At 41.4% G+C, this 72,089-nt stretch overlaps 1 long non-coding RNA gene and 2 pseudogenes across 4 annotated transcripts; 1 reads left to right on the forward strand and 2 right to left on the reverse strand.

Moving 5' to 3' along the window:
• The first annotated feature begins 1,712 nt into the window (after positions 1 to 1,712).
• Positions 1,713 to 6,386, forward strand: LOC139355995 (ankyrin repeat domain-containing protein 54 pseudogene; annotated as a pseudogene).
• A 4,751-nt stretch (positions 6,387 to 11,137) lies between these two features.
• LOC139356304 (uncharacterized) lies at positions 11,138 to 52,991 on the reverse strand. 4 transcript variants are annotated; one of them, XR_011607942.1, is made up of 11 exons: positions 52,677 to 52,991; positions 49,824 to 50,041; positions 48,830 to 48,970; positions 44,195 to 44,260; positions 34,723 to 34,801; positions 31,665 to 31,868; positions 23,858 to 24,039; positions 22,121 to 22,213; positions 18,025 to 18,121; positions 16,254 to 16,435; positions 14,027 to 15,008 (listed from the first exon to the last, which is right to left on the reverse strand). It is a non-coding gene; the product is annotated as an uncharacterized lncRNA (long non-coding RNA). The 4 variants fall into 4 exon arrangements; XR_011607943.1 differs by lacking the exons at positions 14,027 to 15,008; positions 16,254 to 16,435 and adding an exon at positions 11,138 to 11,192 and having other exon boundaries at positions 52,677 to 52,988; XR_011607944.1 differs by lacking the exon at positions 16,254 to 16,435 and having other exon boundaries at positions 14,028 to 15,008; positions 52,677 to 52,988.
• Positions 29,127 to 31,015, reverse strand: LOC139356263 (ankyrin repeat domain-containing protein 54 pseudogene; annotated as a pseudogene).
• Positions 52,992 to 72,089: the final 19,098 nt, after the last annotated feature.

Consider the following 72,089-nt stretch of genomic DNA (forward strand, 5'->3'; position numbering starts at 1 on the left):
TGGTTCGTAACAATGAAAGATCTAAGATTGCCTCTCTCCCTTTCAGGAACCTTAAAGGAAGCAGCAAATACTGCTGGCTTCTCACAAGTGGTCATGTTCCGAGATCCACCTAATGCCATGAGCAGTACAAAGAGAGCTAACTTTTATTGTTTACAAGTAAATGATTAATAAACTGTTGTTTATTAATAAGCTATTGTTTTAGCTATAATAGAAAGCCAAAATATTTTCCAATGGCAAAATAACTCCTCGACAGTGTCCTCCTCCTATGAGAAAGAAGTAAGCTTGCTTGGTGGCAAGGGCCAATGATTCTATTAGGTTTAGCTGATTCTTTATCTTTTTTTTGTTAGAGACAGGGTCTTACTCAGTTGCCCAGGCTGGAGTGCAGTAGCCTCAAACTCCTGGGCTCAGGTAATCCTCCCATCTCAGCCTTCAGAGCAGCTGGGACCACAAGTATATGCCACAACACTTGGCTAATTGTTAATGCTTTTGCAGAGATGGGGTCTCTGTTGCCTAGGCTGGTCTCAAACTCCTGGCCTAAAGCCATCCTCCTTCCTCAGCCTCTCAAAGTGCTGGGATTCCAGGCTTGAGTCACTATGTCCAGCCAAGTTCAGCAGATTATTTTTTTACCATGCTCAATTAAAAAAAAAAAAAAAAAACCAAACCAGAGGGCAGAGGTGAGGCCTCTCATGTAGATCCTTCTTCTCAGATGTCATCTCCTCATGAATCCTAGTGACATCACAGTGGTATCTCTAATGATAGACAATGTTCACCACCTGACCTATTTTATTGCATGACTTAAAAATATAATGACTTGAAAAGTGGGAGAGACTCTTTATTGGTTACTGGCTGATTTATAGTCAGGTACTAGGGGAGATCAAATATCACAAAAAGTAATCATGAGGAGAAACTTAAAATTTTCAATTTTTTCAATATATGAATTTTTAGAGACTTAAAGTAGTATAAATAGTTAAAAAGTAAGTACATGAATCCTGCAAATAACATACAAACAGTGATCTACGTTTGTCTTTGCCAACTGAGTTGCACCTAAAAGCTGGTCTTTGAAGACTCAGTGAGTGCTATGCACCCCACTTCAAATCCATAGGGAGGGCAGGGCTCCTCACCCAGGAGACTTGACTTCTGTGTACTGAAACTCACAGGGTCTGTTTCAGGAGAAGATGAAAGCCCCAGGGTCATGGGAACGTGGATCCCCACTGCAGCTTGTGGCACTTCCAGGTGTGGTGCCTGCAGTCCTTCCTGTGCCCCTAAGTGTCACAATGCATGCTACATGACCAACAGCCTCAGGCGTTTCCGCTGGCTTAGAGAATGCTTTAATGCTACAGATTCATTCTATGAATGTTTGTTGAGCACCTGCTTGAGAAGTAAACAAGATAGGCACGATCTGGGCTGTCAGAGCTACCGTGCTGCAGCAGGAGGAAAAATGTCAGTTAGCACCGCTTCGTGGAAAATAAAAGGATGATGAGTCAGCGAGCCTCAAAGCTGAGGTGTGATGGTGCTCAGTGAGACCTCTCCAATATGGTCATGTTTAAACTGTGACACAAATAGAAAGGAGAGCACAGAAAACTCTAAAGAAAGAGCATTCCATAAACACCACCCCTCAGCATGGCAGTGCTAGGAGGCTGCAACCTGAGAGGAAGAAATGTACACAGACCACCATGTTGGCTGGCACAGAGCAAGCAATCACAGAGGGGATGATGGGATGGCAGAGGAACAGCAGGGCGCAGCCCACCCACGCCCCTGCAGGCCCGATCGGGGCTGTGAGGTTATTCCAGGTACAGTGGGAAGCCACTACAGATGACACACCAGAGAATGACAGACCTCCTACTTCCAATGAAACTGACCTGGCTGCTCTGTGGCATGGCTTTGACTGAGGGCTGGAAGGCAGTGAAGGAAGATGGGGGATTTGTATTCAGGGCGGAATCAGCAGGCCTTGCTAGGCTGGATGTGGGAAGGGAGGAAAGTAACATCTCAAGGTAACTCCTGGGTGTCTGGCCAGGTAGACTCGAAGACAAGTGCATTGGAGGAAAATGGGGACTCTTCCTAGAACAGGTCAGGCCCCAGAAGGGGTCAAACAAGTGGATGAATACAAAGGTCCAGTGTGAAGAGAATTTTAAGGGCCAGGAATGAGAGTCATGAAGATACGGACAATATATTTTTTTAAGATGCGGGCAAGTGGGATTATTTTATTTTATTTCTTGAGGTAGCATCTTTGTCTGTCACCTATGCTGGAGTGCAGTAGTGTGATAAGTACTCACTGCAGCCTCAACCTTCTGAGCTCAAGCAATCTTCCCACCAAGTTTTTATTTTGTTTAACAAACGTGGTCTTGACCTGGCGTGGTGACTTGTGCCTCTAATCCCAGCATTTGGGGAGGCTTTGAAGGGTGGATTGCTCAAGGCTGGGAGTTGGAGATCAGCCTGGGCAGCATAGTAAGACCCTGTCTCTACCAAAAAAAAGGAAGAGGATGAAGTCATGGAAGACAATTTTTCCACAGACTATGGATGGGGAGGATAAATTCAGTATGTTTCGAGTGCATTACATTTATTGTGCACTTTATTTCTACTATTATTACTTTCTAATATATAATGAAATAATTATACAACTTTCCATAATGAAAAATCAGTGGGAAGCCCGAGCTTGTTCTCCTGCAACTATACAGCCTCAACTGAGGATAATGGGAGACAGTGACAGATATCAGACAATAGATTCTCATAAGGACAACACAACCTAGTTTCCTGGCATGAGTAGTTCACAATAGGGTTCACATTCTTATGAGAATCTAATGGTGCCTCTGATCTGACAGGAGGCAGAGTTCAGATGATAATGCCAGCGATGGGGAGGGGCTGTAAATATACATGAAGCTTCAGTCACCGGCCACTGCTCACCTCCTGCTTTGTGTTCCACGAGCTGGGGAATCCCTGCTCAAGTACATTTGAAAGGATCCATCCCCCGCCAGTCTTCATAGTCATCTTTACTGCCATAGTGGTGAAATATAGCTGCCACTTAGCTCCCAAGGCATGTGCCTCAGCGCGCATTTCATCACAATCAACAAGCGGGAGCCTGGTTCATTGTGAGGTCACTTCCTGTAAATTACCAGCATTCCATTTCCCATTGGCAAGAAGCTAAGCGCTGCTACTTGAATAACCAAACCTATGCCCAAATCCCATCTTTGTGGGGCTATCTCCTGGTACCCTTCCTAGCATCAATTTTCTACTTGTCAGAGTCCAATCAGGAGACATAAATCACTCAAACATATAAACTGGTAACATTTAGTATAAGTAAGTATTATAACACAGGAACAGCAATAATGAGGGACTGGCCAGCACAAGGTATAGACAAAAGTACCACAACATAACCTGTTTCACTTTATGGAAAGCACTGACATTTATAAAATACTCATGGTAAATTTATAAACTAATAGCTAATTATTTTTACTCAGAATAGTACTAAATTAAGAATATAGGCTGGGCATGGTGGCTCACGCCTGTAATCCCAGCAGTTCGGGAGGCCAAGGTTGGTGGATCACCTGAGGTCGGTTGTTCAAGACCAGCCTGACCAACATGGTGAACCTCCGTCTCTACTAAAAAATACAAAAATTAGCCAGGCATGGTGGTGGGTGCCTGTAATCCCAGCTACTCGGGAGGCTGAGGCAGAAGAACTGCTTGAACTCGGGAGGAGGAGGTTGCAGTGAGTCAAGATAAAGTGGAAGCATTTATTATGTATTTATATGCCAGGAATTAATGTGAAGCACTTTACTATCTTATCCAGTCTTCAGGATAGATCTTCAGTTCTCATGACCACAAAAGAGGATACTAAGGTTCAGACAGAAGAGACGTGGCCGGGCAGTGTGTCCCCAGAGCCTATGATCTTGCCACTAGGTTACAGTGCTTCCAGGTAGCACATGTTATGAGGTTTTTGCTTTAAATAAACCAATAAAAAATGCAGGCAAAAAAGGGGTAAGTTATTAAAAAGTGAAAGAAACACCAAGAGAACCTTAACAAAATAACTAAAAATATTATGGAAAAGTTACTGAATTCATTGGCAAATTTACTCTAACTCTAGATTTTCATTGAGGAGTAGGTTGATGAAGAAAACATGAAAACATGATGAAGAAAACATGTTCATTTTAAGTGTATTAACCTAAATATTGATATGGCTTATCATGTTTAATTGTTCACTTAAAGCAATCCAGTTAAAATTCGGCATATCATACAATTGTATACCTTGCTAGTCGATTGCAAAGTAAAGAGTTATCCAAATAAAAACAGCAAAACATGATGCTTTTCACTGGTTGATGCTATTGTGAGGTGAGCATTTGATATATACAAACAGATGATAATAACAGGTTGCTTACTTCTTTCGTTGGTATATAAAGGTGGTTTCAGGATAGAATAGTATTAAGAACAAAGAAGAATTTGAAATTGAACGTCAACTCAGTGATGCATTAAGATAAAAGTAGAGACAACAGGGCCATCCTGGTGAATACTGATTTTAACACACAGATTCAGAGAAACTATTAGTTCAAAAAATCTTCAATTAAATCTCTAAGATCCAGGACTTTGCAATAAATATGTAAATAAATCCCCAAATATCCATGCTAAAAGTTTAAAAGAAATGCTAGCTGATAATTAAAGAAATATAGCTTTTCCTTAGCTTTGCAGTAATCTAGAAACAAAGAATGTTTCTAATATTTAGGCAGACACTGCAAAGCACCTTACAAGGAGAGACATGTAAGGATGACTCGATTCACTGGCCGCCCTGGGCTTGTCCACAGTACCCCCAAGATGAACAGTAAATCCACTGTGTAAATGCTCATGAACAAAGTACTACAGGACTTTTCCAGTTTAAACATACCATATTTTCTTTCAGACAGTTCTTCAGTTGTTTACACAGATAAGTGATGCAACCATTCCATTTCTCTGAAAATTGAGCAAAAGGATTCTCAAAAATAGGTCCCTATGTCAGAGCAGCACTAACATATAATGACTTATATCCCGTGTTTTACATCCTAACAGTCTGCATCATTTTACTGTTTTCCAAATAATTTTTCCAAAGAACTTTCCCCTTTTTTGGTGGTTCTTACGATTAGTTTAATGGGAGACAAAAAGAGAAATTTTAAAGTTTAATTCCTCTTCTTAGCCTTTAGATTTCTGAAAAGCAGGAGGGCAGAAAAGATCCGTCAAATTAAATACGAAAAAAGGGAGACCACAATAAGGAGGTCTCCAGGGGTTTTTTAGCAAACTTCCTAAAACATGTCTTAGCTGTGTGGAAATAAGACTTTACAGTGGCCGGGTGTGGTGATGCAGGCCTGTAATCCTAGCATTTTGGGAGGCTGAGTCGGGGAGATTGCTTTGAGCTCAGGGCAACATAGTGAAACCCCCATCTCTACCAAAAATACAAAACTTTGCCAGGCCTAGTGGAGTGAACCTGTAGTCTCAGCTACTTGGGAGACTAAGGAGCGCAGATGGCTTGAGCACAGGAGGCAGAGGGTGCAGTGGGCACAGGTAGTGCCACTACATTCCAGCCTGGGCCAAACAGAGACCCTGCCTCAAAAAAAAAAAAAAAAAAAAAAAAAAGGCTGAAGGGCACCTGGGGCGGCTTCTCCTTCACTGACCTCGGGTCTGCACTGAGCAGCTGCACGGGCCTCCCAGGCCAGGAGGCCCCTGGGGCCCAGTCCCCATTGCACCATCGCACGACTGGTGGCAGTAGGATGCAGAGCTGCACCAAGAGCTGTGCTGCAAGATCCCTGCTGGTGGCTGAGGCTCACTGCCAGGCCCCACTGCTGGCTCGGGCCCATGAGCAAAGAGGTGCAGCTCTGAAAAGAATGAGGGAGACAATGCCAATGCTGCCAGTGCCAACGACGAGGAAAAAGTGTGGCAGCTGCTGGAAAATGGCACGGATCCCTGTGCAAATGACAAGGGCCACACAGCTCTACACTTTGCCTCTTGCAATGGTAATGACCAGATTGTGGCCTGCACCACCCATGACTCTGTCATCACCATACTGCTACGACGAGGGACCCGGTGGATGCCCTGGACCAAGCTGGACGTATGCCTCCACACCTGGCCAAGACGAAGCTGAACATCCTGCAGGAGGACCACTCCCAGTGCCTGGAGGCTGTGCGACTGGAGGTGAAGCAGATCATCCCAATGCTGAGGAAGAACCCGGTGCACCCTACAGTGACGTGAACGGGGGAGTGGCTGGACCACCTCTGCACCTACCTCTAGATGACCAGTACCAAAGAGCAGGTGGATGAAGTGCCTGACCTCCCAGCCAGCTCCACCTCCCTCAGTCTTTGGATACAGAGCATGGAGGAGGTAGCAAGAGATGCTCCCTGGCTTCCTGTCACTGCCCCCACTAGTCTCTGAGTACAAAGAAAAAGCCCAACATCTGGGACTTGGAAGCTGCATTTGTCAGGTGAGGACCTCGCCATCACCCCCAGATGCTATGGAGTAGAGATGCTCTCTCCACAGCCTCAGGACCACTCCTGGTGCCACAGTCTCCAGCATCTCTGTGGACTGGGACGATAGCCCCCAGCTTCTTCCTCCGGCTCCTGTGGCACTAGGCCAGGCTCTACAGCCTCACCTCAGCTCCACAAACCTGCACTGTCCTAGCAGACCTCGCTCACCCCATGGCCTCCATGGTGCCCTCACCAGGCCCCAGACCTGTCTGTATGTTCCTTCCCAGCCATGGGCTTGTTTCAGTCACCAGGTGTGGCCTAGGTGGGCATCCTCTGGCCGAGGGGGCTGCCACGGGGGCTGTTGGCTGGCCCTGTGCCTCTCATCACAACTTAGATATAGACATGTCACCAGACTTTCAAGGAAACACTGCAGTGGGTGTCTCTGGTTGGAGGAGAGGATTGATGAGGGTTAGACCTTAAAAATACAAGTTTAAGAGGGACCCTAGATCTTAAAAATGCAAAGTTAAGAAGGACCCCAAAGCAAAAAGTCCCAACTGCTTTTCTCCCAATCATTAAAACGCCAGAGAGTGTAATGGTTTTGCAGTCTACTTGTAGTATTTTGCAGCCTAGCGGTACTAGGCTTATAAGTGGCCCCTCAAGATGTCCATATTCTGATCCAGGAACCCGTGAATATTACGTTATATGGTAAAAGAAGCTTTGCAGATGTGATGAAGTTAAGGACTTTGCAGATGTGATGAAGTTAAGGACTTGCCAGCTTAAGCTTGTTTAGGTGGCAAGTTGATGTCCTAACTCGGATCCTTGTAAGAGCAGAGCAGGTGATGGGAGAGTGGTGGGAAGTGTAGTGATGGAAGCAAGAAATTGGGAGTCATTCAAGGCGGGCATCAAAAGTCGAGGAGTGGAGGCTGCCTCCAGAGTCAGGAAATGGATTCTCCCACACAGTCTCTGAAGCCACTTACCCTGCTCCCACCTTGACTCAGTGGGAGGGAATTTAGAATTCTGGCCTCCAGAGCTGTAAGAGAATACACATATGTTGTTTAAAGATACTAAATATGTGGCTCACACCTGTAATCCCAGCACTTTGGGAGGCCAAGATGGGCGGATCACTAGGTCAGGAGATTGAGACCATCCTGGGTAACGCAGTGAAACCCCGACTCTACTAAAAACACAAATCATTAGCCAGGTGTGGTGGCAGGTGCCTGGAGTCTCACCTACTCTGGAGGCTGAGGCAGGAGAATGGTGTGAACCCATGAGGTGGAGCTGGCAGTGAGCTGAGATCGCACCACTGCACGCCAGCCTGGGTGACAGAGCGAGACTCCATCTCAAAAATAAATAAATAAATAAATAAATAAATAAATAAATAAATAAATAAATAAATTGTGGCAGCAGCAATAGGAAGCTAGTATTACTAGCCCTCGCATTAAGCCCAAACATTAAATATTTTTTTTTGTAACATGGCCTGGGCCCGATAGTGACTGCACAATGGTACTCAATGGCCTTAAAATGGAATCTTTGACTTTCAAATTCAACGAAATCTTGAAAATTTTATCCACTTCAATGGCGAAAGGTCTGAGGTTTCTTATATTCAATATTTCGTTTACCTCCACTCCTGACCTTCCCTTTGTCAATCTTGCACCTCTTACCAGGCTCTCAACATACCTACTATCAGAAGGAAACGCAATAGCTGGTTCTGCAGCTAAACAACAGCCCTTAAGCCCCGACCCCTACTACCTGTTTCTCAGCTCCACAGCCCTCGTATTCACAAGAAGAAAGCCTCAATCTTTCTGTGGCTGGGGCCACAAACAAGGAGGGCTGGTTCTTTCTAGACAATAAGCTTCTCTTTCCTATGTCCCAGGAAAAATCCATACTCACTCACATTCACAGCCTCTTTCACACCAGCTATCATCCTCTCCTTCAGCTTTTATAACCTCACCTGCAGTCTCCTGCCATGGCTACCACCCTTAACTCACTCAGGCCCATATGATCTGCAACCAAGTTTCTTTCCAGGGAGCACTCAGACCACCCACTTAGCCCAGAAATCAAGCTAAAGGGCACCCTCTAATGTTCAGAGGCCACTACAAACCTGGAAAATTGATTTCATTCATATGCTCCCTCTCAAGAAACATGACTATATCCTCACCCCTGCTGACCACATTCAACAGGCAGATTGAGGTCTTTTCCACCACCACCAAGAGGGCAAAAGTGGTTACCTCAATCTTCCTACAACAAATTATCCCAAGGTTTGGACTGCCCACAACCATGCAGTCTGATCGTGGCCCTGCCTTTATCTCAAATGTAACTCGACAGGTCTCCAAGGCCTTAAACATCAAATGGATCCTCCACATCCCTTATTGCTCCCACTCTTTGGACAAGGTACAGGGGGCCAATGGTCTTTTAAAACAACTAACTAAACTTGCCCTGAAGGTTAAGATCCCTGGCCCATGCTCCCACCCAGTGAGCTCATAAGGTTGAAAGCCCTTCCCTGTCAGCCAATAAACCTAAGCCCCTTCGAACTCATGTATGGGCGGCCTTTCATCCTACACAGTTTCCCACAAACCAAAACTTCCCTCACTGGTGAAGTCTGACCCACCCTACATCTCAGGGGCATTCTCCTCAGAGAATACGCTGATGCATTTCTCCCCCAACCAAACCCTGACACCCAGCTCACAACCTTACCTCCCAACTCAGAGACTGGGTATGGGTGGATGAATCTCCACCCCATTACCCTAAATGGAAGGGGCCTTATCAGATGATACTAACCACACCCATAGCAGCCAAAGTTAAGAGCCTAACACATGAGATGTGGCACTCCTAATCTTAAAAGGCATCTCATCCCCATTCCTCCACACCCCCCACATTTCTACCTAAGTATCTTTCATCCCTCACAGGCACAACATCACTCTGCCTAACCACAGTCCCAGAATCTCTGAAAACTGCCTGCACATGACATTGTCATTTTTTAACTTCCAATCCTTTCCTTCCCATCTTGTCCAGGGTCTCAACTGGTACCCACTTCCAGCCCCTATGAACACCCCAGCTTATTTCTCAACCTAATACAAGAACTTTGGCTCCAAGGCACATTTCAGGATTTCACCCCAACCCAAATCTTTCTTCTCCTTTTGTTTATTCTTTTTGCAGGAACCTCTTCATCCGGACAGATGGATGCCTCTTGTCAGTGTCACTCACCAACTATTAAGGCAAACAAAATTATCCTTGTGCTCCAATTGCTGGATTCATATGTTGGCCCAAACCCAAGGTTCCACTGCTGTTCCAACCCTTCTAACCACTTGGACCAGTTCCAGTATGAATTTACAGCTTACCTACTCAGGAGATCTGCTTCCAAGGATCCTTTCCTCCTCAATCCATTAAATCTGGCCATACTCTCCTACAAAGGATCATAGCTTAGCTCAGACTTATAGCTTCCGGACACCAACTACTCCAGGACCAAGCAAAATCTGTCAGGCTCCCTATTTGGGGTCCTATGTCTACTCAAACCAATTTGGCCACTCGTGCCTTTCTTTGCCTCAACTGCTCTTTTAGAAACCCTTCTTAAAGCACCTTTCTCAGGGCCCTCTCAAAACCCCACTGCTAACACGTCCTCAATTTTCAGCTTTCTCAAAGTTTGAATGTTTATTCAAATCAATCATGAAATTGTCTCATCCAATATCTGACCAAGGCTATCCGTTTCTCTGGAACCCCGTCTATTACCACTATAATTACATCTCCTTCCTCCCGTACTCCTTTATGCTAGTGACGCCCCCCATCCACCAAAATAGAAGGCTTTCCCTAAAGAGACTGTTTGGACACCCCTATCTGTCTTCCCCTTCTTTCTGTCAATTCCCCCACCGCACAGCAGGTACTCATAGACAGCACTTACTTCATTCTCTCTCTCCAAAACCAAACATTTCATTTCCTCACCAACTAAAATCCATTACCAAACCTCTCATTGGAGCTGCCTTTCCTGGCTCCTATTTAGTATGAAACAAATAAATCATTTTTCTGGACAGACTCCAAGAAAATCCTGAAAACACAGTTGCAACACATTTATAGCAACTGCCTGATTTTCATTAAAACAATAATTGAGTCAAAATATGACACTCTAAGAAAAAGTTTTCCTTAAATTCACAATCAGTTCAAAAAGCACTAGTACGTACCAGGATCTTTTGTGGGTTCAGTTTTTACTCTGCTGGGGACACAATTACAATTAGAAGTAAGCCCTGATCAAGCCATGAGCAGGTGGCAGTCACTCCCACAACATTCAAATACTCTGGACCTCAAAGTGTAACATCACTCACTTGACCAAGGTGAGTGCAAAACTGACTCAACTGAAAACTGAAATGTTTATTTCTTACATGAATAACACGTATCAACTGGATTTGGTACTTTAATTCCAATCTATCTTTTGTGGACAAAAGTACAACAAAATACTAGAGTTGTGTATTAACTTACAAACCCCATTCTGTTCTAAGGCTTTTCAATTCACAGTGTCACCAATCCCCCAGGGTTTACCTAAGAGCACTCTTATTCAGAAATACCAAGTCAAAGAGGGCATGTTCGTAACATCTCCAAATGATTTTCTTGCCTATTAAACTTTGAAATGTATGACATAAGGCCTTTTTAACATTCTTAACTCTCACTACTTTAAAAACCAAAACATTTTGAAGCAAGGAAGTTAAACAGCAGTGATGAAATTAGATTTTTACCTTCCACCTAAAGATATTATTGACATGTCAGCATCTGTTACCATTACACGACCACCTATGTACAAAAAATGGAATAGATTTATTTTCTTCAACATTTCAAATATAACTAAAATTTCCAAAGGCTTTACATATAGGATAACTGGGGATTGAACAAGGTTTTACAGCTCTGAGTCATATGAGAATAAGCACTGTGTTAGTTATCAGAGTGTACTTTGTTTTCTCCTGTAAGGAAGAGAAATATGAATGATAATAATCTCACAGCTTTTCATCCTTTCTCCCACCTGCACCTCCCTTTAATGAAAAAGCTCTTATTTTTGTCAGTGAGAGAAATACAGAAGCATACCATTTCTCCAGTTAAGATAGAATACACAGATAATACTCTGCTGATGTATAAATGACAATATAGATTTTTTTTTCTTTTTTGAGACAGGGTCTTTCACTCTGTTGCCAAGACTAGTGTGCCAGGACATGATCACAGATTACCGCAGCCTCAACCTCTCCCAAGATGAAGCTATCCTCCCACCTCAGCTTCCCAACTGGCTGGGACTACAGGTGCACATCACCACATTCAGCTAATTTCTTTTCCATTTTTTTTTTTTTCAGTAGAGACGGAGTTTTACCGTGTTAGCCAGGATGGTCTCGATCTCCTGACCTCGTGATCCGCCCGTCTCGGCCTCCCAAAGTACTGGGATTACAGGCGTGAGCCACTGCGCCCGGCCTTTTCTATTTTTTGTAGAGATGGGATCTTTCCATGTTGCCCAGGCGAGTCTTTGGCCTCCCAAAATGCTGGAATTACAGCCATGAGCCATTGTGCCCAATCCTGGAGTGCTACAAAGAATTCGTCTGGCTTAGAAAAATTGAAAGGAGTGGCTGCTAACAGAAACAAGGTTTATGTGGTGAGAAATATGTTCTGGAATTAGTGGTGATAGTTGCATAGCTTGCAAATATACTAAACACTATTAACCTATACACTGTAAAATGGTAAATTTTATGTTATGTGAATTCTACCCCAATTTTAAAACTCCAAGAAAGAAAGAAAGAAAGAAAGAAAGAAAGAAAGAAAGAAAGAAAGAAAGAAAGAAAGAAAGAAAGAAAGAAAGAAAAGAAAAGAAGAAAAGGAAGGAAGGAAGGAAGGAAGAAAAAGAAAGAAAGAAAGAAAGAAAGAAAGAAAGAAAGAAAGAAAGAAAGAAAGAAAGAAAGAAAGAAAGAAAGAAAGAAAGAAGGAAAGAAGGAAAGAAGGAAAGGAAGGAAGGAAGGAAGGAAGGAAGGAAGAAAGAAAGAAAGAAAGAAAGAAAGAAAGAAAGAAAGAAAGAAAGAAAGAGAAAGAAAGAAAGAAAGAAAAAGAAAAAAAGAAAGAGAGAAAGAGAGAAAGAGAGAGAGAAAGAAAGAAAGAATAAAACATTGAAAGACGGACCATCCCCTCTACCAAATGTTGATGAAGATGTAGAACAACTAGAACTTTCACTCCCTGCTGGCAGTAATGTAACATGGAAGGATTGCTTTGAAACTGGTTTGTTGGTTTCTCAAAAAGTTAAACCTAAAACTACTAGAGGATCCAGCCCTACCAATTTGAGGCATTACCCAGAAGTAAAGAAAACATATGTCCTGATAAAGACTTGCACCCAAATATTCATAGCAGCTTTCTTTATGATTGCCAAGAAATGTAAACCACCCAAATATTTATCACCAGCTGAATAAGCAAAATAATCATGATTATATCATAATGTAGACAAAAATTGAAATAATTACACTAAAAAGCTTCTACACAGCAAAATAAACAATCAGCAGAGTAAACAGACAACCCAGACTGGGAGAAAGCCTTCACAATCTGTGTATCTGACACAGGACTAATATCCAGAATCTACGACGAAGTCAAACAAATCATCAAGAAAACAAACAAACAAACAATCCCATCAAAAAGTGGATTAAGGAGATGAATAGACAATTCTCAAAAGAAGATCTACAAATGGCCAATAAACATATGAAAAAAAATGCTTAACATCACTAATGATCAAGGAAAATGAAAATCAAAATCACAATGCAATACCACCTACTCCTGCAAGAATGACCATAATCAAAAAATCAAGATTGGCATTGATGTGATGAAGAAAAGAGCAGTTTTACACTGCTGGTGAGGATGTAAACTATTAAAACCACTATGGAAAACAGTGTGGAGATTCCTTAAAGAACTAAAAGTAGAACTACCATTTGACCCAGCAATCTCACTACTGGGTATCTACCCAGAGGAAAGTAAATTATCATTTAAAAAAAAAAAAAAGATACTTGCACACGTATATTTATAGCAGCACAATTCGCAATTGCAAAAACATGGAACCAGCCCAAATGCCCATCAATCAACAAGTAAAGAAACTGTAATTATATACATATATATACACACACACATACATACATATATATATATCTCTCTCTCACATATATATGATGGAATGCTACTGAGCCATAAAAAGGAATGAAATAATGGCATTTTCAGCAACCTGGATGAAACTGAAGACTATTATTCTAAGTGAAGTAACAAGTGAATTAACTCAGGAACGGAAAAATCAAACACTGTGTGTTCACACTCATAAGTAGACACTAAGCTATGAAGATGCAGAGGCATAAGAATAACCCGGTGGACTCTGGGAACTCTGGGGAAAGGGTGGGAGGGGGTGAAGAATAAAAGACTATACGCTGGGTACAATGTACACTGCTTGGTTGATGGGTGCTAGAAAATCTTAGAAATCAACACTAAATAACTGATTGATGGAATCAAACACTACATGTTTCCCAAAAAATCTACTAAAATAAAAATAAATGAACAAATAATTTTAAAAAAAAATTAAAAATAAAATGAAAATAAAACCAAAATATCTAGGTTAAAAAACGTGTATTTCAGTTAAACAACAAATACTTTCAGGGGAACACAACTCTACTGCAAATTTATTTGTTGTTTATTATAATTAAAGCAACAGATAAAATAATTTTTTAATGAAACAATAGAAAGTAAAAAAAAAAGGTATAACAAATGTTGGTGAAGGCCAGGCACGGCGGCTGTTTTCCAAAGCAGTTACACCAGTCAGGCATGGTTGGCCCACACCTGTAATCCCAGACCTTTGAAAGGCCAAAGCAGGTCACTTGAGTTCAGGAGTTTGACACCATCCTGGCCTACATGGCGAAACCTCATCTCTACCAAAAAAAAAAAAAAAAAAAAGCAAATATTAGCCAGGCGTGATGGCATGCTCCTGTAACTCCCAGCTACTCAGGAGGCTGAGGTGAGAGGGTCACTTGTGCCTGGGAGGTCAGGGCTGTACTGAGCCATGTTCATGCTGATGCACTTCAGCCTGGATGACAGCAAGATTCTGTCTCAAAAAAAAAAGTTGGTGAAATGTGCAAGAATTGGAACCCACATAAATTACTGGTGGGAACATAAAATTGTGTAATCATTTTGGGTGTTTCTTTTCTTGTCATTTGATTTATTAAAAAATCATGATAGTCTCTCTCTATGTTGCCCAGGCTGGTCCTGAACTCCTGGGCTAAAATGATCCTCCCACCTCAGAATCCTGAAAAACTGAGATTACAGGCATGAGCCACCACACCTGACTGGTGTAACCAGTTTGGAAAAACAAATGTACAGTAATCACATAATGCAACAATTTCACTCCTGGATATAAATCTAAGAGAAATAAAAATATATATTCACACAAAAACTTGTGCATGAATCTTGATAGCAGCATTATTCATGATGACCAATAAGTAGAAACAATTCAAATGTCTCTGAACTGATGAATGGATAAACATGGACTATTACTCAGCTATAAAAGGAAACACATACTGATACAGGCTGACAAGAAGAAACTTTGAAAATATTGCCCTAGGAGGGAAAAAAAAAAAAAAAAAAAAAACCCAGTCACAAAGCATCACATTTTTAAAAGGTCCAGATTAGGCAAATCTATAGTGACAGAAAATAAATCAGTGATTGCCTATGAAGACACAGGGACGTGGGGGAAGTAGAAGGCAGTGGCTAAGAGCTGAGGATTTCTCTACAGCATAATGAAACGTTGTAAATGTGATTGTAGTGATGGATGCATAGCTCTGTGAGTATTCCAAAAACCACTGGCTTTCTCTCTCTCTCTCTTTCTCTCTCTTTCTCTCTCTCTCTCTCTCTCTTTTGAGACAAGGTCTTCTTCTGTTACCTAGGTTGAAGTGCAGTGGCGCCATCTCAGCTCACTGTAATCTATGCATCCTAGGATCTGGCAATCCTCTGGCTTCAGGCCCCCAAATAGCTGGGACTACAGACATAAGCCCCCATACCTGGCTAATTTTTGTATGTTTCTAAAGATGGGGTTTTGCCATTTTGCCCAGACTAGTCTCCAACTCCTGAGCTCAAGCAATCAGCCTCCCAAAGTGCTAGCATTAAGGCATTAGCCACTGTGTCCTGCCTGAATTGCCTATTTTGATAGATAAATTGTATGGTATGTGAATTATACTGCAATAAAATTGTTACTAAAAAATGAAAATGGGGACTGGGCACAGGTTGCTTATGGCTGCCTATAATCCCAGCACATTGGGAAACTGAGGCAGAAAGAGCACTTGAGGCCAGGAGTTTGACACCATCCTAGGAAATATGGCAACATAACATAAACATCTCCACAACAACAACAAAAAATAGCTGGGCATGGTGGCAAACGTCTGTGGTCTCAGCTACTTGAGAAGCTTAAGTGGGAGGGTTACTTGAGCCTGGGAGGTCAAGGCTGCAGTGGGTCATAATCGTGCCACGATACTCCAGCCCAAGTGACAGGGTGAGACCCTGTCTCAAAAAACAAAACAAAAACCATGAACAGACAAAAAATAGAGCTAATAAGCTAACATAAGGAAAGTTGCTGAAATGTGACAGATAAATAAAAATAAAGTAATGTGAGGTCTTTTATCTACTAAAAATAAACAAAAGATAGCTGGTTAAATTATAATACCCTGTGTTGGAAAAGGTGCAATAAAATGGGCACTTTATTATACTATTACTGGCATTTGAATTTTATATAAGCCTTCCAGGGTAAAGCTTGGCAATTTTTTTTTTTTTTTTTTTTTTTTTTTTTTAAATAACAGACAAGTGTCTCACCATACTGCCTTCTCCAACTCCCGGCCTCAAGCAGTCCTCCCATCTTGGCCTCCCAAAGTGCTGGGATTATAACTGTGAGATGCCCAAAAGCTTGGCAATTTACATCAAAGTAGTAAGAATGTCCATGCCCTGCTGACTCACAGTCATCTCATTTCTGGAGATACCTTTGGAGAAAATTCAACCTAAACAAAAGGTCATATGCACAAGCACAGTGATATCTGGGAGCAATTTAAGATAGAGTGGTTACATGAAATAAGGAAGAGTTATGGGGAACTAAACAATCCTTAGTATTTACAGGCTCCTGGTAAGAAGTAAGCTAAATTTTTTTTTTTTTTTTTTTGAGACAAGGTCTCACTCTGTTGCCCAGGCTGGAGTGCAGTGGCCTGATTATGAGTCACTGCAGTCTTTGCCTTCCTGGACTCAGGTGATCCTCTCCCCTCAACCTCCCAAGTAGCTGAAACTACAGGCAGACACAACTACTCCAGGCGAGTTCTTGTTTTTTTTGTTTTTTGTTTTTTTTTGTAGAGACAGGGTCTCACTGTGTTGCCCAGGCTGCTCTCCAACACTTGTCCTCAAGCAATCCTCCTGCCTTGGCCTCTCAAAGTTCTGGGATTATGTTGTGAGCCACTGCACCCAGCCAGCTGCTACTTTATTATTATTACTGTTATTAGAATCATTTCACTCAATTTAAAATTATTTGTCATTAATAATATCAGTCAAGTCTATAGAACAGTATGTGTCCTACCATATAACTATATTAATATAAACATATACGGTTGCCCCTCAGTATACAAAGAAGATTGTTTCCAGCCCCACTCTCTACCATCTCTGCGTATACACAAATCCTCTGGAACCCACATGTAGGAAAGTAAAAAAAAAAAAATTAGTTGGGCATAGTGGCAAGCACCTGTACTTCCAGCTGCTTGGGGGACTGAGGTGAAGGGATTGCTTGAGCCTGGAAGTTCGTGGCTGCAGTGAGCTGTGACAGCACCACTGCACTCCAGCCTGGAAAACACAGTGAGACCTTGTCTCAGAAACAAAAATGTTTTGGCCGGGCACAGTGGCTCATGCCTGTAATCCCAGCACTTTGGGAGGCCAAGGCTGGCGGATAATCTGAGGTCAGGAGTTTGAGACCAGCTGCGCCAATATGGAGAAACCCCTGTCTCTACTAAAAATACAAAATTAGCCAAGCGTGGTGGCACATGCCTATAATCCCAGCTACTCAGGAAGCTGAGGCAGGAGAATCGCTTGAACCTGGGAGGCGGAGGTTGCAGTGAGCCGAGATTGCGCCATTGCACTCCAGCCTGGGCAACAAGAGTGAAACTCTGTCTCAAAAAAAAAAAAGAAAAAAAAGATTAGAAACTGTAATTGTAATGAGGTGTGTTGGGCAAAATTCCATAGAAGCAAAGTACAGATTAATGAAGCAAATGGTGATAAAATAGATCAATTACCTTTCTGCGGTTTATGACAATGATGGCAAAAAAATGCAAGACACAGAGAAAGAGAGTAAAGAAGAAATTAGGGAAGCATTCTACGTGTTTAAAAGGATGACACTGGCCATGTTCATGCAGTTCCTGTACGATATTGTTCAGTTGCCTTTGTTTGTAAGGAATGTATCCACTGAAAGTTCTTCTTGGTATAAAAGAATGAGTAGGCATGCATAGTCATACTAGAACTCACTCCTGTTTTTCTACCTTTATCTTCCTACTATCATCCCACAGTCTTATTTCAGAAAATTGAGCAAGTGTTAGGCATGGTGGTTCATACGTACCTGTAATCCTTGAGTTTTGGGAGGCAGAGGTGGAAGGATCGCTTGAAGTCTGAAGTTTGAGACCAGGATAGGCACCAAAGTGAGACCTCATTCATGTCTACCAAAAAAAAAAAAAAAAAAAATTAACCAGGTACAGTGGTGTATAGCTGCAGGCCCAGCTACTCAGGAGGCTGATGGGGGAGGATCCTGAGCACAGGAGTTCAAGGCTGCAGTGAGCTGTGATAGCACTACTGCACTCCAGCCTGGGTGACAGAATGAGACCCCATCTCCTGAAATAACAACAAAAAAAAAAAAAGAAAGAAAAAAGAAAATTGAATGAGTAGCAAATTGTAGGTGGTTGACTCTGAATATTTCTAAACTACTGGTTCTCAAACTTTTGTGGTGGACCCTCCCCTTTACATTTTTTAACTTTATTGAAGGTCTCTAAGACTTTTTGTTCATATCAATTATTCTATTAAAATTAGAAATTAAAACAAAAATTTTAAAATACGTATTTTTAATTACATAATTATAATAAAACCATTACATATTGCTATAAATAATACGTTTTAAATAACTGTATTTTCAAAATTCAAAAAAGTGAGAAAAGTGGACTTGTTTTACATTGTTGCATTTCTCTTGAATGTCTGGCATAATAAAAAACAAGTGGGTTCTCATATCAGGATTTAATCTGTGGTTTCCACACCTCATGTAGGAAAATTCCACCAAACACTTGTAAAAGAACAAGGGTGAAAGAGGCAGATAATGTCTTAGTATTTTTATCAAAATCATTTTTACCTCGTGGGTCTCCTTTGATCACGTTTTGAAGACCGCTGACCTAAACCCTTAGACACATATGAACTGAGATGGAATTGGTCATGTGAAAGAACTTCTCTAGGTTATGCCTTTTTAAAAATAGTCTTCAGCTGGGCACAGTGGCTAACACCTGTAATCCCAGCACAATTTTTGTAGAGACACGATCCTGCCTAGATCAAGCAAAGAGTGCAAAACCAGACTAGGCAACATGGAAAAATCCCTCCTATACAAATAATTTTAAAAATTAGCCAGGCATTATGAAGCACCATCTGCAGCCCCAGCTACTTAGGACACTGAAGTGGGAGGATTACTTAAGCCTGAGAGGTTGAGGCTGCAGTGAACTGTGATTGCAGCCACTGCACTCCAGCCTGGGAGACAGAGTAATACCTTGGCCCACCCCAACCCCACCAAAAAATGGTTTTCTTTAAGAACAGTCAGTTTGTTGTTGAACTGTGAAGTTTTAATTCTGCCTGGATTATGAAGAGTCAACAATATATACTTAAAGGTGTGCTACTGCCCAGTAAATGGGCTGATCATCCAGGTACTCACAGTATTCCTTGTGCTACAGGTCCTACCCCCAGGAACTTTGTCTTCTATTATCACTTGCTTTTTGAGCTTTATTTCACTCTTTTTTTTTTTTTTTTTTTTTTTTTTGAGACGGAGTCTCGCTGTGTCTCCCAGGCTGGAGTGCAGTGGCGTGATCTCGGCTCACTGCAAGCTCCGCCTCCCGGGTTCACGCCATTCTCCCGCCTCAGCCTCCCAAGTAGCTGAGACTACAGGCGCCCGCCACCACGCCCGGCTAGTTTTTTTGTATTTTTAGTAGAGACGGGATTTCACCATGTTAGCCAGGATAGTCTCGATCTCCTGACCTCGTGATCCACCCGCCTCGGCCTCCCAAAGTGCTGGGATTACAGGCTTGAGCCACCGCGCCCGGCCTATTTCACTCTTTTAAAAAATCTGCTTATGGCACTATACACCTCAAACAAGTTATATATTTATTTTCCAATTTAAAATTTAGAACCAAGGCCGGGCACCGTGGCCCATGCCTGTAATCTCAGCATTTTGGGAGGCCAAGCAGAAGGATCACTTGAGCCCAGGAGTGGAAGGCCAGCCTAGGCAACATGAGACAATCACGCCTCCACAAAATTAAAAACAGTATTAGCCAGGCATGGTGGTGCATGCCTGTAGTCCCAGCTATTTGTGGGACTGAGGTGGGAGGATTTCTTGAGCCTGGGAGGTTGAGACGGCAGTGAGCTATGATCGTGCAACTGCACTCCAGCCTGGGCGACAGAGCAAGATCACACCTAAAAAAAATTGCAACTAGTTTTGTAAGAAAAATGCCATATCATCTTTCAAAGTGACTCTACCTTTTTGCATTCCTATGAGCAAAGAATGAGAGTTCCTGTGGTTTCACATCATCGCTAGCATTTAGTGTTGTGTTTTGAAGTTGAGTCATTTGAATAGGAATGTAGTGGTATCTCCCTGTTGTTTTAATTTGCAGTTCCCTAGTGACACATGTTGTGGAGTATATTTTCGTATGCTATTCGCCATCTGTGTATCTTCCTTGGTGAGGTGTCTGTTCAGATTTTTTGCCCATTTTAAAATCAGTTTGTTTGTTTTCTTTTGCCTTTTTTTTGTTTGTTTTTGTTTTTAGACAGGGCTTGGTTCTGTTGCCCAGGGTGGAAAGCAGTGGTATAATCATAGCTCACAGCAGCCTCGAACTTGTGGGTTCAAGTGATCCTCCCCCCTCAGCCTCTGGATTAGCTGGGACTACAGGTGCCACCATACTGGGCTAATTTCTAAATATTTTGTAGAGATGAAATCTCACTTTGTTGCCCAGGCTAGTAGTGTCAAACTCTTGGCTCAAGCCATCCTCTTGCCTCGGCCTTTCTAAATTCTGGGATTATAGGCACCTTGCCCCATTTTGATAGTTAGTTTTGTTTGTTTGTTTGTTGTTGTTGTTGTTGTTTCTGAGACAGGGTCTCTTTCTGTCACTCAGGCTGAAGTGCAGCAGTGCAATATCAGCTCACTGCAACCTCTGCCTCCCAGGCTCAGGTGATCCTCTCACCTCAGTCTCCTGAGTACCTGGAACTATAGGCATGAGTCACAACTCTAGGCTACTTATTATAATTTTTAAAAAATTTTTAGTAGACATGGCCTTATTATATTACCCAGAATGGTCTTGAACTTCTGGTTCAAGTGATCCCCCCACCTCAGCCTCTCTTAGTGCAGGATTTAAAGGTGTGAGCTACCTTGCCTAGCCTAGAAGTTTTTAATTTTAATGAAGTCCCATCTACTAATTTTTCTTTCGTGAGTCATGCTTTTGCTGTTGTATGTAAAAAGTCAACGCCAAACCCAAGATTCTTCTCCTATGTTATCTTCTAGGAGTTTTCTGGTTTTTCCAGAGGTTCAGGGAGAAGAAGGAAAAGGTGAATAGACAGAGCACAGGGATGTTTTAGGAAAATGAAACTATTCCCTGTGATACAGTAATGATGGACACATGTTATTTTACATTAGTCAAAACACATGGAATATACATCACAAAGAGTGATGCACTGTTAGTAATAATGTATCAGTATAGGTTTATCAGCTGTAACAAATGAACCACACCAATACAAGGTATAAACATAGGAGAAACAGTTGGGGGAAGTGGTCTGTGGAAACTCTGTATGTTTTTATTAATATTTCTGTGAACCTGAAACTGCTCTACAAAATAAATCTATTACTTTTTTTAAAAATTGAGCTTTATTTTAGATTCAGAGGGCATATATGGGCTTGTTTGTTGCACGGGTAAATTGCATAATGGTGGTGACTAAGCTTCTAGTATACCCATTACCCAAATAGTGAACACTGTAGCCAAGAGGTAGTTTTTCAACCCTTGCTCCTCTCACACCTTCCCCCTGTTGGAGTCCCCAGAATCTCGTTTTGATCTTCTGCAGCCTTTAGGAGCTGCAAAAGGAAAGAAAACAGATTATCTCCTAGAGCCTCCAGAAGGAGACCCAGCTTCACAAACACCTTGATTTAAGCCCAGCGAGACCCATGTTGGATTTCTGATCTCCAGCATTGTAACATAATAAATTGGGTGTGATCTGATATCCCTAAATTTCATGGTCATTTGTTACAGCCACCATCAAAAATTAACGCAGTCACATATTCATTCAATAAATACATAATGAGTCCTACTCTGTGTCAGGTACTCTGTAGGCATTGTGGATACAGCAGTGAACAAAACTGGCTCCCATGTTACCAAACATTGTAGAGTTCACTGAACTGATTAAAGGCTGGGTGCAGTGATTCATACCTGTAATTCCAGCACTATAAGACACTGAGGTGGGAGGATCACATAACATCAGAAGTTTGAGACCAGCCTGGGCAGCACTGCAAGACCCTAACTCTACAAAGAAAAAAAAAAAGAACTGAAGAAGAAATCAGGCAGGTTCTACCAGTACAGACAGAATGATCACTCTTGGGTAGAATAGAATAGTACCATCTTCTTTTCTTTTCTTCTCTTATCTTTTCCTTTCATTTCTTTGACCAGCAGCAAAAACTTAACTAGGATACTTCCTGCTCTATGAAATAAAACACAGGAGCACCCACAAAGATTAAATGAAGTAGGAACTGGAGAGTGACTCCTCATTTCCGAGTTGTTTAATTTCAATGACTTTTGTTCAATTTTGACTTAACTATTATCTTAAGTAAAACAAGTCAGCCACAGAAAACAAATACTGCCTGTTCTCATTTATAAGTGACTCAGTAGTATTTCATCCTATATATGTGATAAACATATATATATATATATGTGTGTGTGTGTGTGTATCTATATAATCAGTTTCTTTACTTGTTGATTGATAGGCATTTGGGCTGGTTCCATGTTTTTGCAATTGAGAATTGTGCTGTTATAAATATACGTGTGCAAGTATCTTTTTTTTTTTATAATAACTTACTTTCCTCTGGGTAGATACCCAGTAGTGAGACTGTTGGATCAAATGGTAGTTCTACTTTTAGTTCTTTAAGGAATCTCCACACTGTTTTCCATAGTGGTTTTAATAGTTTACATCCTCACCAGCAGTGTGAAACTGTTTTTCTTTTCATCACATCAATGCCAATTTTGATTTTTTGATAATGGTCATTCTTGCAGGAGTAGGTGGTATTGTATTGCGGTTTTGATTTTCATTTTCCTTGATCATTAGTGATGTTAAGCATTTTTTTCACATGTTTATTGGCCATTTGTAGATCTTCTTTTGAGAATTGTCTATTCATCTCCTTAATCCACTTTTTGATGGAATTGTTTGTTTGTTTTCTTGATGATTTGTTTGACTTCGTCGTAGATTCTGGATATTAGTCCTGTGTCAGATACACAGATTGTGAAGGCTTTCTCCCAGTCTGGGTTGTCTGTTTACTCTGCTGACTGTTTATTTGCTGTGTAGAAGCTTTTTAGTGCAGTTATTTCAATTTTTTGTCTACATTATGATATAATCACGATTATTTTGCTTACTCAGTTGGTGATAAATATTTGGGTGGTTTACATTTCTTGGCAATCATAAAGAAAGCTGCTATGAATATTTGGGTGCAAGTCTTTATCAGGACATATGTTTTCTTTTCTTCTGGGTAATGCCTCAAATTGGTAGGGCTGGATCCTCTAGCAGGTTTAGGTTTAACTTTTTGAGAAACCAACAAACCAGTTTTCAAAGCAATCCTTCCATGTTACATTACTGCCAGCAGGGAGTGAAAGTTCTAGTTGTTGTACATCTTCATCAACATTTGGTAGAGAGGATGGTCAGTATTTCAGTGTTTTGAAATACTGTTTCTTCCTTCCTTCCTTTCCTCCTTCCTTCCTTCCTTTCTTTCTTCTTTCATTCTTTCTTTTTCTTTCTTCTTTCTTTCTTTCTTTTTTCTTTTTTTGCAGTTTTAAAATTGGGGTAGAATTCGCATAACATAAACTTTACCATTTTAAAGTGTACAGGTCAATAGTGTTTAGTATATTTGCAAGCTGTGCAACTATCACCACTAATTCCAGAATGTATTTCTCACCACATACCTTGTGTCTGTTAGCAGTCACTCCTTTCAGTTTTTCTAAGCCAGACGAATTATTCGTAACACTCCAGGGTTGGGCACAATGGCTCATGGCTGTAATTCCAGCATTTTGGGAGGCCAAAGTGGGAGTCTTCCATGAAGCTAGGAGTTCAAGAGCAGCCTGGGAAACATGGAAAGATCCCATCTCTACAAAAAATAGAAAAGAAATTAGCTGAGTGTGGTGACGTGCACCTGTAGTCCCAGCCAGCTGGGAAGCTGAGGTGGGAGGATAGCTGGATCTTGGGAGAGGTTGAGGCTGCAGTGAGCCATGATCATGTCCCAGCACATTAGTCTTGGCAACAGAGTGAGAGATCCTGTCTCAAAACAAAAATCTCTATATATATAATGTCATGTATACATCAGCAGAGTCTTATCTGTGTATTCTATCTTAACTAGAGAATGGTATGCTTCTATGTTTCTCTCATTGACAAAAATAAGAACTTTTTCATTAAAGGAAGGAAGGTGCAGGTGGAAGAAAGGATGAAAAGCTGTGAGATTATTATCATTCGTATTTCTCTTCTTTACAGGACAAAACAAAGTACAGTCTTTGATGACCAACACAGTGCTTATTCTTGTATGACTCAGAGCTGCAAAACCTTGTTCAATCCCCAGTTATCCTATATGTAAAGCCTTTGGAAATATTAGTTGTATTTGAAATGGTGAAAAAGTTAAATCTAATCCTTTTTTTGTACATAGGTGGTCGCGTAACGGTAACAGATGCTGACATGTCAATAATATCTTTAGGTGGAAGGTAAAATCTAATTTCGTTACTGCTGTTTAACTACCTTCCTTCAAAATGTTTTGGTTTTTAAAGTATTGAGATTTATGTACCCTAGAACATAAAGTACAATAATAAAAAAAAAAAGGCCTTATGTCACATATTTCAAAGTTTAATAGGCAAGAAAATCATTTGGAGTTGTTACGAACATGCCCTCTTTGACTTGGTATTTTTGAATAAGAGTGTTCTTAGGTAAACCCTGGGGGATTGGCGACACTGTGAATTGGAAAGCCTTAGAGCGGGGTTTGTAAGTTAACACACACTTCTAGTATTTTGTTGTACTTTTGTCCACAAAAGATAGATTGGAATTAAAGTACCAAATCCAGCTGACACGTGTTATTCATGTAAGAAATAAACATTTCAGTTTTCAGTTGAGTCAGTTTTGCACTCACCTTGGTCAAGTGAGTGATGTTACACTTTGAGGTCCAGAGTATTCAAATGCTGTGGGAGTGGCTGTCACCAGCTCATGGCTTGATCAGGGTTTACTTCTACTTGTAACTGTGTCCCCAGCAGAGTAAAATCTGAACCCACAAAAGATCCTGGTACGTACTAGTGCTTTTAGAACTGATTGTGAATTTAAGGAAAACTTTTTCTTAGTTTAGAGTGTTATATTTTGACTCAATTATTGTTTTAATGAAAAACATGCAGTTGCTATAAATGTATTGCAACTGTGACACTGTTTTCAGAATTTTCTTGGAATCTGTCCTGAAAAAAATGATTTTTTTGTTTCATACTGAATAGGAGCTGGGAAAGGCAGCTCCAATGAGAGGTTTTGTAATGGATTTTAGCTGGTGAGGAAATGAAATGTTTGGTTTTGGAAAGAGAGAATGAAGTGGGTGCTGTCTATGAGTGCCCGCTGTGGGGTAGTGGAATTGACAGAAAGAAAGGGAAGACAGGTAGGATTGTCAAAACAATCTCTTCAGGGAAAGCCTTCTATTTTGGTGGGTGGGGGACGTTACTGGCATAAAGGAGTACGGGAGGAAGGAGATGTAATTGTAATGGTAATGGATGGGGTACCAGAGAATCGGATAGGCTTGGTCAGATATTGGATGAGACAATTTCTTAATTAATTTGAATGTTTTCATAGCCTTGAGAAAGCTGAAGATTGAGGACGTATTAGCAGTGGGGTTTTGAGAGGGCCCTGAGAAAGGTGCTTTAAGAAGGGTTTCTAAAAGAGCAGTTGAGGCAAGCAAGAGTGGCCAAATTGGTTTGAGTAGACATAGGATCCCAAATAGGGAGCCTGACAGATTTTGCTTGGTCCTGGAGTAGTTGGTGTCCGGAAGCTGTAAGTCTGAGCTAAGCTATGATCCTTTGTAGGACAGTATGGCCAGATTTAATGGATTAAGGAGGAAAGGATCCTTGGAAGTGGATCTGTGGAGTAGGTAAGGTGTAAATTCATACTGGAACTGGTCCAAGTGGTTAGAAGGGTTGGAACAGCAGTGGAACCTTGGGTTTGGGCCAACATACAAATCCAGCAATTGGAGCACAAGGATAATTTTGTTTGCCTTAATAGTTGGTGAGTGACACTGACATGAGGCACCCACCTATCGGGTTGAAGAGGTTCCTGCAAAAAGAATAAACAAAAGGAGAAGAAAGATTTGGGTTGGGGTGAAATCCTGAAATGTGCCTTGGAGCCAAAGTTCTTGTATTAGGTTGAGAAATAAGCTGGGGTGTTCATAGGGGCTGGAAGTGGGTACCAGTTGAGGCCCTGGACAAGATGGGAAAGAAAAGATTGGAAGTTAAAAAATGACAATGTCATGTGCAGGCAGTTTTCAGAGATTCTGGGACTGTGGTTAGGCAGAGTGATGTTGTGCCTGTGAGGGATGAAAGATACTTAGGTAGAAATGTGGGGGGTATGGAGGGATGGGGATGAGATGCCTTTTAAGATTAGGAGTGCCACATCTCATGTGTTAGGCTCTTGACTTTGGCTGCTATGGGTGTGGTTAGTATCATCTGATAAGGCCCCTCCATTTAGGGTAATGGGGTGGAGATTCATCCACCCATACCCAGTCTCTGAGTTGGAGGGTAAGGTTGTGAGCTGGGTGTCAGGGTTTGGTTGGGGGAGAAATGCATCAGCGTATTCTCTGAGGAGAATGCCCCTGAGATGTAGGGTGGGTCAGACTTCATCAGTGAGGGAAGTTGTAGTTTGTGGGAAACTATGTAAGGTGAAAGGCCGCCCATACATGAGTTCGAAGGGGTTTAGGTTTATTGGCTGACAGGGAAGGGCTTTCAACCTTATGAGCTCACTGGGTGGGAGCATGGGCCAGGGGTCTTAACCTTCAGGGCAAGTTTAGTTAGTTGTTTTAAAACACCATTGGCTCCCTGTACCTTGTCCAAAGATTGGAAGCAATAAGGGATGTGGAGGATCCATTTGATGTTTAAGGCCTTGGAGACCTGTCGAGTTACATTTGAGATAAAGGCAGGGCCACGATCAGACTGCATGGTTGTGGGCAGTCCAAACCTTGGGATAATTTGTCGTAGGAAGATTGAGGTAACCTCTTTTGCCCTCTTGGTGGTGGTGGAAAAGACCTCGATCTGCCTGTTGAAAGTGATCAACAGGGGTGAGGATATAGTCATGTTTCTTGAGAGGCAGCATATGAATGAAATCAATTTTCCAATTTTGTAGTGGCCTCTGAACACTGGAGGGTGCCCTTTAGCTTGATTTCTGGGCTAAGTGGGTGGTCTGAGTGCTCCCTGGAAAGAAACTTGGTTGCAGATCATATGGGCCTGAGTGAGTTAAGGTTGGTGGCCATGGCAGGAGACTGCAGGTGAGGTTATAAAAGCTGAAGGAGAGGATGATAGCTGGTGTGAAAGAGGCTGTGAATGTGAGTGAGTATGGATTTTTTCTGGGACATGGGCAAGAGAAGCTTATTGTCTAGAAAGAACCAGCCCTCCTTGTTTGTGGCCCCAGCCACAGAAAGATTGAGGCTTTCTTCTGGTGAGTATGAGGGCTGTTGAGCTGGGAAACAGGTAGTAGGGGTTGGGGCTTAAGGGCTGTTGTTTAGCTGCAGAACCAGCTAGTGCGTTTCCTTCTGATAATAGGTTTGTCGAGAGCCTGGTAAGAGGTGCAAGATTGACAAAGGGAAGGTCAGGAGCAGAGGTAAGTGAAAGCTTGAATATAGGAAACCTTGGTCCACTTCCCATTGCAGCAGATAAAATTTTCAAGATTTCGTTGAATTTGAAAGTCAAAGATTTCATTTTAAGGCCATTGAGTACCATTGTGCAGTCGCTACTGGGGCCAAGCCATGTTATAAAAGAAAATGTAACGTTTGGGCTTAATGTGAGGGCTGATACCTAGAGTGTGGAGGTTGCAAGGGAGACAGCCAAATGATGTGTCATGGGGAACGTTCTTCAGGTGGATTTTGAGGCTTCACTGCAATGCTAGCTTCCTGTTGCTGGTGCAATAAATATTTATTTATTTATTTTGAGACAGTCTTGCTCTGTCACCCAGGCTGGAGTACAATGGTGCGATCTCAGCTCACTGCAAGCTCCGCCTTGTGGGTTCATGCCATTCTCCTGCCTCAGCCTCCCGAGTTCCTGAGTAGCTGGGACTACAGGCACCCGCCACCATGCCCGGCTGTTTTGTATTTTTAGTAGACGCGTGGTTTCACTGTGTTAGCCAGGATGGTCTCAATCTCCTGACCTAGTGATCTGCCCGCCTTGGCCTCCCAAAGTGCTGGGATTATAGGCGTGAGCCACACACTTAGCGTCTTTAAACAACATATATGTATTCTCTTATAGTTCTGGAGGCCAGAATTCTAAATTCCCTTCCACTGAGTCAAGGTGGGAGCAGGGCAAGTGGCTTCAGAGACTCTGTGGGAGAATCCATTTCCTGGCTCTAGAGGCAGCCTCCGATCCTCGACTTTTGATGCCCTCCTTGAATGACTCCAATTCTTGCTTCCATCACTACACCTCCCACCACTCTCCCATCACCTGCTCTGCTCTTACAAGGATCCGAGTGAGGATATCAACTTGCCACCTAAACAAGCTGGGATAATCTTTCCTGCCAAAGGTCCTTAACTTCCTTACATCTGCAAAGCTTCTTTTACCATATAAGGTAATGTTCACAGGTTCCTGGATCAGAATATGGGCATAGTGGGAGGCCACTTATAAGCCTAGTACCGCTAGGCTGCAAAATACTGCAAGTAGACTGCAAAACCATTACACCCTTCTCGCGTTTTAATGATTGGGAGAAAAGCAGTTGGGACTTTTTGCTTTGGGGTCCTTCTCAACTTTGCATTTTTAGGGTCTAGGGTCCCTCTTAAACTTGTATTTTTAAGGTCTAACCCTCATCAATCCCCTCCTCCAACCAGAGACACCCACTGCAGTGTTTCCTTGAAAGTCTGATGACATGTCTATATCTAAGTTCTGATGAGAGGCACAGGGCCAGCCAACAGCCCCCATGACAGTCCCATCGGCCAGAGGGTGCCCACCTAGGCCACACCTGGTGACTGAAACAAGCCCATGGCTGGGAAGGAACATACAGACGGGTCTGGGGCCTGGTGAGGGCACCATGGAGGCCATGGGATGAGCGAGGTCTCCTAGGACAGTGCAGGTCTGCAGAGCTGAGGTGAGGCTGTAGAGCCTGGCCTAGTGCCACAGGAGCCAGAGGAAGAAGCTGGGGGCTATCGTCCTGGTCCACAGAGATGCTGGAGACTGTGGCACCAGGAGTGGCCCTGAGGCTGTGGAGAGAGCATCTCTACCCCATAGCACCTGGGGATGACGGTGAGGTCCTCACCTGACAAATGCAGCTTCCAAGTCCCAGATGTTGGGCTTTTTCTTTGTACTCAGAGACTAGTGGAGGCAGTGACAGGAAGCCAGGGAACATCTCTTGCTACCTCCTCCATGCTCTGTATGCAAAGACTGAGCGAGGTGGAGCTGGCTGGGAGGTCGGGCACTTCATCCACCTGCTCTTTGGTACTGGTCATCTAGAGGTGGGTGCAGAGGTGGTCCAACCATTTCCGCTGTTCACGTCACTGTAGGTGCACCGGGTTCTTCCTCAGCATTGGGATGATCTGCTTCATCTCCAGTTGCACAGCCTCCAGGCACTGGGAGCGGTCCTCCTGCAGGATGTTCAGCTTCGTCTTGGCCAGGTGTGGAGGCATACGTCCAGCTTGGTCCAGGGCATCCACCGGGTCCCTCGTCGTAGCAGCATGGTGATGACAGAGTCGTGGTCAGTGCAGGCCACAATCTGGTCATTACCATTGCAAGAGGCAAAGTGTAGAGCTGTGTGGCCCTTGTCATTTGCACAGGGATCCGTGCCATTTTCCAGCAGCTGCCACACTTTTTCCTCGTCGTTGGCACTGGCAGCATTGGCATTGTCTCCCTCATTCTTTTCAGAGCTGCACCTCTTTGCTCATGGGCTCGAGCCAGCAGTGGGGCCTGGCAGTGAGCCTCAGCCACCAGCAGGGATCTTGCAGCACAGCTCCTGGTGCAGCTCTGCATCCTACTGCCACCAGTCGTGCGGTGGTGCAAAGGGGACTGGGCCCCAGGGGCCTCCTGGCCTGGGAGGCCCGTGCAGCTGCCCAGTGCAGACCCGAGGTCAGTGAAGGAGAAGAAGCCCCAGGTGCCCTTCAGCTTTTTTTGTTTGTTTGTTTGTTTGTTTTTTGTTTTGAGGCAGGATCTTGCTTTGTCACCCAGGCTGGAGTGCAGTGGCACCATCTAGGCTCACTGTAAGCTCCACCTTCCGGGTTCACACCATTCTCCTGCCTCAGCCTCCCGAGTAGCTGGGACTACAGGCACCTGCCACCATGGTCAGCTAATATTTTGTATTTTAGTAGAGACAGAGTTTCACCGTGTTAGCCAGGATGGTCTCGATCTCCTGGCCTCTTGATCTGCCTGCCTCGGCCTCCCAAAGTACTGGGATTACAGGTGTGAGTCACCATGCCTGACCCAGCCTCCTTTTCTTTAAATTTTGGGATAACACAGAACTCAGCAAGACTTTGACAGTATGGATGATTACATCCTATTTACAATATTATTGTTTTCCTCTATCTACTTGTTTATTTACTGAGAAAAAAAAAGTGTCAGCGTAATCGTGGAAGCAACCTAATGAATAAACTACACCTTGATTATAAGAAAAAATGAAAATTGGTTCATCCTTCTTGAATACAGAGTTTTAAAAATTCTTAAGAAAATTATGGCTTATTGAGTACACCGCAATCCTTTTCTGTTACAAAAACAAAGACAAATGACTGCTTTGGGGTTATTTCCCCAAATAGCTTCCATGTGTTTTTCCATCTGGTACATTGTAAAACTTCTTTTAACGCCTAAGCCCTCAGGAGAATTTCACAGCCGCTTTGTAAATCCTGGAAGTTCAGGAAACTGCCAACACATGCTGACCATGCTAAGTCCCAGTCTCCTTGGAAAGGAGTCTTCATAGTAGTGGACTCTCGCTTGAGGAAGTCTCACATGGCAGAAAACCAAGCGACTGTAACACAGGGTCTAGTTGTACGGTAATGTGCCTCGCTCACTGTTCTTAGGGTTCATTTTCCTCAGCTGGGCACACACAGAATTGTGGCTTTGTTTGAACAGAGTTCTTTTGGGTCATATGTACCTATGTTGGAGCCATTTGACTCCCTTCATTGTTGGTGGTCTCCAAGCCTAAGAAGAATATTGTAGGCCAGGCATGGCGGCTCATGCCTGCAACCCCAGCACTTTGGGAGGCCAAGGAGGAAGGATCACTTGAGACCATGAGTTCGAGGCCAGCCTGGATAACATAGGGAGACCCAATCTCTACAAAAAAATTTAAAAAATTAGCTGTACATGGTGGTGCACGCCTGTAGTCCAAGCTACTTGGGAGACTGAGGCAGGAGTATCACCTGAGCCTGGGAGGTTGAGGCTGCAGTCAGCCATGATCACACCACTGTACTCCAGTCTGGGCAAGAGAACGAGCTCCTGTCTCAAAACAACAACAACAGCAACAACAGCCACAATAACAAAAACATAAAAAGAATATTGTAGATAAATGGGAGAATATGTTCTTAGAACTCACCCACTCGAAACTCTAGGACATCAAATTGACAGTCTTGGTGACTTTCTAGGTAAAAATCTTCAAAATGATTATAAATAGATGAATTTTCCTGATTTGGATTGCTGAGAGTCCATTCACAGTTTAGGTTTGTCGAGTAATTCCTGATTCCATCATAGGAGAAGTAAAGTTTCCTTCAGGAGTGTTTGGAAGAGACCCCACCACACACTAAGAAAACAGAAGGCAACAGAGAAAGTAGTAGTAAGATTCAGGCCACAACAGAAGAGATAAACAACACAGGAACAGTAACTAAAACATCAACATTACTGCTTTGATATGTTTTTCTAGATGCAGTCAGGATTATGGGTAAAAGGCATGCAAATTATGGAAGTTTCCGCAAGTTTATAAAGGAAAAAATGTGCAAAAATCAACACAACTTCTCTACCTTCCTGTTGGCTTAGATTAGGTGGCTGGGATTTGGCTCAGTATCAATATGTCCAAATATTGAGGCCTACATCTTTAATATATTTTAAATTAATTTTATGTATGCTGTAAAGGTTGGGTGCAATTTGTTTTTGTATGTGGATATCTCATTTTCCCGACACCATTTATTGAAGAGTTTATTCTTTTTCCATTGTGTATCTGTATGCCTTTGTTGAAAATTCATTGACGGTATACAGATGGATACATATAGCTGAGCTCCCTATTCTGTTCCAGTGGTCTATTTGATTGTGTTTATGCCAATATTTTGCAGTTTTGATGACAACAGCTTTGCTATATAGCTTGAAATCAGGCAGTGTAATGCTTCTAGCTTTGTCCCTCTTGCTTAAAATTGTTTGGAGTCTTTTATAATTCCACACAAACTGTAGATTTTTTAAAATTTTTGTTGAAAATGCTATTGGAATTCGGATAGAGACTGCTTTAAATAATACACCAATTTGAGTAGTATGAATGTTTTAGTATTAATTTTTCTGATCCATGAACACTAAGTATTTTTAAATGTGTCTTTTCTATAATTGCCTCCATTAATATTTTACAGTTTGTGTTGCACAAATCTTTTACATTCTTTATTATATTTATTCCTAAGTATTAGGTTGGTGCAAATGTAATTGTGGTTTTTGCCATTACCAACCTAATACTTCATTCTTTTTGATGTTATGGTAAATGTAACTGTCTTCTTGATTTTTCCCAGGTATTTGTTGTTGGAGTATAAAAATGTAACTGATTTTCTTTACATTGATACAGTATCCTGCAAACTTCCTTAGTTTACCAGTTCTAAATTTTTTTCATGTAATGATGAGCACACTGGCCTGTGTTTACACATTAATTGATAGTATCTATTAAGGTATCACAGTGCCTAGAAGTGTGCTCTGTTGTATTTCTGCTGTGACAAATTCCATAGCATCTTTTAGTCTTAATCTTTTCTTAAATGCTTTGGTTTGGTATTTGATAATAATGTGTGTCTTTGGTTACTTTTTAATTGTGAAACACATTGATCTCCATGACTAGTCAAACTTTCTAATAAAGTTCTTTCATAGTTTTATGTATATTTAGTTAATATAAATCAAAATGGTAAATTTTTATGATAGTTTTAAAGTTACTAAGGTTGAAAATATGTCAGTTTTTCACTGGTCATGAGTCTGTGGTTCCTTATTTCAAACAATTATATATGTCTATATATATATGTGTGTGTTTAATGGCTTACAATCTTGCCCAACATATTTGTATATAGTAAGCAAATACTAATCAAAATTATTAATCAAACTATCATCTTCATACTATTCTTCAAATGGCATATTGTTTGTTCTAATTAAAAACTGTGTTTATGTCTTATATAATTATCAATAAAAATTAGAAAGTCTACTTTGCCCTCTTGAGAAAATCCAAAGTTAAATGGTATTTTTACTAATTTCCTTTAGAATCACTACCTTATTTTCCTCCACAATAAATGTAAACATTAAGGATAAAATTGTATTTCAATGATCCATTCTACAATAGACTTTGGGTCATTCACTGATTGGGCTGAAGCCTCACTCTGTATTATTTCTGATTTTTTCATGTTAACAGCCTAGAAAATCTATTACTCATAGAATATTACGAATTAGAAAATAATTTTTTTTTTTTTTTTTTTTTTGAGACAGTCTCGCTCTGTCGCACAGGCTGGAGTGCAGTGGCGCGATCTGGGCTCACTGCAAGCTCCACATTCCAGGTTCAGGCCATTCTCCAGCCTCAGCCTCCCAGCCTCACCTGTAGCTGGGACTACAGGTGCCTGCCACTGCACCTGGCTAATGTTTTGTATTTTTAGTAGAGGCGGGGTTTCACCGTGTTAGCCAAGATGGTCTCGATCTCCTGACCTTGTGATCCACCCGCCTCAGCCTCCCAAAGTGCTGGGATTACAGGTGTGAGCCACTGCACCCAGTCGAGAAATCAGTATCTTGGATGTACAAATTATAAAAGTAAACTGAAAAGTATAATATAAAATATACATTTATGTATTATGAATTGTCACTCAAGTAAAGCAGAAATATTAATTTAAAATACTTTCACAAAGGAAAGTCCAGGGCAAAATAACCTATGTAAAACATTCTACCAATATTCAATAAATAATTAATGCTAATTCTTCAGCAGAAAATACTTCCAAAAAATGAAGAAGAGGAAACACTTTCCAATTAATTCTAGAGCCCAGTATTACTGTAATACTAAGGCCAGACACAAGTATAATAGAAGGACTGTGGGCAAATATGCCATATTCATACAGACACATACATCCTCAGAAAACATAGGCAAGCTAAATCCAGGCACATAAAATGTGAATATACACCAAGACCAAATGTGATTGTTTTGCAAATGCAGTTGTGACTTAATATCTAAAATTCAATCAAGATAATGCCCAATACTAGTAAAGAACAAAAAATGATCCTGTAAATAGGCGCAGAGAAAGTTACAAAAATCAAGCATCCATTCCTGACAAAACCCCCAGCAAACTACTGATAGAATAAGATTTTGAGACCCACTAAGAGGTATCTATGAAAAACCTATAACTAACTTCATACTTAACGGTGACAGACTTGTGCTTCTTTACCTGAAAGTTTGAGAAGGCAAGAATTTCCACTTTAACCACTCTACTCAGCAGGGTACTGGAGGTATTAGCCAGGGAAATTCTACAACAGAAAAAAAATTGTCCAGATTTAAAATAAAAATAGAACTGTCATTATTGCAAATGAAATAATTTTCTGTAAAAAAAGGGATCCACTAAAATATGAGTAGAATTAATACACAAATTTATCCATGTTACAAGACAGAAAACTGGCATGCCAAAGTAGATTATGGTTTATATAAAAGCAACCAACAATTAAAAATAAAATTAACAATTCCATTTATAATGGTATCAATAAAAAACATTAAGAGAAAAAATTTAAGAGAGGTATAGGAATTTTACACAATTTGTAATGCTGAAAGAAATCAAAGATAAACTGAAAAATAACTGGAAGTCATCTTATGTTCAAGGATGGTCTGTTTCTAAGACAAAGGACACATGTTTGAGGGGATGGATACCCTACCCTCCAGGATGTGAGTGATTATTATGCACTGTATGCCTGTATCAAAACATCCCATGTAACCCATACTTATGTATACCTACAATAATTTTAAAAATACTTAATATTCTTTGGATAACAATACCCTATAAATTGATTTACAGATTCAATGTAATCCCCTCAAATTTCCAAGTGTATTTTTTTAGAAATTAGAAAGTCTCTCACTCCTTTAAATCAATATATATGTACAGAAAATCAAATTGCATAAAACAATTTTTTAAAAAGAAAAACATAATCAAATGACTTGTACTTCCTAATATCAATTCTTACTAGAAAGGATAGAGTAGGATTCCGCAGTTTCTTCACATTTTCCATATGTTCCGACCAAGAATACACAGACACTTGACTGCTCTGTTATTCCGTGGCCTGGACACCTGCATGCTTTCCCCTGCAGACCTGAACCCAAGCCAGGGCCCTGACCATTCACAGACATCAGTAAAGGTGTTGTGTTTAGGTTGTAATTCGAAACACTTAAAAGAAAGTATCCCTGGTCCTGGAACAGATTCCTTAAGCTCTACTATAAACTGCATAACCAGACCCCTCACTGCAGACATATCTAGAAAAAGCATCCTTGGTCTCCTTTTCTCCCAATAAGATGAGCTGCAGCGCCCACTGTGGGTACATCCCTTAAGAAATGCTTTGGGATCATGATACCAGGGTTTAGAGTTTACTTCTTTGTAATCCTAACCCCCTTTATCTCAGAACAGTCTGGGGAAGTCCCTTGTGAAAATTCCCCTGTGGTCACCTTTGGGGCAACTCCAGGTAAGTGCTGAGCTGGAGGAAGAAGTAGGGGAGTCAGCAGAATTTTAAGGAATGAGCTGGGGAAAAGAGGATCCCACTGGGAGATCCTGAGATGCTTGCAAGGGTCTGTGTGGGCTTTGTTGCCTTTCCCTCCCTGATGCATGCGAGCAGCCCCAGAGATGCAGAGATGCTCCAAAATCTCCAGCAGGATACAGGAGGCTGATGGAGGGTCTGAAATTGCAAAGGGTCAGTAAGGAAGTCTGGTGCTTGGACATACAGGGACAGAACTGGTTGGCATCAGCCATGGCGGCCTTCATATTAACAGGCAGGGGAATTGCTTAAAACAGGGAGGTGGAGGTTGCAGTGAGCCGAGATGGCACCACTGCACACCAGCCTGGGCAACTGAGCTAGACTCCATCTCAAAAAAAAAAAAACAAAAAAGAAAGTGGGGGTTGAACACAGGTGGCTCAGGCCTGTATACAATTCCAGCACTTTGGGAAGCTGAGGCAGAGAGATCACTTGAGGCCAGGAGTTTGACACCATCCTCGGCAGCATAGCAAGATCCCATCTCAACAATAAAAAAACAAAGAAATTAGCTGGGCATAGGGGCAAACGTCTGTAGTCCCAGCTATTTGGGAGGCTGAGGTTGGGGGATTGTTTGAGCCCAGGGGTTTCCAGCTGCAGTGAGGCATGATCAAGCCACTGCACTGCAGCCTGAGTGAGAGAGCAAGAGCTTGTCTCTAGGAAAAAAAACAGAAGACATGCAAGTTTTCACCACCTTCTGAGAGTAATCGACTTTCAGGAGGAATAAAGAAAGAAAAAAAAAAGACCACTAAATGGTTGAGGGTGTGTTCCTGGTTAGGCTCAGTTGCTAGCTGAGTAGTATCTGAAAAATTCATTAGTAAAACTACAGCCCTAGGGATGAGTCATGAAGTTAAATGATGAATGTTAAATTCATTAGAAACGCCCATGGTCTTTCTGTACATGAATTGCAGTGAAAAATTCCTAAGTCCCTAAATAGTAAAGGGTCTGAAATGATAGCAGCTCTTTACTAAAGACTAAAAAGGGAAATGGCATCTTCAAGAATCATGAGAGAGTTCCATGCTGAAGAAGCTCTAATTTTGCATTTGCTCAAGTATTGATTTGATTTGGCTAATATGCCACTAATCTTAGGTAAAGCATGCAAACAACTCCATCTCCTCATTAATAAAAACTGAGTAGGTAGTCTAGTATCAATTCTGATTTTTAAGAAGCGAGTTAGAAAAGAATTATGGAACCAATAAGATGTTTGAATAGTTAGTTACAAGCTATTCAAAGGAGAATTCAAAAAACCACACAGTATGAGGACATAAAGTATGAAATAAATTTCACTAATATATTTAAAAATAAACTGATTACACAGGCAACAACTGGGCACAGGTCTCCTCATCTCCAGCAACACAAACCCAGTCACGCAGCTATGGGGTTGAAAAGGCTGCATGGTCAAAAAGGAACTGGTCCGACTTGAGATTTTTTACTTTGCATTTTGAGACAGAGTTTCACTCTGTCACTCTGGCTGGAATGCAGTCATGCACTCATAGCTAACTGCAGCCTTGATCTCCTAGTCTCAGGGGATCCTCCTGCCTCAGCCTCACCATAGCTAGGACTACAAGTGAGCATCACAACTCCCAGCTATTTTTGTTGTTGTTGTTGGAGAGAGAGACCTTGCTATGTTGCCCAAGCTGGTTTCAAAACTCCATCTGCCCACCTTGACAACTGGAGTAACTGACTCTACAGACACATACCACCATGCCTGGATAATTACATGTTATTAATTTTTATTTGTGTAGAGAAATCTTGCTATGTTGCCAAGGGTGGTCTCAAACTCCCGGACTTAAAACAATTCTCCCATCTCTGCCTCCCAAAGTGCTGACACTACAGGCATAAGCCACTGCATCGGCCTGACTTGAGGTTTCTTTAATCTATCATCCCTTACTTCATATAATTGTGAAAGCCAGTACTGTTTTTTATTATTCTTATTATTATTACTTAGTATTTCAACAAGAATCAACCATCTCTCAGGACCGGGCACGGTGGCTCACACCTATAATCCCAGCACTTTCAGAGGCTGAGGCGGGCGGATCACAAGGTCAGGAATTCAAGACCAGCCTGATCAATATGGTGAAACCCCATCTCTACTAAAAATGCAAAAATTAGCCAGGTGGGCTAGCAGGCGCCTGTACTCCCAGCTACTTGGGAGGCTGAGGCGGGAGAATCGCTTGAACCTGGGAGGCATAGGTTGCAGTAAGCTGAGATCACGCCACTGTACTCCAGCCTGGGCAACAGAAAGAGACTCTGTCTCAAAAAAAAAAAAAAAAAAAAAAAAAAAAATTCAACCATCTCTCACCATTGCCATGACCCTGGTCAGAAACACGTTATCTCCTGCCTGGATGTTGCCACATTCAGGACTCCTGTTTCTACCCAAATCTCCCCACAATCTTTCTCAACTCAGCAGCCAAGGGATGTTTTTAAATCAGAAGAAAGATCACGTTGCCTCTGCTCAGAACCTCCCGCAGTTCCCATCCCAGTCAGAGTAAAAGTCAAAGCCCCAGCAATAGCCTCCCAGGGCTTACACAATCTTTACTGATCTCAGCCCAACAACTCCCTGGCCTCCTCCCCTACTTCTCTTCCCCTCCCACTCCCCCCACCCGGCCCCACTGGTCTCTTTCCTGAGCTTCAGACACATCACGGAGTTCCCTTCTAGCAACTTTATCCTGTTGTTTCTGCCTACAATGTTCCTACCTCAGCACCTTGGCCAGCTGCTTCCCCCACTTCAAGTCTTTGCTCAATTTTCACTTAGGGCGACCCTGGCCACTCTATTTAATATTGCCATCTGTACCCATTCCTGCCATGCTCACTCCTTTTTTTTTCCCCACAAAATCTCACTGTGTCACTCAGGCTGGTGTGCCATGGCATGATCACAACTGAGACCTCGAACTCATAGGTGAAGCAATAGTCCTGCCTCAGCCTCTCTAATAGCTAAGACTACAGGTGCATGCCACCACACCTGCTAATTTTTAAAAAATATATATACGGCATCACTATGCTACCCAGGCTTGTCTTGAACTCCTGGGCCAAAGCAATCCTCCTGCCTCAGCCTCCTAAATACCTGGAATTATAGGTGTGGGCCACCACCCCTGGGTTCATGTTCATTTCTTCTTGCAGCTGTTACAAACTGCCCTACATTGAGTGCCTTAATACACCACAAATCTACCACCTAACAGTTCTGGGAGCCAGAAGTCCAAAATAGGTCAATTAAGGCTAAAGCCAAGGTGTCAGCAGGACTGCATTCCTTCTGGAGGCTCCAGAGAGGATGTGTTCCCTTGCCTTTCCCAGCTTCTAAAAGCCACCCCCATTCAATTGGCTCATGGCCCCTAACTGCATCTTCAAAGCCAGAAGCGAAGCATATTCAAATCTCCTTCTCTGACCTCTGCTTCCATCATCACATCTCCTCCAATTCTGACTCTCTTACCTCCCTCTTTCTCTTATAAAAACCCTTGTGACTGCTAGACACAGTAGTCGTGGCTCACACCCATAATTCCAACAGTTTAGGAGGTCAAAGCGGGGAAAGGCTTGAGGCCAGGAGTTCAAGACCAACCTGGGAAACATAGCAAGATCCCCAACTAAACAACAAAAACAAAAAGAAATAAGAAAAGAAAAAATTAGCTGGGCATGGTGGTATGCATCTGTATTTTCAGCTACTTGAGAGGCTGAGGTGAAAGGGTCGCTTTAGCCCAGGAGATCGAGACCAGACTTGGCAACGTAACAAGATCCCATCTCTACAAAAAAATACAAAAATTAGCTGAGCAAGGATGGTGTGCACCTGTAGTCCCAAATACTTCAAAGGCTGAGGCGGAAGAATTGTTTGAGCCCAGGTGGTTGAGGCTGCAGATAGATATGACTGCATCATTACACTCCAGTATGGGTGAAAGAGAGACACTCTGTCCAAAAAGAAAAATAAAAGAAATACACATTTGGTTTCTGCCCTTATCCCGGCACAGAGCTTCTAAAGTTCTCATAAACTTCTCCGTGATAAAGGTGATAGGAGCATCTTCTGTTTCAATATTTGGTCTTAGTCCCAGGTTTCTAACACAAGAACCTCTAAGACCTTTGGGATCTCCACCATAGTAAGAATGCATTTGATGATGTTACTGAGATGACTGGGTGACTGAAAGCTCCTAGACAGCTTCAGGAGGAGGGCTGGTTGCCAGAAGAGCAAACCATGTGATTAGAGGCTTGGAACTGTCAGCCTCACCTACTGAGCTCCAGGAAGAAACAGTGGCTGAAGATTGACTTAATCACCAACAGTCAACTGATTTCATCAATCATGCCTGCATAATGAAGCCTTCATAAACACCCTAAACAACAGGGTTTGGAGAATGTCTGGGTTGCTGAACACAAAGGGGATACTAAGAGGTAACATGCCCAATAGAGGGCATGGAAGCTCTGTGCCCCTTCCCACATACCCTGCCCTGTGCATCTATTTCCCTTTTTTTTTTTTTTTTTTTTTTTGAGACAGGGTCTGGCTCTGTCTCCCAGGTTAGAGTGGCACAATCGTGGATCACTGCAACCAGTATGCCTCCCTAGTTCAAGCCATCCTTTCACCTCAACCTCCTGAGTAACTAGAAGTGTAGGCACATGTCACCGCACCAGGCTAATTTTAGGAAAAAAAAATTTGTAGAGATGGGGTTTCACAGTGTTGCCCAGCCTGGTCTTAAATTCTTGAGCTTAAGTGATGCTCCTGCTTCGGTCTCCCAAAGTGCTGAGAATACAGGCAGAAGCCCAGCATGTGTACATCTCTTTCATTGGCTGTTTCTGAAATATATCCTTTACAATGAACCAGTAATAGAAAGTAAATTGGTGAGATCCAGTGCCTCACGCCCATAATCCTAGCACTTTGGGAGGTTGAGATGGGAGGATCATGTGAGCCCAGAAATTTGGGACCAGCCTGGGCAACATAACAAGACGCTATCTCTACAAAACATAAAAGAACATAGCCAGATATGGTGGTGCAGGCCTGTACTCTCATTGGGAGGCTGGGGCAGGAGGATCACGAGTCCAGGAGTTCAAGGCTACAATGAGCTTTGATCACACAGCTGAATTGCAGCCTGGCAACATAGTAAGACCCTGTATCTCAGAAAAAAAAGAAAATAACCTGTTTTTCTGAGTTCTACAAGCTGTTCTAGCAAATGATTCAACCGAAGAAGGGGGCCATGAGATCCTGGTTTCTAACTGATTGGTCAAAAGTACATCTAACAACCTAGGACTTGCAATTGGCATGTGAAGTGAAGGTAGTCTTGTGGGACTGAGCCTCTATCCTGAAGGGTCGGCACTAACTCCAGGTAGTGTCAGAATGCAATTGGGGGATACCCAGTTGGTATCCAGATTGTCCGAAAACTGGTGTAGAATCTCCACATGCACATTTGGTTGGAAGTGTTTGACCACAGCTACTATTCAAGAGAAAGAACTACTCATTATTTAAAAAAAAAAAAAACATAAAATTATGTTCTACAAAAAACAAATCAACCTTATCTACAGCCCAGTCCTACTCAAATATGGAATGTTAGAACAAAAAGTCTCATCATGGACTCGAGAGCTGACATCAGGAATGTCACAGCCATCCTGCTCTCTGAGAACTCATCTTCAACAGGCAGGGGGGACACTGCAACTTGGGCCATGATCCCTGCACAAGTAGTAAAAAAATGAGTAGTAGAAATCCAGGGTCCTAAACCCATATCCAGAGCGGTAAGAGTTTTTCACCGGCTGGCTAATTTATAGTGGTCTTGCATCAGAGGAAAAATAAGGCTCAGAAACTAGGTATTCAAGTTACCCAAAACTCTCATCAGATACAGAATCCATCTGCTAACTTTCTATCTAGTATTAATTCCATAAAGTTAGAAAAATATCACTCCAAAAATAAATCCATATGGCACCTAGCATCAATGCATTTCTCCCAAGTAAAAGAGGAGGCAAGGTGCTTTACAACTCAGTGATGGGCTACCACAACACAGGACAGTGGTACAAAGCTCCCTTTCTCCCCTGCATAACCCAACACAGAAAAGAGTGGGTGCAGTGGAATGAGGCTGGGTGAAGAGAAGTTCCTCTTCTTACTGAGAAAATAGATCACAGGGCATCAAGTAACATGTAAAAGTCTTTACAACAAGGCATTTTTTTAAAAAAACATTTTCTAATATTTTGGTATCAGGAAAACCCTCAGATGAATTTCAAACACTATAAAAATGCAATACATAAACAGAAAATATTAACTGTTAACAATAATAGAGATAAATTGGAACCTTTATGGATTGCTTTTTGGAATGTAAAATGTTACAGCCCACTGTGGAAAACGGTTTGGTAGTTAACATATTAAGCATAGAATTACATGATCCAACAACACCCTTTAAGCTCTATACCCAAAAGAACTAAGAGCAGGGACTCAAACAGGTATTTGTACACCCGTTTAATAGCAGCATTATTCACAGTGGCCAAAAGGTAGAACCAGCCCCATGCCCATCGGTAGGTGAATAGATAAAGAAAATGTAATATACACATAAGCAGAATATTATTCAGGCATTAAAAAAAAAAAAAAAAAAACTCACCAGGTTCAGCAGCTTACACCTGTAATCCTAGCACTTTGGGAGGTCAAGGCGGGCTGGTCGCTTAAGCACAGAATTTTGAGACCAGCCTGGGCAACACGGCAAGACCTCACTTCTACAAATAAAACTTTTTTCTTAAAAAAGGAAATTCTGATAGTGTTACGAGCCTTGACAGCATTATGCTAAGTGAAATAAGCCAGACACAAAAGGACAAATATTGTACAAGTCCACTTATATAAGGTATTTAGAATAAACAAATTCATAAACAGAAAATAGAATAGTAATTGCCAGGGGCCAGGAGGAGGGTTCAATGGGGAGCTATTGCTTATGGGGTACAGAGCTGCAGTTTAGAATGATGACAAAGCTCTGGAGATGGAGAGTGGTGATGGCTAACAATGCGGATGTGCTTAAAACACCAGGGACCTGTGTGCCCTTAAAAATGGTTGTGTTATTTTGTATTATGTATATTTTATCAAAAAATAAAAATAAAACACCAAAACAGTACACCACATAAGGACGTACTAAGATGGCAAAATCTAAAGCAACTTTTTAAAACCCAGATAGTTTTTCTGTAAACAGCATACGAATTAAATGCTTATTAAAAATTTGCCCCTTTAATTTAGTTGAATTAATTCTACTTTCAGAGATTAAATAATTAAATACACTTAATTGGCAGCATAACTGAAAAACTAAACACTGAATGCAGGAAGAGGAACTGTAAAAACACATCTATGTACATAAACTAATTTACTGACAACACTCGAGTATCCCTTAACTAAAGCCCCAGTATTACAGAGAAGATGGACAAGCACTTGAAAAGCGGTCAGCAGGAAACTGTTATACCTAAAAATGTCAATAAATCTACATTAAAGAGAATGTTCTATTTTTCTATTATTAAAGGTTGTCACCTAGCGTTACCATCTGTTACCATGTGCACTGACTACTAGGCCAGATTTAGACATCAACAAGTAATGAAGCATACATACTTAGGAAGTTACAATTTATAATAAAAACTATGATCAGAAAAATAGTATTTGCATCATGAAGACCTTCAGTTACCACTTAGTTTTCATCCTCATAGGCTTTACTGATCAATATAGTAAAGAGGTATATTAACTCTTATAACTTAAAACAACTTGTTGCCTAGGAAAGCATACCAAAAAGAATCATCTTTTATTTCCAAGACAGGTGTTTTAAGAATAATATAATCTGTAAAAGAGAATAGACATACAACAGGCCAGGCATGGTGGCTCACGCCTGTAATCCCAGCACTTTGTGAGGCCAAGGCAGGCGAAATCACAAGGTCAGGAGATCGAGACCATCCTGGCCAACATGGTGAAACCCTGTCTCTACTAAAAATACAAAAATTAGCTGGGTGTGGTGGTGCGTGCCTGTAATCCCAGCTACTCAGGAGGCTGAGGCAGAAGAATCCCTTGAACCAGGGAGTCGGAGGTTGCAGTGAGCTGAGATCATGCCACTGCACTCCAGCCTGGTGATGGAACAAGACTCCATTTCGAGGAAAAAAATAAAAAATAAAAATACAACAAATACAGTAACACATAAAATCTCTTTTTCTTTTAACCTTCTGCTGGTCCTTCAGTTGCTGCTGGTACTGTTCCGTCACTGCCTTCTGAAGAATGATGGCTTCCTAAAAAGAAAATAAACATATAATAAACCAATAAAAACTCACAGTGAAAGACAAAAGAGAATCTAGATAACAATGCAATCATTTTTAAGATATAATAAACATGAAAAATGATTTTTTAACTCAATGGAAAAAATACTTTCTAATTCAGAAAAAATTATAACACTTCTATTTGGAAGCTAAAAAATATTATTTTAGAATACAAATACAGAGTAGACCAAAGTAGGTTTGTGGATTTAACATTAGTTACTGTAACTGTATGATAAAATTACTGGATATTGCAACCTGAAGAAGCACAATTATGCTTCAAGTACCATGCTCATCTGTCTCACTCACACACACACACACACACACCCCGAAGTGTGAATGCTTGCTTTGCTCAGACACTTAATTAACTTTCTATAAATAAGTTCAGGGTTTGCTGTAGAATGCTTCCTGCTTTCCATTTTCACTATGGTGAAAGCTATGGAAACTCGATCCCCATAATTTAATCAAAGTTGTACTTAAAGTAACTCATAAGTAAAAATTTAAGATCCTATCTTCAGTATCAAGAAAACATTTTAATCCGGGTAATATAATCTGCTTGCTTCTAAAAACTGGGACATAAAGCAATAGATCAGTTAGGCAGTCACATGGTAAACAGGTTTATCCTACTGGAGCAGAAGTTTATTCACAAATAGGAAAGAAAGAATCTAAGATTATCAGAGGTCCAGTAAGGATTAAGACCACAAGTTGCCCCTAGTATACATCCACTGTCCTTAAAGATCTGAGCTACTAACATGGAAAAGATTGAAAAACACTGCCTTCAAGTATAAATAAAAATGTATTACATTTCGGAAGAATACATTGCTTAGGGGGAAGGGAAGCAGATGCTCATCTATTTTGTCCTATCTATTGATAAATAAAGTCAGAAGCTGTACTAAAACTAAAATAAAAGTTATACATACATTTTCTCTTAATTTTTAAAGAGTAATGATTAGTCTGAAAATCTCATTTGGTGGTTACTGTTCTTGAATTAAAAGTGCCATACTGAGGTGAAATCTTTTTGGTTTTCAATACCTAGCTTTATTATGTCACAATTATCTTGGGATTCTTTTCAACTTACTGCATATTGTGAAAATTCACCTGAATTCAAAACTCTAGGTAAATCTACAAACATCTGTGAATCCATCTTTAATTAACTTCTAAAACACACTTTCTCTGCACACATTTCCTTTCTCTTTTTTTAACTTTAATATTTGGATTTAGGAAGCATTAAGTTCTTTGACTGTAAAGTCAAAGAAAAAAGAGATATGAGGTCAAAGGAATGATAGATAATAAAGAAGAGGCCGGTAATTAAAAAGTAAAATTTCAGTAAAGAATGACAGTTAAGATCGTTGTTCATGTTACTACCTGAACACCAAGGGTTTGGTCCAGGTCCTGCTGCTCACCAGACAGTAACTAGTCATTGAGGTGACAAGTATTACCAAGCAAGAAAGCTTTAACCTGGTGCTGCAGCCCAGGAGATAGGGGCTCAGTCTCAAATTTATCTCCCTGACTGACTAAAACTAGGGTCAGGAAAGAAATGTAATAATGTGTAAGAGAACAGAAATTAGAGAGGGGCAGGAGGCATCTGGTGCTGAGATCTGATATTTTTCAGTTATTTGATACTTACTGAAGGTCTTTTTTTGAGGAGAGAACTCAGATAAAACAGATACAAGTTTCAAGGTTTAACAGCAGGGTCAACTCTTATGTTGATCCAAACAAAACCCTATCCATGGGACAACTGGGCCGGTGTCAATGTAAGCAATAATTCTATAGGTCCTTTTTGTTTAAAATCTGAACAATTAAATTTATACTATATGCTAAACATAAGGAAAATACATCTTATGTACTCAAGGCCAGAAGAGATAGAAGTAAAACCTACTACTAATAGCCTATGAGTGTCAAGTTTGGGAACACTATAAAAAATTACAAAAAAGTAATAAATGCATAAAAGTTACAAATTAACAAGTGCTATTTCAGAATTCTTCTAAATACTAAGTACATGAACTTACTAATATTTGCATTACTAACCACACAATAAGAACCTGACTTCTGACTATTCTGAGATAAGGTATAAATGTGCACCTTTACCTTAAATGGGAAAGTGTGTCTTGTACCCACTTTGAGATTCGTGAAAGGGAAAACTGATTTGAAAAATGTTTGCTTGTCAAGTTCATTTATATGTTAAGAAAAGGTCAATACAATTTTTCCTTTTCAATGTAGAAAAGTAATACATAATACTATAGTTATAAATACTAAAACACAGTCTGTGGAATACAAGAAAACATTAAATACAAACACTATGTAGGAAAATGGAGGTAAAAAGATGATACCTTGCAAAGACTTCAGTAGAAGATTTTTATCAACGTCATCGCTTTCAAAAGGGCATGTTTTAGGATACAAAGATAATACTTCAACAGTAACCCTCCCTCCCCAGGCTAGAGGCAGTGACTTATGCCTGCAATTCCAGCACTTTGGGAGGCCAAGACAGGCAGATCACTTGAGGTCTGGAGTTCGAGACAGACCTGGCCAACAGAGTGATACCCCATCTCTACCAAAAAATACAAAAATTAGCTAGATGTAGTGGCATGCACTTATGTAGTCTCAGCTACTCGGAAGGCTGAGGCAAAAGAATCCCTTCAACCTGAAAGGCGGAGGTTGCAGTAAGCCCAGATTGCACCACTGCACTCCAGCTTGGGCGACAGAGTGAGAATCTGCTTAAAAAAAAAAAAAAAAAAAAAAAAAAAGTCATGTTTACATAGAGTTAGGCTGCACAGCTCACTCTCTTAACCATCCTATAATTCTGCCCACTCTATGCTATGCCCAGTCACTGATGCACTTGTTTGGTAGCTCCCTTAGAGCTTAGAACCTAGGTTTTATGTCCTGCTCTACAGCTATATAATTTAACAATTTTCCTCTTGAGTTTGTTGGATTCTAACCCTATATATAACAAATCTTATTAATAGTACTGAATCTTAAAGGAGGCTGTGATGTCTTTAGTCCCTAGAAATATTAAACAACCTATAAACAAACGACCATATGAGAGTAAACAATCCAAATTTCTACATGCTTTAAAACACTGAGGCAATGTACTGAGAAACACACCTAAGAAACTGCAACCAATCTACTCTGGACAAAAATTTAGACACTGTCTCTTCAAAATAAGCTATCTGGTGGTACTTATGCATATTCTTACATATATCAACAGTATTTTACATGCCATAACCTTAAAAATAATTTTAAAAGTGTCAAAATTATAAGCCTTAATCCATCTCTGTGGGCATGAAAAATGATACAATATACATTTTTTTCTTTAAAGTATTCAATAAAATGCATAAACTTCTAGAGCAATCACTGAAAAAAGGGTTCATACTAAAGGTTGTAATACTAGGAAAGAGGGCTCAGTACTGCAGGTTCTTAAAGGCAAAAGTTAATAAAGCCTGGCTTTTGGTTGTGAATCCTGGCCTTAAAACATTATTCACATGATCTCCCCTTCCTTTTCCTATTGTAAAGATGTGGTGACAAACCAGGTCTGCTCATGCAGATAATAATCTTGAAAACAGTGGCAGAGAAATAACCTGAAGGGAATATAGTTTACTTAATGACCTCCTAAATTGGAACTTATTACCCCATGCCTCTTGCATATCTCCAGACTAATATAAAAGAGGTATGAAATGGCTGTTTCCTACCAGTATTTTATTTGATGCTTCATTTTTTTTTATTACTTGTATAACTACCTACAATGCGTTAACAGGAACAGGAAAGCATAGCTATTCAAGCAACTAAATAATTATATAAATCTCTAAGACATAGTAATGGACCAATTATTTTTAAAGTACAACACACTGACAAGTAGTTTATTTTTAACTCAGTTTTGGTTTGTTGTTAATGCCATTGCTTGGGAAAAAGCAAACAAAAGCAGGAGGAGGTGAAGGAGAAACAAGAATAGAAACAAGAAATAGAAGCAGCAGCATAAGCAAGTAAAGAGGAACGAGATGATGATGATGATGAGAATAAAACAGACTGGAAGAAAGGAAAAAGAACAGGTGAGGGAACCAGAAGGCCTATTATACCTTTTTTCCCCTCCTTGATTCATGAAAACTAAAAAAGTTCAAGACTTTTTTACAACAACAACAACAAAAAAACAAGTAAAAAGATACACAATCACCTCCTAAATTTTGTTAAGACTGAGATAATGCTCCATTCACGCCTGGCTCAGGTGCCAGCAGAAGGAAGGGACCCTCCAGATTCTACAGAAGAAGGGGGAGGACTCCTCCTTGCCCTGACGGCACCTCCACTGCTACCACCGAGGCCCACGGCACAGCACCCACAGCTTCCTACCCATGCCAGGCCAGGTGGCCCCGCAGCGCTCCTACTCCCACTTCCCAGGACCCCAGACTTGCGGCTGCTGCCACGACTAGGGCCAATGCCAATACAACCACCGCTGCTGTCGCCCTCGATGCACTGGCGCTCCCTACAAGGCTCTTACCACCTGGCCACAGCCACAGCCCTGCCCCCCAACCTGGCCACAGACGGCGGCCCTCCTACCTACTCCTCCAAAGCACCACCCACCGCAGCGAAGCCAGCCGCCACGTCCCAGGCTCCAGGCTCCAGCCTTCACTTTCCAGCGTGTGGCAGGTTGTTCCTCCTTCTGGCACGGAGCAGCTGAGCCAACAAAGTCAGAAAAGCCTAGAACATGATGCAGGGAGTGGTAACGTTAGAGCCTAACCTCGTCATAGTGGCCACTGGGTGGCAGTGACAGGTTTCAGTTAACTGGAGACTCCACAGTGGCCTGCTCCCCATCCACAGGAGCCGTTGGGCCCACCAACGGCTGCGGCTCCTCGGCGAGCAAGAACAGCAGAACTCAGACCCAGCCACCACCACCCCGCCTGCCCTATCCCCCCCTCCCCGCGCCCCCCGCCCAATCCGAGTGCCAGTCTCCGTTCCTAACGCCTCCACCCACAGGGCCCTGTCCCCCCATGACGCCTGCTACTCCGTGCCCAGGGATCCCAGGTTGTCTCAACACAGAGCAAGAGGACGCAGACCCGGGAACCATGACGGGTGTCGGGGCCCTGCCATGCTCATGATTCCCATGGAAACGCTGTGCCCCCACCGGGCTAAATCACGAGCAGTAGGAGGTCTCCCTCTAGATTCTGGAGCCTGGCTCCTTCCTTGGAGGCCACCGCTGTGGCGGCCACCTTTGCCACCACCAGCAGTGCAGCCCCTGATCGCGGCCCTAACCCGCCACTGGCAGTGTAGCCCTCGATAGTGTCCCAAACACCCCCACACTCCCAGGAAGTGTAACCACCGATAGCGCCCCCAACCCGTCCTCACCTCGAGCACCCAATAGCGACCCCAACCCGCCCCCATACCAGAAGAAATGACGCCTAGAACAGCGCCCCAACCCGCCCTCCGTCCCCAAGCACCACAGCCCTGGATAGCACCACAGCCCTGGATAGCACCCCAACCCCCTCCCAGCTGCAGGCAGTGATGCCCGGAATAGCGCCCCCACGCAGTGGGCAGTGCAGTTGAGGATACGCACCTACCGTGGCCGCCTTTCTACCACTCCGGCAGCTGTGCCGTCTCTGTTGCAGCCACCAGCCTCAGCGAGGCGAGCTGCTGTGCCACAGGCTCCGGCCTCCAGCTTGCCTCAGCGGAAACCACCTTCTCCTCCCGCTATAGCACTGTACGGAGCCAGCTGCTAGTCCGCCATCTTACCGCTCCAGCTGCACTTCAGTCTCTGTTGTCGCCCCCAATGTTCTGATTGGATGAAAGAAAACCTCTAGGCTTATTCTGATTGGGCTTTCCTATCATGTTCTGATTGGTTAGCCTAAGGCTTGCTCTCATCCAATCAGAACATGTAGTCCAGGAACCTTGGTATATAAAGCCTGCTAAGCAGAAGTCAGCCCGTTCCAGGCTCTTTTGCTTCTATGTGTTCTGCTGGTGTGTGCCCAGCTTAGAAGTGGGGAAGGGACTGGGCATGGTGACTCATGCCTGTAATCCCAGCACTTTGGGAGGCCGAGGCCGGTGGATCACGAGGTCAAGTTTGAGACCAGCCTGGCCAAGATGGTGAAACCCCCGTCTCTGCTAAACATACAAAAATTAGCCGGGAGTGGTGCTCCTGTAGTCCCAGCTACTTGGGAGGCTGAAGCAGGAGAATCGCTTAAACCCAGGAGACGGAGGTTGCAGTGAGCCAAGATCGCGCCACTGCAGGCTAGCCCAGGTAACAGAGCAAGAATCCATCTTGGAGGAAAAAAAAAAAAAGGAAGGGGGAAAGAAAGAGCCACCTGCTGCATGCTGGAGGCTGTAGCCTACAGCTGCACAGCTGGGCTCACTGCAGTGAGTGGCAGTGATGCAGCATGGCAGGAGCAGTAGGATTTGGATGATTTCCAGCTTCATCCATGTCTCTGCAAAGGACATGAACTCATTCTTTTTTATGGCTGCATAGTAGTCCATGGTGTGTATGTGCCACATTTTCTTTATACACCAAGCAATAAGATTTATCATCTGGGAGGCCAGGTGCAGTGGCTCACGCCTGTAATCCCAGCCCTTTGGGAAGCCAAGGCAGGCAGATCATGAGGTCAGGAGCTCGAGACCAGCCTTACCAACACGCTGAAACCCCATCTCTACTAAAAATACAAAAAAAAAAAATTAGCCAGGAGTGGTGGCGCGTGCCTGTATTCTCAGCTACTCAGGAGGCTGAGGCAGGAGAATCACTTCAACCCGGTAGGTGGAGATTGCAGTAAGCAGGGAATGAGCCACTGCACTCCAGCCTGGGAGACAGAGGGAGACTACCATCTCATAAATAAATAAATAAATAAATTAAATTTATCATCTTGGGTATCAGGCGAGAGGACTAGCTAGGTTGGGTACATGGAATTAGAATTCATGAATGAAGAAATTCAAAATTAAAGTTAAGAATATTATTGGTCTATATAGCATTTACAGAAAGGCCAAAGAGACAATATTCCAGACTATAGAGGTTAGAGAAAATCAAGTTATCTATCTTAAGAGCACATTTTTTTTTTTTTTTTTTGAGACAGAGTCTTGCTCTGTCACCCAGACTGGAGTGCAGTGGCGTGATCTAGGCTCACTGCAAGCTCCACCTCCCGGGTTTATGCCATTCTCCTGCCTCAGCCTCCTGAGTAGCTGGGACCACATGGGCCCGCCACCTTGCTCGGCTAATTTTTTGTATTTTTAGTAGAGAAGGGTTTCACTGTGTTAGCCAGGATGGTCTCGATCTCCTGACCTTGTGATCCACCCGCCTCAGCCTCCCAAAGTGCTGGGATTACAGGCGTGAGCCACTGCGCCAAGCCCAGCCTCCTTTTCTTTAAATTTTGGCATAACACAGAACTCAGCAAAACTTTGACAGTATGAATGATTACATACTATTTACAATATTATTGTCTTCTCTATCTACTTGTTTATTTACTGAGAAAAAAATGTCAGCGTAATCACAGAAGCAACCTAATGAATAAACTACACCTTGATTATAAGAAAGAATGAAAATTGATTCATCCTTCTTGAATACAGAGTTTTAAAAATTCTTAAGTGAACTATGGCTTATTGAGTACATCACAATACTTTTCTGTTACAAAAACAAAGACAAATGACTGCTTTGGGGTTATTTCCCCAAATAGCTTCCATGGGTTTCTCCATCTGGTACATTGCAAAACTTCTTTTAACGCCTAAGCCCTCAGGAGAATTTCACAGCCGCTTTGTAAATCCTGGAAGTTCAGGAAACTGCCAACACATGCTGACCATGCTAAGTCCCAGTCTCCTTGGAAAGGAGTCTTCATAGTAGTGGACTCTCCCTTGAGGAAGTCTCACATGGCAGAAAACCAAGCGACTGTAACACAGGGTCTAGTTGTGCAGTGATCTGCCTCGCTCACTGTCCCTGGGGTTCATTTTCCTCAGCTGGGCACACACAGAATTATGGCTTGCTTTGAACAGAGTTCTTTTGTATCATATGTACCTATGTTAGAGCCATTTGACTCCCTTCGTTGTTGGTGGTCTCCAAGCATAAGAAGAATATTATAGGTCAGGCATGGTGGCTCATGTCTGCAACCCCAGCTCTTTGGGAGGCCAAGGAGGAAGGATCACCTGAGGCCACGAGTTCGAGACCAGCCTGGACAACATAGAGAGACCCCATCTCTACAAAAATTTTTAAAAATTAGTTGTACATGGTGGTGCATGCATGTAGTCCAAGCTACTTGGGAGACCGAGGCAGGAGGATCACCTGAGCCTGGGAGGTTGAGGCTTCAGTGAGCTATGATCACACCACTGCACTCCAGTCTGGGCAAGACAGTGAGCTCCTATCTCAAAACAACAACAGCCACAACAACAAAAACGTAAAAAGAATACATAAATGGGAGAATGTGTTCTTAGAACTCACCCACTCGAAACTCGAGGACATCAAATTGACAGTCTTGGTGACTTTCTAGGTAAAAAAATCTTCAAAATGATTATAAATAGATTAATTTTCCTGATTTGGATTGCTGAGAGTCCATTCACAGTTTAGGTTTGTCGAGTAATTCCTGACTCCATCATAGCCAGGAGAAGTAAAGTTTCCTTCAGAAGTGTTTGGAAGAGACCCACCACACACTAAGAAAACAGAAGGCAACAGAGAAAGTAGTAGTAAGATTCAGGCCACAACAGAAGAGATAAACAATACAGGAATAGTAACTAAAACATCAACATTACTGCTTTGATTTGTTTTTCTAGATGCAGTCAGGGTTATGATTATGGGTAAAAGGCATGCAAATTATGGAAGTTTCTGCAAGTTTATAAAGGAAAAATGTGCAAAAATCAGTTCTCTATCTTCCTGTTGGTGTAGATTAGGTGGCTGGGGTTTGGCTCTGTATCAATAAGTTAAAATATTGAGGCCTACTATTCATTAATATTTAATTTAGAGGAATACCCAAATATAATGGTGGCAGGTCCTAATGTCTTGATTAGCAATTCTCCACTTGATCTAATAATTTAATTTAAATCAAACAGATAATAGGACATTGACCTACCAATGAATATGCCCCCTTTTAATAAACTAATAGATGCTTCTTGTACCAATGAAATAATTTAGTGGTTTTTTTTTAATATTCACTTCCACTTCTAAATTTTAAAACCCTTAGGTAATAGCACCAATCCAGGAAATAGGAGGATATTTATAATTAGAGACGATATCTTGCTTAATTTTGAAATATTCTATATCAAATCAAACCTCCCATTTATTTTCACTGGAAATACGTGTGTGAATAGATGACTAGAAACAATAAAGCCTGTTCTGTCCCCAGCAAAATTAATTACTCTCCGAGACTAAGCTACCTTCTAGGAGGTAGATGCTCTCTTTCCGCACCAAATAATTGACCAAGGACTATGGGACAGGTCACCAATCCTCACGGTAACACGACTGAAACTGTGCTAGAAGTTCATCTAATGGCATTAAAAGTTTTAAATTCACCACAGCAGTTTCTTCCTGAAATCAGAAGGCTTTTTTCTGTCTGCAGTAAGTTTTTGATCTGCTTATATGTGTTTGTCTTATGTCAAATATTTCAAGTGAACTTTGATCACTAAAGCGAAAATGGATGGCCCTGCTGCCATTGGCAGTAGCTGGGGGGCATCTGCAATGCACCTGATCAAAATGAGGTACATTTACAACATCCCACATTATCTGCATCTTCACTGGAGGTATAAGAAGCAGTGAAGCCTCCATATGGTCTGGATCCATCCATGTGAAAAAAAATGACTTTCATTGTGTTTCCTGAAGATTTAATCTCACTGCTTACATTCACACTACTACACAGTTTCTCTAGCTGGGGTGAGTTACTTCTAATGCCATTGAATACCTTTGGGAAAGAGTTTAACCTTTAGACACACAATCCATCTTACTGCATATTTCCTAGGAGGTGATATTCCCAGCCCAGACCCACTTCCTTCTATGGGAACCCTGCCCTAAAATGAATGATCTAACAATGCAGGTTTCCATCCCAGTGCCACAAGCCACTATGTTACCCTGAACACATTTTGTGACCTCAGGATGATTTCACTAGAGTGAAAGTATTGCAGTAATGCCTTCCTGCCATGGGGTGATAGATTAAAAGCTGCTGTACACTTTGGAACTAGAAGCCGAGCTCCCAATGTAAAGGAAGATAAGCCATCATGCTTACAATGTGGTGTGCAGAGCTCACTGATGGGCAGTTTTTCTTAACAATGCATCAGGACTTTTGTTATTTGGAAAGGAAGCTTAAATGTTAGTTTCTGATAATTCGATGTATATAATGAAGCAGATATTTTTATATATTTTAATTTTTGTTTATTTTTTGAGATGCGGTTTTGCTCTTGTTGCCCAGGCTGGAGTGCAATGGCATGATCTCGGCTCAGCTCACTGAAACCTCTGCCTCCCAGGTTCAAGCGATTCTCCTGCCTCACCCTCCCAAGTGGCTGGGATTACAGGCATGCACCACTGTGCCCAGCTAATTGTGTATTTTTAGTAGAGACGGGGTTTCACCATGTTGGTCAGGCTGGTCTCGAACTCCTGACCTCAGGTGATCCACCTGCTTCGGCCTCCCAAAGTGCTTGGATTACAGGTGTGAGCCACCATGCCTGGCAAGCAGATATTTTTTAATACCTTGAAAAGTAATTTGAAAAATCAATCTCCATATGCAATTAAACATAATAGTTCTTTCCTCGTTAGTTATGGATTCAAAGCTTCAATTTTCTTATTTGAATTTTTAAGAATGAATTATTATTGACTCCAAAATATTAAATAATAACTGTAGTCATTCACATAGTTACAATAATTGGCAAACTATTGTTCCAATGCTGTACAAAATAAAAAAAATTTACATGAAATAACTAAACAATAATTCATTAAGTGATTAATATTCCAGTGTTTAAAAGGATTTGAATGACTCGAGATTAGAAATAATGACTCAGACTATGGCACTAAAAGTTATGCAGTAGGAGAATGCACTCCACAACAAAAGATGTCAGCTTTTAAATTTTACTATAATTAATTAAATTTAGCTCTCTGGGGCTTCTGGTCTAAAGTGTCTTCTGGCTCACTGGACCAGAAGAAGAGTTTGCTATCATTTACTGAGCAGACAAAAATACCAGTCTTTGCTCATCATCTACTCAGCCTGTCTTATCCAATCAGCACAATACCCTCCCGGGCAGATAATAGTATCCCTGTTTTCCAGATTAAGATACCAGAATTCAGAAAGATGATGTAATTTGCTGAAGTTCAAATAACTAGCAATAATAGAACTGGGATTCAAACCATCCTTCTGATTCCAAACCATGAAGTAGTGTATAAAGAAACAGATGAGGACAAATATTTCTATAATGCTGAATACAGGAATGGGCATCACATTGCTAAAATCAAAAGGGATTAGAACCAACTATAAGGTTAACGGGACATGTTGGAAACCATGATCAATAGCGTTATCCTGCCTCTGAGTCTGCCTTTGGCATAGAATCACAATGACTGAACATGTTATCGTCATCCATTTATCAGAGTTCTGCTGTTAGAAGCAACCAGAATGCAATTCTCATCATTCTCCTCTAATCCCTTTTGTACTCAGAAACTACAACTCTCAGAATATAAATGAAGTAGGCATGTGAGATTTAGGACAGGCTATAAAATTTGCTATAAGCAGGGACAAAATCAGATATAGGTAGTATTGTAGGATGCACCAGGTGGCATAGCTTTTCATTTTCTCTGTCTGTAAGAGTCAGATAGGCAGGTGGGTTTGGAGAAATTTTAGTCTCAGACCAGCTGGATAAGGCATTAGCCAGGAAGCAGTGCAATAAAAGTTAAAACTGCCTCCTCTGCACCGGCAGATCTTCTTTATTCTTCACTCTTTTCTCTTTTTTTTTCTTCTCCTTCTTCTTTTCTCTTTCTCCCTCTCCTTCTCAATCTCCTCCTCCTTCTCTTTCTCCTTCTTCTTCTCCTTTTCTTCCTTTTCTCCTTCTCCTTCTTTTTTTCTCCTTCCCCTTCTCCCTCTGTCTCCTTCTCCCTCTCCTTCTCCCTCTTGTTCTTCTCCCCCTTCTCCTCCTCCTTCTCGTCCTCCTTCTCCTTCTTCTCCCCCTTTCATCTTTCTTCTCCCCCTTTTTGGCAAGTTCTCAATCAAATAGAGTGGGGGCAAAGGCCAACCCACATGCCCTTGTTTGGAGCAGAGTAAAGAGGAACCAAAATAAAAATTGAACAGATAAAATATATTATAGAAAAAGGAATGTGGACATTATACTAAAGATTCAGAAAAAAAATTAATTCTGAAAGTGATTCCTTGCTAGAGTTTTAACCTCCCCAAGAGAAAAGACCTGTGGATATGACATTTGTAGGTTTCCCTGCTTAAAGAGTCAGGGCACCCTCATGCATACAGAGATGCCAGTCATCCTTTCGGTAATTCATTCTTAAATATGAATGAACAGCCAAGGATCAGCAGACATTTAGGGAATTGACTATTGTAAAAGGTAGAGACCAATATGAGTAAACAGGAGATAGGAACATGAAGAAAACTGACCCCACATAAGCAACACAAAACTTCAAAGTTACTATTAATATATTCATGTACATATTAATATAGTGAACATATAAAATATTTAAATATATATTTTTCAAAGAACGACGGTAAAATAAAGATAATTTCAGGTATATCATTTCTGAAAAAATGTATTGCCCTTGCCCTTGTCCTTGGGGAGCTACAAGAGGGTATGCCTCACCAAAAGAGGAAATTAATCAAGAAAGGGACTTGCATAGCATCACAAAGCCAGCTTTCTAGCCCAGGAGCAGAATGAAGGAACTTGCAAATCTGAAGACAAAGGGAAATTCTGAAATGACAGCCAGCATCAGGTTTGCAGCTGATGGACAAAGACTGAAGGAAGGATATTACTGAGGAAAAGAAATGGAACTGATATGTTTTACTACAGAAGGTGAAGATGCACACCCAGGGTGGAAAGGGTGTGGAAGAATTAGTGATCAATGCGTAAAACCCAAGAAAATATAAAGAGGACACAATTATTATTACTCCTTGGGAAAACAAAAGCAAGTGTTGCCATAGTACACTACTTGGCTCAGTCATGAATGGTATTTACATGATCATGGTAATGTCAACTGAATGACAATTTAAGCAAAAGCTGTGACATATGTATTTTGGGAGACATTTGGGAGATTATATAAACTGTACGTACTTCATGTGCATTTGTGGTGGCAGAGGGCTAATGCTCATCTTCCAGAGTAGGATGTGGATAGATAATGTCCAAAAAAAGCAAAGAGTAGTAGAATAGGAATATTATTTAGAAATAATGACATAAAATCCACCAGCAGTAGCTGCAAGAGTTATAAGTTGATAATTAAGGGATAAGGAGATAACAAGTAAGATCTGCTTTGGAATTTGTGGTTGTGGCTACAACTGTTATCTTTATTTGAGTTCTAAAACTATGAATGTTCATATTCTCTTTCCTAAAGGACATGTGAATACTCCGCCTGTAAAATTCCTAATAACCATTATATTCGTATGATTTAAACTACGAAAATAATTTCAAAGATAAAAAACAACTGTTATTTATTTTTTGAACTCTCCAAATATTACTCAATAAGCATCCATTATATTTATAACCAGAAAAACAGACTAAAATTAGAATTCAAGTGGATTTATATCACATGATTACAAGTATATAAAATATGCTTTGCCAAGAAGAGATGAGAAAACGCATCAAAATATGGTATAGTGGGAGTGGTTAGTATTTTTTTCTACTTCATCTTTGTTTATATATATTCAATCAATAATAGGAAACAAAGTTTCTTTATAATAAACAACCTTAGTCCAAAATTTCCTGGCTCTCAAACAAAAGAAAACACACTTGGTTTCTTATTTTCAAGATCTGAAAGACAACAGTTCAGTCCTTCAGATATTAGAACTTGGAAATAAAATCTGAAGGTTGAATGAGATCATTTTAGGGCAATACAAAGTGGTCATAAGATACAAATATATTTCATATTTTTGAAATTCACTACCCAACAGGAGACAATTAAACTGAAAGCAGAAGTGGCTTCTTATTAAAGGGATAATGATAGTACCTCTACTATCCATTCATTCAACAAGTATTTATCTCTATTATGTACAGGCATTGGGGATTCAGTGAATCCCCAGCAGTGAATGAAACTATAGCTTGACCTCAAGGAGCTTACATTCTAGTGGGGGAAGCAGACAATAAACTGATGAACAAATCAAAATGATATATGGCAGCAGGTGTGAAATGCTGTAAAACAACATGGCAGAGAAGGGTCAGGCCAGGGTGGGGTCTGTAATATAAGGTACTTACACTACATGGATTAAAAAGCATTCAAGCAGAGACCTGAATGTAGTGAGGGTGTGGAGCAGGCCACCATCCGAGCAGGGGCATTCCAGATGAAGGCAACAGCTGGACAGGGAGAATCTCAGCACATTCAAGGAACGGAACGGAGGCCAGGTGGCTGGACCCCAGCAAGCAGAGAAGAGGGGAGTTTGAAATAAGGCCGACAGGTAGAAGAGGGAGGGGCAGCAGGTAATATCAGCCAGGTGGGCCACAGGTGCAATTTGGGATTTTCCTCTGAGTGAGATGAGAAGCCATTAGAGGATTTTCAAAGGGAGCAATATGATGTAATTGAGGTTTAAAACCATCACACGCTGCTGTGTTGAGAATGTTGGGAGATGAGAATGGAGGCAGGGGGACCAGGTGGAACTTGCTAAAATAATCCAAGTGAACAGTGGGGGTAGTAGTAGTAGGGATAATAAGTAGTTTGATTGTGGATATTTTTAAAGATACACCCAATGGGACTTGCTTAGAGATGCCATATAGGGTGTGAGAGGAAGTATTCCAAAATAGACATCAAGATTTTTGACCTTAGCAACCAGAAGTTTGGAATTATTTCCTGAGATAGTATATACTGCAGAAGGGGCAAGTTGGGGGGAGAAATGTGCTAATATTAATCCAGTCTACCTATCTACAGACACATATGTATGTATAGCACTTCACAGTTAACAATCTATTTGTTATTCACACTCAGGGATCTCATTTGCTTTCTTTCACTGCAGGAAGCTGAGAGTGCTGAAGGCACATCTGAAACCACTGGAGGTTGGCGACATAGAGGTCAGGTAGCAGTGCTCTCCCACCAGGAGTCCCTCTGCACCCCCGGAGAGAGCAACCATTATGCAGGACGACCCATCTGCTCAGAACTTTTGGTGGTGGCTTGTGCTGTGACTCTGGTCCCATTCACCTATGTGCTGCTGTAGGCTTAGCTTCCCACAGCCTCCCCAGTTTTGCCATTTGTCATTATCATTCACTCTTAAAATTTATTCTATGACCCCGATGCATGGAGTGATAGCCGTTAGCCTCTTAAAACAACTTTTACAATTAGTTTGACAGTTTACCGTGTTTTGATCTCCCAACAATACTTAGAATTTGTCTGAGTTATAGTTGCATAGACGGCAATTTTCCTGACCTAGTTTTCTGACTACGATTTGTGGGTCAGTAAACTCCTTAAATGATGGAATATAACATCTCAGGCCGCAGGGAACACTTACTATCACATGCTCGTTGTTGCAGGATGGATGCGTGGCCGGCCTCAGGTTGTTAAACGTTAGGGTGAGCCGCCTTCCCTCTGGGATGGTGATTCTCCACTCGTAGATCCGGCCATGAGGATTTGGGTTCTGTTAGTTGGGAGAAGTAGATGTTCCAGCAGAGCCCTGAAGACCCCCACCACACTCTGATGTGAGGGGCAAAAAGCTAAGAAAACTTCCAATCAAATCGAAGTGTCTCTTTCCATCAGGGAAGCTCTCAAAATCCAGGTATTTAAAAATTATCCTTCTAGACAAAATTATTCTCTGTATTTATGTGGGTGACGATTTTAGTGAATATATACATGCATTTCCTATCTCTATTAATATTTAACCCTGGCTTCCATGGATGATAGTCCACAAACAGCAATTTAATTATCATCATGGCCCAAGAAATATGAGAGACCAATGAATACAATGAACTTAAGAATCAGGAAAAATGGGTCAGGTGCAGTAGCTCATGCCTGTAATCCCAGCATTTTGGGAGCCCAAAGTGGGCAGATCACGAGGTCAGGAGTTCGAGACCAGCCTTACCAACATGGTTAAACCCCGTCTCTACTAAAAATACAAAAATTAGCTGAGCGTGGTAGTGGACACCTGTAATCCCAGCTACTCAGGAGGCTGAGGCAGGAGAATCGCTTGAACCCGGGAGGAAGAGGTTGCAGTGAGCCAACATCGCACCATTGCACTCCAGCCTGGGTGACAGAACGAGACTCCATCTCAAGAAAAAAGAATCAGAGAAATAAGCTAGGAGTGGTGGCTCACGCCTGTAATCCCAACACTTTGGGAGGCCAAGGCAAGACCCCATCTTTACAAAAAAAATCAGGAAAATCAGAAGGTTAATGTAAGTATCCAGTTCTTCCAAACAAGATCTTTATTTCATCTGAGTTTGTTGGATTTGCAGTAATGCAAATTCTGAGTAACTACAGGACTTTCTTAAGGCAGGCACTGCAGTATAACTCTCATCCTCTTATTATATCTCTCGTGATACTAGTTATTTTCCCTTATAGCATTGATCACAGCTGTAATTTTTCATTTATCACTGTGATTTTTGATTAAGGTCCAAGAAGATAGGGGTCATGTTTTGTTTTGTTTTTCAAACTGTTGTAACACCAGTGCCTAGCACAGTGTCTGTCCAATGCAGGTGCTCAATGTTGTTTTGAATGAATCAATGAAATCACCTTCCATGCTGGATTCAAATCACAGTCTGAATCCTGAGACAGAGAGTCATCTGTGACAAACCTGACCACGGCAGTACTGCTACAAGTGTCTATGCTGTCAGGAATGGTGTTTGCACAGCATCTGCCCAAGATGTCTCCTGTGAGAGACAAATAATTAAATATATACGTCCAGGTGATTGATTTCTTTTAGTGTCTATTCGAAGTGTCCTGCGTGTACAAATAAAATAATAAAAAACAAAAAACCTTGCCCATGAAGAAACGTTAATCTCTGTCAAGAAAACAGGAAAACATGAGTGAAAATTAACATATTCAAATATATGAAGAAGTGAAAAAAAATGCAACCAGTTAGGGGAAAGATATCTCGGGACAATGAGGAAGGCTTGCTTATTTGGTTGAAAAAGTGCTCTGAGACAACAGAGTGACAAATATCTGCCTTATGCTGCTGCCAGGAGACATGCATGACCTTCTCTCTGCCTCAAACTATAGAACACCCCTCAAATAATAGCATGTGGCAATGGGATGTCTCAGCAGCAACAGGTTGCCTTCACACTACCATTGCTCTCCCCAAGTGACCTCCAGGATAGGCTATATGACACCTGGGCTCTGGGCATCCATTGTTAATGGTAGAATTGAGGGAGAGAATCGCTGGTACTGCCCAAAGCTCATTAATCTGCACTTCTTTGCAGAGTATAGACATGCTTGTGCCTTTCTTGGAAGTGAAGAAACTTCAGAGGCTGAATAAGTACATGCGAAAATAAACACCCCAAAGAGAGCAGATACATTTCACTAACCGGAAGTATGATAGTCCCAGATCTCCATGAAGTCTTTTTCACAGCTAGAGGAATTCTGAAGGTTAAAATCTTCAAAAGAGATGGTGAGATAGTATCTGGAGAGCCCCTGGAGATGCCACTCACAGAATAAGTTGTCTCTATATGGAAGCATTAGATGGCCAATGCTTTCAACAATACAATTTTGCCCTGCTACTCTTCCCCCACATTGAGCTAAAGAAAGAAAGAAAGAAAGAAGGAAGGAAGGAAGGAAGGAAGGAAGGAAGGAAGGAAGGAAGGAAGGAAGGAAGGAAGGAAGGAAGGAAGGAAAGATTTGAAAGATTCTATGTCAAATTTTGTTTTTTTCATTTCGCCAGCACATGTGAAAACTTTTAGGTGTCAAGTGACTATGAATTGAAGTTTTTAAAATTCTGAAAATGGTTAGTGCTTTCCTCATTATTTGAATTCTAGGGTTGATGTAAACAGAAGTGATACCACAAGTCCAGTCCAATAATGGGAAACAAGATGACCACTAAATGGCATATTCTGTAATGTCACATTAATTCTTTTGGTACACTGCGTTAGAGCTATTAGTCGCAAGCAAGTTTTATCTCAAGAACAAACTGGTAGACTCATCTGACCTGCCTAGAAACCTGTGTTGATTCTGAAGACTGAACCCAAGCTCAGCTGGAAGGAGTACTGTGCGGACGCCTGCCATTTCTAGTTTTACTATCAACTAAACTGTTCACTACAGTAACTGATATCTCAGGGCCTTGAAAATTACTGTTCAATTATGTCTTATTAGCTGGATGTGATAGCTAATTGAATTACATGCAGCTTGACTCGGGATATAACATGATCTATGGTATAGTTAAATATTGTTACAATTAGGCTTTCTGAACTTTTGCTATATTAAATATTTGCCTGGTTTGTGTCTAGACCTATTAGATACTAAGTTATATGCTATCATGACCATACTATAGTGAATCTTCAACAAGCAAAATTACTGCTCAATTTTTAAATAAGAAAATCAAAATCCTGAAGAGACATATTTGCTTTTTATCCAGTGACTGATTTGGCACTAGAGACTCAGAGAAAAAAAAAAAAGCTTAATTATTTTATATATGATGAGCAATTTAAAGACATTGTTCTAAGTATAGTTATCTGGTTCTTAAACAGTTTTATTACTTAAAGTAATAAACATACTGTAGTTCTTCCTTTTCCTTAGTGGATACATTCCAAGTCCTCACAGTGAGTGCCTAAAACCTCGGATAGTACCAAACCCTATAAAGACATATAGACAATTTTTTTCTATATATATGTATCTATGATAAAGTTTACTTTATGTATTAAACATAGTAAGAGATTAACAACAATAACTAATAATAAAATAGAACAATCATAACAGTATGCTGTAAGAAAAGTTATGAAAATGTGGTCTCTCAAAATATCTTGGTGTACTGTACTCACCTATTTTTGGGGGCCTCTGTTTACCAAGGGCATTGAAACCATGGAACATGAAACCATGGATAAGAGAGAACTACTGAATTTCATAGTACACAGAAGAAACAGGAGTTTGATTCAACTACATGTATTTCTTCACAAATAAGTTAGAAAAAATATAAAATATTCAAGTTTACTAAGATTACATTTTAAAATAAAAATTAAAAGAGAAATTAAAGTTGATGACTGTGGTTTTAAACATTTACACTCCTTACTTATTTCTAGCAAGGGACAGTATCCATGTACATAATCCACTCTGCTGATGGCAGAGTGACTGGTACACTGTGTTTTCAGGCCTGAGTTATTAAGCATTTCCCTTTTCCCCTAGATTTCCTTGCAGTATGTGCTACTGAAAGAAATGAATTGCCCTGAGACATGACAGTTAAAACATACTAACTTTGGGTAGGAAAAAAAATGAAAATGTAAGTGACATACTTGGGTGTCACTTCAATATCAAATTGATCTTCAAATTGCAGCTGTATGCATGTTTACAGTGGAGCCACTGAGATCCAAATGCAATCAGCGTGCGGGGGGGGGGGGTAATTATCAGAGTGGTTGGGAGAGGTCACATACCCAGCAGACTCAGCTTCATGGATGTAGACCTTGGCCCCACAGGCTGTCAGCAAACACAGTTAAAATCAATCTATGCTCTGGTGAAGGAGATGCATTCAAAGGACACAAATCATCTTTTAAAGTCAACTTCTCTGTAATTTGTCTCAATTTCCTTTCATCTGTTATGATCCTCATTTTCTTTTCCAGCAAACGAATTCTCAATTTGCTATCGAGGGAGCTACCAGGTGTGACACTTTTTAATTTGCCAGACCACCTAACTATTCTCATTGGAAATTTCATTCTTTCTTAAAGCCAACCAAATGATTATGGCGCATGGTGTATGGGGCAGAACATCACAGAAGCATGAATAAATATCCACCACTTCAATAAGCATGTAAGTATGCTAGCAGTTACAGCTTCCCACTGAGTGTTCAGTGCAGCAGAATGATGCAGAGCTATGATCGTGGTGTATTCAAAAGACTAAGCAGATGTATCTTTGCACAACTCTGGAGGCATTCATTCATTACATCTCTTCAGGATTTAGATGCATTTGAGAAACAAGATCAATGGCATGAGACAATTTATTAGCCATGTTTTGCCAGACGATAAAGGAGCTTTTTAATACTTCTTTTCTAGAAAAACAAAGTATTATCAAAAAATACTTTTCTATTTTCAATAAATATTCTTTGGCATTTTCAACAAACAAACCAGACAGGAGTAAATGTACTTACAATGCCAATGAAATTAACCTGTCCAATCACTTAGCCACACAGATACTTGATCTGCTCAACTCTAGCAACATTTATGTCCACTGTCACTCATCCACTTATAGTCACATCCTGAATTCTGTCAATACCTCTAACTCCCCCATCTCTGAAACTCTAAATTGCAAATCCCTTTCATGAGTTCCAACTCCCTTGCTTCATGTCTTTCCTTCAGACTTCCCTTGCAAAATACCAATTCCATAGTTGTGTTTGATTCAAGCCATTCATTCATGGAAATTGATGCCCCTGCAAATATATGTTCTCCCATCTCAACATCTCCAAGCAATTCACCCATTTCTTTTCATATAAACTACAACAGCCATTTGGAACTTTATTCCCTAAACCCTTGACTTTCCCCATTTCCTCTTGGTTCTCAGCACACTACATTAGGTTCCATTTTACAAAGAAAGTGAAACAATTACATGATAATCCCTTCCATTTGTTACCCTTCATTTGTTACTATCCTTAATAAATTCATCCACATCTTTATGCTCTATTTTACCCTCTGTATATTATCTTCCTGTATCTCTGGATCAAGTTCCCATCCTATTTTCTCCTCTGGGATCTTGCCCTATTTAATCTCTCTCTCCCTCTCTGTCTGTCTCTCTCTTTCTCTCTTTTAACCCTTCTTTCTTCAATCCTATGAAAGCACTCATGTTCTCCCAAGTCACCTCACAGTTATATGCCCAAATAACTTTTTAAATTCTTATTTTATATCCACAGCTTTTAACATGATCACATTGTCTTTCTTTACATTTTTGTCCCTTGACTTCTGTGACACCAAGCTCTTCTCCTTTTACTCCTCACATCATTCTTCCTCTTGGAATGAATACTGTATTAGGCGCCTCTCTCCAGGGCTTCCCTGACATTGCTGAAGGGCCTCAGGAATCCTCCTGTAGGCCTTTCATCTCACTCTAAATAATTCCCCAATTGCTGTTATACATCCTGATTACTTCAACTATAAGTAGTCTCTTAACAATTCCCATATTCACAGATTCAGTCTAGACCTCTGTTCTGCCCTACAGATTCCTGTTCCGACCACTTAGTGGGCATCTCCAGTGGAGGTAATTCAGAGGTTTCAAACTGAACATGTCTCAAATGAGGACTCTCATTTGTTCATCACCCAGAGTTCCATACCTGAGTCTGCTGATGACAGCGTCAGCCCCTCTTCCTACGGACACTCTGTATTCACTTTACTGCCTTATTTTTCTCCTTCATACCTTTCACCATATGACATATTACATATTTTACTTATTTATTGTCTGAGTCTTAACACTAGAATTAGGCTCCATGAAGACATGGATTTTGTTTGTTTACTGCTATATCCCTGGGACCTAATACAGTATCTGTCCCATGGAAAGTTCTTAATAAATGTCTGTGGGATGAAAGGATCCACTCAGCCAAAAACCCAACAACTGCTTCTAAGGCTTCTCCCATCCCTTCCCTCCTCCCTCACATCCAGCTGACCTCCAAATTCACTCCATCCCATACTGATAATATCTTTGATATGCCCTCTCTCCTACTTTCTTACTGGCATTGCCTTAGTTCAGGGAGTAATGTTCTTCCTAAATTACTCTTTCATCTGGTCTCTCTCTCTTTAGTCTTCCCTGCCGCCAATGTTTTCAGTGTTGCAGCCACATTAGTGTTTTTAATCTGATCACACTGTTCAGGCTTTGGAGTAAAATCTTCCAATGCCTCCCACTACCTTTTGATGAACACGTAACTAACTTATGGTGGCATCCATGGCCCTGAGCACAGTGATTCCTGCCTGCTTCATCACTATTATGTTTACCTCTTTTGACTCTATTCTAAAGCGGTGGTGAATTCTTTCAAATTATTGAATATGACTTGTAACATTGAGACTTTCTATGCACTCACATCTTTTTATCACTGATTGGCAAATCTCTTCATCTACTTCCTCTGGAGCCCTCTCTGATGTCCTGGGCTGAAGTAGGTGTTTCTGTTCTATACATTCCTCTTTCTAGCACTGATTATACCATATACCATGTTCTTTTTTTTTTTTTTTTTTTTTTTTTTTTTTTTTTTTTTGAGATAAGGTCTTGCTCTGTCACCCAGGCTGGAGTGCAATGGTATGATCATGGCTCACTGCCGCCTCAATTGCCTGGGCTTAAGTGATCTTCCCAACCTACCCAACTTAGCTTACTGAGTAGCTGGGACCACAGAAGTGTGCCACCATGCCCAGCTACTTTAAAATTTTTTTGGTAGAGACGAGGTCTTTCTGTGCTGCACAGGTTGGTCTCAAACTCCTAAGCTTAAGTGATCCTCCTGCCTTGGCTTCCCAAAGTGCTGGGATTATAGGCATGAACCACTGTGCCCAGCCCTACATTGTTCTAATTGCACTCTTGCTTGTCTGTCTCCTGCACAACGCTGTGAACTCCTTGCCAGAACTTGGTAGTTTTCATGATGTGAAACACTTTGTAAATGTTTGATTAATTAATTAATAGATGAGATTAATCAGGTGAGAATAAAAGGCATCTACCACAGGATCCTAGAAATCTCAATCAACCACAGCAAAAGAGTGTCTCTGGAGAAAAATGGTACAAAACTAGGTGATTCAATATCGAAAGATGTTCACAAAAGGACCTATGTTAAAGGCTGAGAAATAGGAGTGGCATGGGAGTAGATATGGTGGGAAGATAGCCAGATAGATGTGGGAAGTAGAAGGCTGGCTATAGTTATGGAATATGGTTGAGTTGGTAAGTAGAGAGAAATAAGAGTGATGCTATTGCTTCAGGTTGCCAACAATAGGTTGTGAAATCAAAAGACTTTTGTTTAAGTCTGATGTCAACTACAGTCATAATAAGCTTTAAGAAAGACAGGGAGAAAGCAATGGCCATAACCATACTTGCATGGACAGCGAGTCCATAAAGAAATAGAAGAAGTGCAATGTCAAATATACCCTTAGTGTATCTCTCAGTGTATCTGAATTACCATTAAATGTTGACTTTAAAAATTTAAATCAAGACTGAGTCTATTGGCTGGGCACAGTGGCTCACTCCAGTAATCCCAGCACTTTGGGAGGCAGAGGCAGGTGGCTCACCTGAGCTCAGGAGTTCAAGACTAGCCCGGGCAACATGGTGAAACCCCATCTCTACCAAAAATACAAAAATTAGCTGGGTGTGATGATACATACCTGTAATCCCAGCTTCTAGGGAGGCTGAGTAAGGAGAATCACTTGAGCCTGGGAGGCGGAGGTTGCAGTGAGCTGAGATCCCACCACTGCACTCTAGCCTGGGCGACAGAGCAAGACCTGTCTCAAGAAAGAAAAAAAGACTGAGTCTGTCATAAATAAAAATAGAAAAGTAGAGTTCTATAGGACGGTCTGATGTCTACTCACTAGACTCAAGACACTGCTACTCTCAAATTGCTTTGGTACCAGGTGAAAACCTTCCCATTTGTGACTCAGCTGCAGAGCTCAGCATGGAGAGAGAGAGGGATGAGAAGGTCCCAGCCTAGAAACCCATAGTGCAGGTGCCCAGAGAGTTGCATTAAAGCTCCCTCCTTGTGCCAGAGCTCTGTGCACTGCGAAGTGACCAAAGCCCCTTCCCTGGTGTTTTGGACCTTACTCCAGCTATTTGATTATTTCTGGGTGTCAGTTCGTAAACACTCTTACTCACTTATTTTACCAAAATGAAGAAATGATATTGACTTTAAATCTCATACAATGTGCAATAAAACATATGATTTCATTGAGAGAGATATATATATATATTTTAGGAACCTGGGATACAAGTAGTAGGATCATTTTGAAATCTGTATTATCTAACTTCTGGTGGGACAAAAGCAAAAATTTATCATATTTAATTTACTTATTTATTTATTCAATTAAACATTACTAAAAAGTAAAGTCACCAAAATCAAATCATTACAGTAGAATTAAATGCAATTATAATCAAGTGTAGTTAAGTACAATCAATTAAGTAAAGATCTTAGATGACATATAATTCAATCAGTAATAACAGAATCAAAAGATTATGTATTCCTTTAAAAACAACATACACATTATTACAAAATAAGGCAAATGTAATTCTTATAATGTTTCTATAACTAGATTTAACTTACAATTAGACATCTTATAATGGAAAGGTCTAAGGAATTTCAGGGATCACGAAGAATAGTTTATCTTATACTCATGGAAAATTTCACTTTGGTCACTAATTAGATATGTGGCCTTGAAAAAGTCCAAGCCTCATTTTACTTATCTTTAAAATGGAAATAATGATACTTTACTTGAAAAGTAGTCACAATGAGATATTGAATGTATCAAACATAATAAGTACTTAAGAGTAGGCATTCTTATTAATTCTATTACTGTTAGTTCAGAAAAGAAAACTTTATATGTTTTTTCTCAAATCTATTTAATCAAAGATGACCAAGCAATTGCAGGAAAAGAAGATATAATTCTCAGTGAAAATACTTACCTAAACTCTTTGCCTCATATTTGATCTTAAATCCTTGCCCCTCATTACTATGAGGGGTGGTAGAGCAGACTGGGTGCTGCGAGGACCCTGCCTCGCTTGGGGCTGCGGGAAGGGCTCGACCCAGGTTGGGCGGCCACGTAAGTGACTGCTGGTCCTATGGCCTCATCAGGACCTTTCGGGCTGTCGCTGTGCACCGAGGAGGTCTCGATGGGTCGGTGCTTGTTCGGGTCAAATGAGGTCCTGGCGAGGGTCATCGGCATGCTGTGGCCCTTCCAGGTGTCCCAGACTACCCTCCTCCTCGCTCGGTCACCTCAGGCAGTTGCCTACTCTCGGCGCCCAGGTGTTCTGACTCACAGCGCGGCTCCAAATGGAAACCAGAACCTGGGCAGCCACGAAGTCCTGCAGGCAGCCACGGACAGGGTGCTGGCGATGGCAGCCGGGTGGCACGGCCGAACTGGGCAGTGGCAGTGGAGGATTGGCTCGCCCTACCGAAGTCTGGGACTCCCAGAGCATGGCAGCCAAGAGGATGCGGGGGGGCGGGCGCTGCAGCCTCCAAGGGCACCCAGGCTGCCTCAGTCCCTTGACTTTCCGGAGCCACAGTGCTCCCTTGGGCATCCCCACTCCAGCTCCCCGCTGCAGCCCCTTGGAGCCTTGGAACAGCAATTCTTTCAACACATATTTTTGTGTGTGTGATTATGAGGTACTTTTTTGTTTGTTTTGAGACAGGGCCTCTCTCTGTCACTGCAGCCTCTGCCTCCTGGGTTCAAGCAATCCTTCCACCTCAGCCTCCCGAGTAGCTGGTACCACAGGCATGCATCACCACTCTCAGCTAGTTTTTTGTATTTTTGTAGAGATGAAGTTTTGCTATGTTGCCCAGGCTGGTGTCAAACTCCTAGACTCAAGTGGTCCTCCCACCTTGGCCTCCCAAAATGCTGGGATTACAGGCCTGAGCCACTGCACCTGGCAATAATGGGTATTAAACATACAGCAAGAACAAAATTGGAACAAATTTCTGCCTTAATGAAGTTTAAATCCAATGAGAAAAGAGAGACAATACACAAACAATGGTACTTTGCATGGAGAGCGAGGAGGCTGGGAAGAGAGATGAGGCAGGAAGGTGGTTGGGTGGTGAGGGGTGGAGAGGGTACCCCTTTTCCTACTGGGTAATTGCTACAAGAAATGTGAGAAGACTTTGGCAAGGCAACATTGAAGCAGAATCCTGAAGGGCGAAGGGAGAACACCATCTGGGGTTTAGGGCCAGGATTCCAAGAAGGGCATCCACAATGCAAAGACCTGTTAAGAGCTGACTTTATGGAAGATATAAAAAACAAACTGTGGAAACAGTCGATTCACAAATGGAGAAGAATGCCCACTCACTGACTAGCTTAGTACTCCCAAAAATGAGCAGGAAGAGATTGAGTCACCTTTAGAGAATGCAAGGCTAGAGAGAGTCATTGATTACACACAGCGTTATAAATGCTTATGTAAATGTCAAGAGAGACAATTTTGATGCTTATGGGAGAATTAACTGCCCTGGTTCAAGCACTGAAAGACAAGAGACTTAAAGTCTCCAAAGAACAAGAGGTGAATTTTGCAGAGATGCTAAAAGTGCTGAGTCCCTGGAATAGGCCATGAGATTCACCCCCTCACAAGCAGCTGTTCCAAACCTGCCCTGGAGGTCAAGAGCTGAGCTCTACTGTGCCCTCCTCCAGAAATGTGCCTGGGTCTTAAAGCAGTGCTGTTCCCTCCCCTCCACTCAGGCCTTCTGAGCTGCCAGCCTCTGTTCACCCAACATGGACTTTCTCTGAAGGTCACTGGACCAAGTTGGAAGCCCCTTCCTCCACCTTCACATGCTGCAAATATGTGAAGAGTCACATTTTTGCAAACAAAAAAGAGTCAGCTTTTTCACGGTGGATTTTTCCAAATCTAAAGAACGCTTAGCTTCCTGGAACACGCCAAGAATTTGAGGTTTACTACTCTTCACAGAAAGTTTGGATTTTCTTTTATTACCAGTGACAGAGATGCTGTACTTCACAATCTCATCTTTTATTAATATTGAAAGATTATTAAACTACATTTCTCAAGACAATGCATCGTATTATTTATCTATTAATGTCATCTGCAATTTCTATTTTATTGTCTATATACTTATTGTATTAAACTTTATTTATTTATTTTGAGAGGGAGTATTGCTTTGTTGCCAGGCTGGAGTGCAGTGGTAAGATATTGGCTCACTGCAACCACCACCTCCCGGGTTCAAGCCATTCTCCTGCCTCAGTCTCCTGAGTACCTGGGACTACAGCCACACACCACCACGCCCAGTTAATTTTTGTATTTTTAGTAGATACTAGGTTTCACCATGTTGGTCAGGATGGTCTTGATCTCTTGACTTTGTGATCTGCCCACCTCAGCCTCTCAAAGGGCTGGGGTTACGGGCATGAGCCACCACGCCCGGCCTATTTATTATTATTATTTTTAAATTACAATTTTATTTGAGTTACCAGGAGAAAGATTCCCTTGTGGGTCAAATCAAATGTTCAGAATCATAACACGACATAAAAGATTGATCCTGAGCACAGGCTCATGAGGTGGGGACCAAAACAGACAGAAATAAGACAATACTCCATCTAAAAAATGAATGGGTGGCTACAAACACACACACACATGCACACACACACACACACAGGGGCACGTGCATGTGTGCAAGGATGAAATATTTAGACAGAGGCAAATTTCACATGGTCATTTCTCTCTCTCTCTCTTTCTTTCTTTCTTTCTCTCTCTCTCTCTCTCTCTTTCTTTTTTTCTTTCTCTCTTTATTTTTGAGACAAGAGTCTCACTCTATCGCTCAGCCTGGAGTGCAGTCACTGCAACCTCTGCCTCCTGGGTTCAAACAATTATCCTGCCTCAGCCTCTGGAGTAGTTGACTACAGGTGCGTGCCACCACACCCACTAAATTGTTTATTTATTTATTTATTTATTTATTTATGTTTTAGTAGA

This window comes from Macaca nemestrina, chromosome 9 (assembly GCF_043159975.1).
Source record: "Macaca nemestrina isolate mMacNem1 chromosome 9, mMacNem.hap1, whole genome shotgun sequence".
Taxonomy (NCBI): Eukaryota; Metazoa; Chordata; class Mammalia; order Primates; family Cercopithecidae; genus Macaca; species Macaca nemestrina.